The sequence below is a fragment of the Lathyrus oleraceus genome, chromosome 2 (assembly GCF_024323335.1).
Source record: "Lathyrus oleraceus cultivar Zhongwan6 chromosome 2, CAAS_Psat_ZW6_1.0, whole genome shotgun sequence".
Lineage (NCBI taxonomy): Eukaryota > Viridiplantae > Streptophyta > Magnoliopsida > Fabales > Fabaceae > Lathyrus > Lathyrus oleraceus.
In genome coordinates, this window is record NC_066580.1 from 57053788 (window position 1) to 57125876 (window position 72089).

The window sequence follows — 72089 nt, forward strand, 5'->3', positions numbered from 1 at the left end:
TCAGCTTCTAGGAAGGCAAAAGAGGAGGGGATGGTGGCCGAATTTACTGCTCAGATGGAGAAGTTGAAGATTATGCTGAAAGAGAAGAACAATGAGCTCCTGCGTGACCGTTCGACCAATGGCTACATCACAGATCAACTCAACAAAGCTCAAGGGCAGATTGAGGAACTCAAAGTGCTGACAGGTTTGAAGAAATCCAGACTTGAAGAGGTATTCGGAGAAGATGACGGGAATTACAACAGAGAGCACATCAACGAGTTGGATGGAGTTATTCACAAGAGGAATCTGCTTATCCGGCGTTTGACAGAATCTCTAGATCATCCTGACACAGTGGCACTACTGGCTGAAGTGAGGAGCAGTCCTTATGGGTTGTATACAGGAGGCTGATTCCTGATTTTTATTCCTCTCTTTACTTACTGTATTGTAGTGATGATCCACAGGCTTGTTGTGGAGATCCTTTTTGATGTACTGTTGGCTAAGGCCTTTCCCTTCTTGAACTCATTTATATGATGGTTTCCTTTTATTACATCTTGATCTCCGAAGTTTATTCCTGGCTCGATCTTCTTGTGAGACAGGAATCAAGGGGTAGAATACCCTTTGGAATTGATAAACATGTCATTGCATTTACATATTCATTTGCACATCTTGCATAACAGGTACCGTTGCGGTGTTCTCATATTATTTGGTGTTCCCCTAGCAGGATAGCTGACTCAGGCATTCACCGGTACGGTACCCGAAGGAATCAAAAGAGAGCAATGGAAAGCCTACAAGAAGAGCTCGCCGAGACGAGGATCCGCATGACCCAATTCATGGATGTGGTTCAAGGGGTGGCTCAAGGATAGAAAGAGCTCAGGTTGGGGACGTCTGTAGGAAGAGCTCAAGAACATAAAAATGGAAATTCAGATTTAAGCAAGATTCAAGCAGTTCCGAGCCTCAATTCACTCATCAATCTTCATAACAAGTGTTCTGAAGTAGATTTGAAGCTTGTCAAGCCTTGGATCGTGCATTTCCAGAAGTTGATCTTCAAGAGGTCACATTTTCGATCCTTTTAATTCTCTGTTTTATGTGTATGATCTTGTAGTGCCTCTCGTGCTGAGCAATCTGATATGAATTTTGTGTGATTTGGTGCATTATTGAGTGAGATATGTGAGATTGAAAGTTTGTGCATCAAAATGTTTTTGCTCGATTTGATTTATACATGATGAATTGATGTGAATTGTTGATGGATTCGTGTTCCTCTTTGTGTAACGATTCGAATAGTATGAATTTGGGCGAATTCTGGAAAAAAATTCGTGTGAGCTTGCTGTTGCTCCGCCGTCTCCACGAAGGAGACGGTTATTTCAGCCCTAGCGCCATCGTCTGGTTCGTGACGAGTTGGCCTAGGGTTTTGTCCTGTTCATTGCTTATGTGTGCGTACTGTTGGCAACTTCATTCGCCAGCATTCGTTTGACTGATTCCATTTGGCATTTGACCATGACGTGGAGGCCACGTCCTTTAATGAAGCTGTGCATTTCATCCATACGCATACACACTTCGATTCTGGCCTAAAACATATTTTCAAATTTCGCTTCCATTTATTCATTTCCCTCCAAATTTCATATGCTATGATCATTTTAATTCAATTTTTTTTTGCCAACTTCAAAAATTCATATCAATTTGAAAAGTGATCCAAATAATTCCTGGTTTTTTGCTACTTGATCCTTGACATGTCTTCTATTTTATGATGTAAATTTCTGAAATTGTGCATGACTGGATTTTGAATTGTGTTAGGATGATTGAACATGTGTACATTTGTGACATTTCCTTGTTCTTTCCATTGTGAAATGCTTGATATTTATCCAATTGCCCTGAAATTTTGCATGATTGTTCCCAATATGTTGATGGATGTTTGAGGCTTGATTGTGCATTTTTATCATTTGCCATTTCTGTTTTATACACATGATTGCATGGTGTGACAATGTGTGTCACACAATTGGATGATCAACTTGTGCATTTTCATTTCCATATTAAATGAGCTCCTCTGTTTATGATTTTTGGCATGATGATTATGTTGGACATGTTGATTGCTCATGAATTTTTCCATGATTGTTTGAGTCATTTCTGTTTTGATATGGAACTTTCTTTCATGATGATCATTTGTGAGCTTTGAATTTGCCCTTGCCTTCTCTTGCACATGAAATGGATTTTCCTTATGCATTTGACTTTGTCCTTTTTAGAACATGTTCTTGATTGAATAAACATGCTGTGTGTTGAGTTTTAGTTTTAGTTTTGAATTTTTTCCCCACTTTTGACCCTAGGCTTTGACCTAGGGGTTTGAACTCACATTTGAGTTGTGCATTTCAGGTTCAAGCTTCTAGTCTTGATGGATGATTTTGATCTCATAAATTGAGATGCAAAATGATGTGTTCCACTAACATTTGTTGTGTTGTAGGTTCCTTGGAGAGGAATTCACTTGATTGTTTGCCACTTGTTGGCTTGACTTGTTGTGTATATTAGTTGTCTGTTTGTTTGTCTGTGAATAGTTTGTCTGAATATTATACTGATTGATTGGTTGTTTACACAGGTACTTTAGCCACTTTAACTCATTATTTGAGTTGCTTTGCTTTGCTTGTGGTTGGCATACCACTTAGGTAAATCCCTACTCTTCATGTAGTCTGGAAGACCTGTCATGTTACTTTGGCAGGCACCTGTCTGAAGCCCTCCTTAAGAGGCAATGTTTGTGCTTGTTTATCTTTGTGCCTTGTACATATAAAGACCTCCTAAGTGAAGAGGCATTGGCAGATAAAAGGGATGTGCAATCCATCCCCTGCTATTCAGTTGTGTCCTTCATCTTGCTCACACCATGTGTTGATGCACTTTGGATAAAAACCCAAAATCTTGTTGTGTCAGTCATTATGGAGTAGAGTTCCTGATTCTGGACTCCCACACTTTCATTAATTGAAGCTCTCCCAGGCTAGGGATAAGAGCTATGAGGTTTTACCCTCATTTCTCATTTCATCTGCTTCACCCTAACTCCCAATGTTAGGGTTAAGAGCTCAAAACACCCCTTTCTAGTTGGCTTGTATGTCGAGGTTGATTTGACCCCTTCACTAAAGCCTAGCCTTGTATGAGCCACTTGTTTGCATATAGTGTGTGTGCTTGCTCTCTTGTGCTTATGTTTGCTTATTTGCTGTTTAGGCTAGCTTACTTCCTGTGCGAGTTAGGATTAGAGACCTCAACATAGGGATCGTATGCATGACAACTTCTAGGCTCGAGTCGTAGCCTCCCTAGTAGCTTGTTATCTCCCTAGTCTCTGGTTAGGATAGAAGTTCTTTCCCTGTTAAGGGGAACTACGTCGCCCTGATCCTCATACCAGATGAGGTACGTAGGCAGGAGATTGAGCTGATCTCTCCAGGCAACCTTTTGCTTTTTCAACCTTTTTATTTGTGTTGTTTGTCTGGAGTCTGACATAAGTCCAGCGATTGGCAGTCGGTTTCCTGTGTGTGTTTGTTTGTCTGGAGTCTGACATAAGTCCAGCTATTGGTGTCGCAACCTGAAAAATACAGTGCGCGAAAAAAACAACCGGCGAAAGAAAATGACAGAAGAGTCGCCACCGTGCGTTATTCATCCCAAAGGAGGGAAAGGAAACGTTCGAAGTAAACCTGAAAAAGGAAAGGACAAGACGGGGTCTCGCAACCAAATCTTGGGTTCGGGAGTCGGTTATGCGAAGGGAAGGTATTAGCACCCCTACGCATCCGTAGTACTCTACGGGATCCACTTTTGTGGTTTTTTGTCTAAAGGGGGTGGGTTTACCTAATGTGTGTATTTACTAAAAAGGCTAAGAGAAATGACTCGCGCGGTTGTCGCATCCACTGCATACGTATCTCATCTGAATATGAGAATCAGAGTCTTCGTAGCTCGGCTGACCTATGGGTTAAGGGTTAGTGTGCTCGCTCAGACATCGCGTCTTAGGCCTACGTATCTCATCTGGAATGAGAATCAGAGCAAGCCGTAGTTCGGCTAACTACGGGGTTATGGATTGGGTTTTGGACGAACGACGTTACTACGCAATCTACCGGATGCTCGACCTTTGGAGACTTACTCGCCTGTAGTAGAAGGAGTAAACGTGTGTTATGGGTTTTAGGGTTTGGGATGCTCGAGGGCAAACAGGCAGTCCTTGACGAAGGAACCGCGCTACCTGTGGGGATACGAATACAAAACACAAAACATGTATCTCAAAGTAAAATGCCACCAAGGGGCTCAAACATTGCCTCCTATCGAGGTCTCCCAGCTAAGAAAGCGATAAAGTACGAGAAAGGGAAAAAATTACCACACGGATAAAGATCCGAAGTTTCAGCAACTAAAAGATTAGCAACCCTGAGATCTCTCCAGCTAGACCATCAAAGAAAATCAGTCAATACGAGTAATCAGAATAAACCTCCGAATGGTTTCCCTGCAAGAGTGTATGAGTCCTCACAAAAACTCGACAAAAAGGTTAGACAAACAAGATGAGATCCCGGGAAAACAATGGCATGGCAACATCAAAAACAGGTTAGAACAAAACAGAACAAAAAGCAGATACTGTCACGTTCGCGACTGCTTCGCCTAGCGAAGCTTCGCTACAGGCTCGCCTAGCGAAGCGGCTAACGAAGGCCTGCGGGTTTTGGATTCCTCCTTGATAACAGTTCGATCTCTATGATCCGAAACCCTGTGGTATCCAACTCATAAACGAAAATGATTAAAACATTCAAGGTATTGTTATACATATTCATACACAAATATAAACCCGTGGGCAAAACCAGATGTTACCTCATATATTCACAATATTCAAATTCGAGGCGTAAAGTAGTAGGAACAAAGGCATACCTGATGAGAGAGACTGATTAGGATTGAATGGTGCGGCCGGATCTGCAAAGTAGCACTAGGGTTCGTGTGAGGCGGAGTGAACTTCTCAGAGCTGCCTGAAGGTTGCTGCAGAGTAGTTCCTAGGTCTCTTTCTCCAGTCTCTGGTCTTTTCTGTTCAGCCAGTGTTCAGCCACTCTGGTATTTATAGACCAAATTTCGCAGCTTGTGGGCTTTGAATGAGGACAGCTCAGGCCCAAAACTTTCTGATATTTCTGAAATACGCGCCCTTCGCCTAGCGAGCATGACAGCTCAGCGGCAGATTCTTGCTTCTTCAGACTGACGATTTGTACGGTGAATATGTCCCATTCGGTCCTGTTGGTAGTACCTCAAGTCTTTTCCTTGTGTTGATCGATCATTTGAATAAATCCCATAAAGTGTCCTGGATGACGTCCGAGCTTCTTGGAGCTAATCCCGATTGACATGATGCAATGTGGTATGAAATGCTAAATGACCTAAAAAGTGAATGCATGAATGAGGAGGGCAAATTTTGGGGTGTTACAGTTGCCCCTATTCAATCAACTGGAGACCCGGAAAGAAGATGGCAGTGGCCTTCGTACTTTCGAGGTATCAAGGGATTGAATACAATAAAAGCCCAAAAATTTGCACTGAAGTGAAGTAGCAATTCCTTGAAAGAAGAATCCGTCTGGTACGGCGAGAGTCAGTCCGAATACCGAAAAAGAATGCTAACCTGGATACCAAAATAAATGGTAACACAGAACTAAACATGGCCTGAATGCCGCTCATCAGTCTGAATACTGGAGATGACTTCGATCTGAACATCGGGAAAACTGGCCTGAATGCCACTTCGGTCTGAATACCTGAATGCCACTTCGGTCTGGATACCGGGAAAACTGGCCTGAATGCCACTTCGGTCTGAATACCTGAACATTGGCCTGAATGCCACTTTGGTCTGGATACCGGGAAAACTGGCCTGAATGCCACAAGTTGCGTCGACCTGATCGTCGGAAACTTCTTCGATCTAAACATCGGGAAAACTGGCCTGAATGCCACTTCGGTCTGGATATCGGAAAACTGGCCTGAATGCCACTTCGATCTGAATATCGGAACACTGGCCTGAATGCCACTTCGATCTGAATATCGGAAAACTGGCCTGAATGCCACTTCGATCTGAATATCGGAAAACTGGCCTGAATACCACTTTGATCTGAATATCAGAACACTGGCCTGAATGCCACTTCGATCTGAATATCGGAAAACTGGCCTGAATGCCACTTCGATCTGAATATCGGAAAACTGGCTTGAATGCCACTTCGATCTGAATATCGGAACACTTCATGCCTGTCAGTATCGGCAGAGATAGAGAATGATGATAGAGGCGGCGCATGGGCCAATGACACTTGCTGGGGATAACAAAGGTAAGTCATGAACAATCTTCAGTTTGAGTACTAGAAACAACTTCTGGCTAATCACTTGGGATACCGAGAATGTTTTATGCTTACATGCGTATGTTTGAATTTTTCAATGGCGTAATGCTCCATGAAAATGGAAATGCTACGCGATTTGGAGGATGCAATGCAATATGATTCTACATGCAGGGATGCGAAATGCTGGGTAGAATGCCAAGCCGAGGCAAGGGGATCTGCTGGGGAAATGATTACCATCCTCTAGACCCTGGCAAGGCTGCTGGAGATACACACCACAATGAACTCTGTGGGGAGATGACTAGCCATACCGAGACTCTGATCGGGGAAAGAATGGCATTGGAAGCCTGCTGCTGAGGAAAGCTACAATGATTCTGGCAACCACGATTTGCGAGAGATGACTCAGCAGGGGGAGCAAACACTGATACGGTACCGAGGTTCTACTTCAAGGAAAGAAACCATGGATCTGGCATTGGGATTATCGATCTGGCATCGAACTCTAAGGAGCAGCCACTTCTGCTGGGAAGATACGGTCTGGCACTGTCAACTCTACTGGGGAGTGTATGTCCTGAAACAAACGCTTGGGGAAGTACAGTGGTGAGAACCTGCTGGGGATTGAAGAATCCAACGCTCTGATCAGCTCTGCAGGGATAAGACACCGAATTTGTCTGTTGGTGACTTCACTGGGGAAGATATTCACGATCATCTGCAGGGATTTTTAAGGAAATGCCCCGAGGGTATCTGTCCTGAATAGACGATCCAAAGCACTTAAAATTTACAGCAATTTTAAATGTTTATTAAGCATGTACCTGTAAAGCCCTTATGTGTCATGATGCAATGTTTATCAAAAATTCGGACGTCATTTTTGCAAACAAAACAGTAAAATGAAGATGAAAACAGAGATATACTGAATAACATGATTTTATTGATTGAATGGCCTCTGAATAGGCATTTACATTAAGAAGCAATCCCTGGAAAGAGGTAATCGCACAATAGATAAAAACAAAAATAAATCTAATGGCAATGTGAAATGGATTTCTATTGGGTTCCAATTCTGCTATGACTTGCCCGTCTTCAAGATCCTCCAGATGATCAGCTTTCTGAAAGGGTGATTGGACTGTTTCCTATCCTTCAAAAATTTCCAGTCATTGGCACGAGATGAGATTCAGCACTACTCAGAACGCAGTCATTCGCTTAATCCCTAACTTTTGCCTGGATCGCCCTTTTCGGGTTTTCAATCCATCGGGATACCCATTTTTGCCTAAGTTGCCTTTTCAGGTTTTCAACTTACCGGGTGTACGCTCTTTTCATTTTTAATCCCTAATTTTTGCCCGAACCTTTTCATTTTCTTGGTTCGTCGGGATGCCCATTTTTGCCTGGACTATTCTTTTTACTATCCAGCGGGTCTATTTTATGCGAAGTATTTTTTAACTGCGTCTGAGTTCACAAGGGAAGTGAAGTTTTCACCATCCATAGTTGCAAGCATTAAGGCCCCACCATCAAAAACCTTGGTGACAATATACGGTCCATCATAGTTAGGAGTCCACTTGCCCCTGTGATCTGTCTGAGGAGGAAGGATCCTTTTCAACACTAAATCTCCGACTTGGAAACAATGAGGACGCACCTTCTGATCAAAAGCTCTCTTCATCCGACTCTGATACAACTGCCCATGACAAATGGCTGCCATTCGCTTCTCCTCGATAAGACTCAACTCATTGAACCTTGTCCGAATCCATTCAGCTTCGTCTAGCTTGACATCCAACAAGACTCTTAGAGAAGGAATCTCCACTTCAACAGGTAGGACTGCTTCCATACCATACACAAGGGAGTAAGGGGTTGCCCCGGTCGATGTACGTACTGAAGTGCGGTACCCATGCAAGGCGAAAGGTAGCATCTCATGCCAATCTCTGTACGTGATGACCATCTTCTGCACAATCTTCTTTATGTTCTTATTTGCCGCCTCAACAACGCCGTTCATCTTAGGGCGGTAAGGGGAAGAATTGTGATGCTGAATGTTGAAGTTCTGACACAACTCCTTCATCATTTTGTTGTTGAGATTAGAACCATTATCAGTAATGATTCTTTCGGGAATCCCATTGCGATAAATGATTTCTTTCTTGATGAAACGGGCAACCACATGTCTGGTGACATTCGCGAACGACGCTGCCTCGACCCACTTGGTGAAATAGTCGATGGCAACAAGGATGAAGCGATGCCCATTGGAAGCAGTCGGCTCAATCTTTCCAATCATGTCAATGCCCCACATGGCAAACGGCCACGGCGAAGACATCACATTCAGAGGATGCGGCGGTACATGCACCTTATCAGCATAAATCTGGCATTTATGACACTTCCGAGCATACTTGAAGTAATCTGATTCCATGGTCATCCAATAATAACCCGCTCTCAACAATTTCTTAGCCATTGCATGTCCGCCGACATGAGTACCGAAGGAACCTTCATGAACTTCCTGCATTAACATGTCCACCTCGTGTCTGTCCACGCATCTGAGCAAAACCATGTCGAAGTTCCTCTTATACAGCACGTTGTCTTTGTTCAAGAAGAAACTGCCTGCCAATCTTCTCAAAGTCTTTCTGTCATTGTTGGATGCCCCTGCAGGGTACTCTTGATTCTTCAGAAAGCACTTGATATCGTGATACCAGGGCTTGTCATCGACTACCAGTTCAGGAGCAAACACATACGCGGCCCTGTCAAGGCGCATCACATCGATCCTGGGAGCATGGTTCCAACGAATTACCTTGATCATGGAGGATAGAGTAGCAAGTGCGTCTGCCATCTGGTTCTCATCACGAGGTATATGATACAATTTTACTGTTGTGCAGAAAGTCAACAGTCTTCTCGTGTAATCTCTGTAGGGGACCAGAGTGGGCTGGAGAGTATTCCAATCACCATTCACTTGATTAATCACCAGAGCTGAATCTCCGAAGATGTCCAGAGTCCTGATTCTCAGATCAATGGCTTGCTCAATGCCCAAGATACAGGCCTCGTACTCAGCTTCATTATTTGTGCACTCAAAAGTCAAACGAGCGGTGAAAGGTATGTGGGCACCTTTCGGAGTTGTGATGACAGCGCCAATTCCACTACCTCTAGCATTGACAGCCCCATCAAACAACAAAGTCCACTTTTCGTTTGGATCAGGTCCCTCCTCAACAACTGGCTCTTCACAGTCTTTCATCTTGAGGAACATGATGTCTTCATCAGGGAATTCAAACATCATTGGCTCATAATCATCAATCGGTTGCTCGGCAAGGTAGTCTGACAGAATACTCCCTTTGAGGGCCTTCTGTGACGTGTACTGAATATCATACTCTGTTAACATCATCTGCCAACGGGCAACACGTCCGGTGAGAGCCGGCTTCTCGAATATGTATTTCACTGGATCCATCTTAGAAATCAACAAGGTAGTATGGTTCAACATATACTGCCTCAGTCGGCGAGCAGCCCAGGCCAAAGCACAGCAAGTTTTCTCAAGCTGCGAATATTTGATTTCACAGTCGGTAAACTTTTTGCTAAGGTAGTATATGGCATGCTCTTTTCGACCAGACTCGTCATGCTGTCCCAATACACACCCCATCGAGTTCTCGGTCACTGACAGGTACATTATCAGAGGTCTCCCAGGAACTGGAGGTATAAGGATTGGAGGTTTCTGCAAATACTCTTTTATCTTCTCGAAAGCTCTTTGACAATCTTCATTCCACCTGATAGCCTGATCTTTCCTCAGCAATTTGAAAATTGGCTCACACGTGGTTGTTAGGTGAGAGATGAACCTTGCAATGTAGTTCAACCTCCCTAAGAAACTACGGACTTGCTTCTCCGTTCTTGGCTCAGGCATTTCTTGTATTGCTTTCACTTTGTCAGGATCCACCTCAATCCCTTTTCCGCTAACAATAAAACCTAGCAACTTTCCCGATCTCACCCCGAAAGTGCACTTATTCGGATTAAGTCTTAGTTTGAATTTCCTCAAACGCTCAAACAGTTTCTGCAAATTCACCAGATGTTCTTCTTCTGTCTGAGATTTGGCAATCATATCATCCACATAAACCTCGATTTCATGATGAATCATATCATGGAACAAAGTCACCATCGCTCGCTGATATGTTGCTCCGGCATTTTTCAGACCAAACGGCATCACCTTGTAGCAGAAGGTGCCCCATGGGGTTATGAAAGTTGTCTTTTCCATGTCTTCTGGTGCCATCTTGATTTGGTTATAGCCAGAAAAGCCATCCATGAAGGAGAATACCGAGAACTGAGCTGTATTATCTACCAAAACGTCGATGTGAGGTAATGGGAAATCATCTTTAGGGCTAGCTCTGTTCAGATCCCGGTAGTCAACACACATCCGCACCTTTCCATCCTTCTTCGGTACTGGGACGATGTTTGCAACCCATGGCGGATAATTGGTGACTGCTAGAAACCCTGCATCCAACTGCTTTTGCACTTCTTCCTTTATCTTGACAGCCATCTCTGGTCTTGTTCTTCTGAGCTTCTGCTTGACCGGAGGACAACCTTCTTTGAGAGGCAAGCGGTGTACCACGATGTCTGTGTCCAGCCCAGGCATGTCCTGATAAGACCAGGCGAAGATGTCAACGTATTCTTGCAGCAATTCAATCAGCCCTTTCTTCACATTATCTTCCAAAGCATCCCCTATTTTGATTTCTCTCTTGGCGTCTTCGGTGCCGAGATTAATCACTTCAACAGACTCTTGATGCGGTTGAATAACCCTTTCCTCTTGTTTTAATAACCTGGTAAGTTCTTTAATGAGTTCACAATCTTGATCATCCTCTTCTTCAGCTTGAAAGATTGGATTTTCAAAGTCGAAGCGAGCCATAGCAGGACCGTTATCAATAGGATCCAGTGACGTGCATTTGCATGAGTGATGGTATGTGCTTATGAGTGTGAACAAGAAGTGAAAACTAAACAAAACATTGCCATTTTTTTTTATTTTGAAAAGCTGCAAAAATAGAAAGACAGTGAACGAAATATTTGAATGCAAAAAGACGTTCTTTATTTATGATAAAAATGCAATTGTCACATAGATGAGCCCTACAATGAGTCATTACGCCCTGGGCGGAACGTAAGACTTGGATATGCATGAATAAACAAAGAAAATTACTCCTTCAGAAAAGTGACTTGGACAATCTCCTCAGAAGACCAATGGTTGATGACTTCACCCGGGATCTTCGGACGCACCCAGTTGTCGATGTCACAATCACTATCCCCATCTTCTTTGTTGACCGCAGAGACCTGACCATACTGAACGATGCCAGCACTGGAGAAAGTGATCGGCCCCTGAAGTGTTGTAGAAGTCAGAGATGGCTGATACCCAATACCGAACTTATCTTCTTTCACTGGTAATTCCAACAGACGCCCCCAACCGGGAGCAACACCTGAATCCACCACGGCCCGTGCCTGCTTAAAGGATGAGAAAGAGGCACCCGCCTTGACCTCTTCCACCGGAGCTGCATCCTTGACTTGAACTGACTCAAAAGCCTGACACAGAGTCTCATGAATTTCACCTTCTACCTCTACATACTTGAATGTAGACATGTTACTGACCAGGATGTCCTCCTCACCACAGACGGTGATAATTCGTCCGTTGACCGGAAACTTAATCTTCTGATGTAGAGTTGAAGAGACTGCCCCAGCATTATGGATCCAAGGACGACCCAGCAGGAAACTGTAGGAAGGACTGATATCCATCACGTAGAAGACAGTGTTGAAGGTTTGTGATCCAATCAGAATTGGCAATTCTACCTCTCCAAACACCGATCTCTTAGAACCATCGAAGGCTCTCACAATAAGATCTGAAGGTTTCAAGGCCAAACCCTCTACTTCTAACTTTGACAGGGCTCTCTTGGGTAGCACATTGAGAGAGGAGCCTGTATCCACCAGAACATGCGATAGCACGGTGTCTCTGCATTCCATCGAGATGTGCAGAGCCTTGTTATGATTGCGTCCGGCTGGTGTCAAGTCAGAATCGGTAAAACCCAACCCGTTGCCTACATGAACATTTGCAACGATCCCTTCTAGTTGGTTTACTGAGATCTCTTGAGGCACATATGCAGCATTAAGAACCTTCAGAAGTGCCTCCCTGTGTGCCTCCGAACACAACAGGAGTGAGAGAATGGTTATCTTGGACGGAGTCTGAATCAACTGATCGACTACCTTGTAGTCGCTTTTCTTTATGATTCTCAGAAGCTCGTCCACATCCTTTGCAAAAGTGGGCTCAGCACCAGCCTGGGGTGCAGAGGTACCCTCATTCACGACTTGCTTGCCTTTGGTTTTCGCCACAATAAAATTCTAGTTATCAGACTTTGGATGTCACACTGGTTGTTATGACATCCAATTCTGCACAGACAGGGATTATGCAGAACTTAACAGTAAGTGCAGTAAATAACACAAGTAATTGTTCACCCAGTTCAGTCCAACATGACCTACATCTGGGGGCTACCAAGCCAGGGAGGAAATCCACTATTAGTAGTATCAATTCAAAGCTAAACTCACCCGTTTACAACTTATCACTTAATCCCTACCCAATGCAATTTCAATCTTAACCTAAGATCAGAGTTCCTACTCACTCCCCCTCAATCACCTCAGTGATATTAAAGACACTTTGAAGTCACACTTCAAAAACAACTCTTGATTATGCTTCACAGCTTAAATCAAGATACACAGCACTCACGCTTAAAAGCTTTGAGTGACACAACACTTACAACTCAATGAACACCCTATGCCAAAGCAATCATCTACTTGATAATGGCTTGGCTTACAAGATACGTCTAATACTAGACTCACAAAAATATAGCAGTGAAGTATGATGGACACACAAAATCTTCACGCCTCAAAATCCCTGAAACTGAATGAAGGAACGCCTTCCTTTTTATATTGCAGCACCTGGGCTTTTGCACCTGTATTCTCCTGAATTTAAGGTCACTCAAGTTCCCATAAATTCAACATTTAGGTTACTAACAGATAGGCTATTTGTTAGGTTCATTGAATGTAGCTTGGTTGTTGATTTCCTGGATTTTCTCTCAGCTGTTGAATTCCTGAAGAATAGCCTGAGAAAAAGCTGAAACAGAAAACTGAACAACCTACAATTTAGCATATGCTGTCAGGCATGAATGTCACGACATTCAGCTTGACATCAAGGTCCATATGCTGAGTCTGTTTTTCCAGAAACCAGACTGTACAATTTTTCTGATCTGTACATGATCAAAATGACCATACTACAGTAACAGCTTACATTAATAAATGTCAAAGTGTCCAACTTAACATTTACACATTTGGCCTTAAGTTAGTTCTGTTATTCTCTTGAAGAACAAACTAAGTTCCATGCTGAAGTATAACAGAACACCACTCTGTCTAATCTTCAGCAGCTGCTTTCAATGATGAATGTCATAACATCCAGTTTGACATTCAGTCAGTAGGCCTTATGCCAGGTCTGGTTCTTCCTTGATAACCAGACTGCAAATGAGTACTAAGTTCTAACAGAACTCCTGCTGTTCTATTCCTTAGTATCTGTTGACAGGTATGAATGTCATAGCATCCAGTTTGACATTCAATAAATCCTGTGTTAGCTAGTCCTGCAGTAACTACAATGTAGTCACACATACATGTCATGACATCAGTCAAGACATTAGTGTTTTACCATATAATGCAGCCAATTAAACACCTACAAACTCCCCCTTTGGCAAATTTTTGGCTAAAACACTTTGATCCCCATAACAGAGTTCATAGCAGCGGAATCACTCACCTAGCAGGAAATAATACTAGCTAATACACTTAGAGTGGCAGCACACTCACACACATGGAAGTTAAATAAAAACTTCACAAAGCAGCACAATAACAGAAGTTAAATATAACTTCAACTCACAGCTGCTACAGGGGAGGGAATCTTCAGATCTGTCATGAGAGTCTGTTGTAGAGACCCACTCTGTTTGTCAGGGGTAGTGGTGGTTATTACTCCCCCTTTTTGTCAAAAATGTTGCCAAAGCCAACAACATAGCCAGAGCACAATGACAGAGTTCCAGACTTGGTTTTACTTCATAGTTTCAACCAAGTTAACATCCACTTGATCTTGCTTCATAGCTTCGATCAAGTGATCACCCACTTTTGCTTTACAGTAGGTACCACCATATCAGATGCCATGATTTTGTTTCTGACATCAAAAACCACTCCTGCATGAACAACATCCTTGAACTCCTGCAGGTACATTGGCCTTCTCACAGTAGGGTGACTCCTTACCCTCTTGTATCCACCCTTGTTACAAGTAGCATAACTATGATCTGGTGACCAATCATAGCCTAGTACAAATTGTTTAATAGGCAGAGATATTAAACAATTTATCCCAAACATCAGTGGTTGCTATAAGGTCTCAGAGAGACATATTCCCAGTTTGCTCCTTAAATTTTCAAACTGAGTAGCATCCAGCGCCTTTGTAAATATGTCAGCCAGTTGAAGCTCCGTGGCTACATGTTCCAAAGTGATCACCTTGTCTTCCACCAGATCTCTGATGAAGTGGTGCCTACTGTCAATATGTTTGGTCCTGCTGTGTTGGATGGGATTCTTGGAGATATTGATGGCACTGAGATTATCACAGAACAATGTCATGAAATTTTGAGAGACATTGTACTCAGTAAGCATCTGTTTCATCCAAACCAGTTGGGAGCAACTGCTTCCAGCAGCTATGTATTCAGCCTCTGCAGTGGACAGAGAGACACAATTCTGCTTCTTGCTGAACCACGATATGAGGTTTTCTCCTAAGAAGAAACATCCACCTGATGTGCTTTTTCTGTCATCAGCACTTCCAGCCCAATCAGCATCACAGTACCCAGATAGGACAGGTTCAGACCCATGTGAATACAGCATTCCATAGTCACACGTCCCATTGATGTACTTGAGAATCCTTTTGACTTGATTCAAGTGGCTCACCTTGGGCTCTGCTTGGTATCTGGCACACACTCCAACTGCATAAGAAATGTCAGGTCTACTTGCAGTTAGGTACAGCAGACTACCTATCAGGCTTCTATACAGGCATTGATCAACACTAGGCCCTCCATCATCTTTGGTCAACTTCAGATGAGTGGGAGCAGGAGTCCTCTTGTGCCTAGCATTATCCATACCAAACTTCTTAACTATGTTCTTGGAATACTTGCTTTGGGAGAGAAACATAGAATCCTCCATTTGGTTTACTTGCATTCCAAGGAAATAGGTCAGTTCTCCCACTAGACTCATTTCAAACTCAGACTGCATCTGGTGAACAAATTTTTTAACCATTTGTTCTGACATTCCACCAAAGACTATATCATCAACATAGATTTGAGCTATCATGATTTTGCCTTCTTCATCCTTCACAAACAAGGTTTTATCTATGCCACCTTTTCTGTATCCATTTGAGGTCAGAAATTCGGTTAACCTTTCATACCAAGCTCTGGGTGCTTGCTTCAACCCATACAAGGCTTTCTTCAACTTGTATACATGCTCAGGTTGGTTAGGGTCACAGAACCCTTTAGGTTGTTCCACATAGACCTCTTCATTCAGGTAGCCATTCAAGAATGCACTCTTCACATCCATTTGGAATAGCTTAAACTTCAGGATGCATGCTACCCCAACAGCAATCTGATGGACTCAAGTCTAGCCACAGGAGCAAATGTCTCATCAAAGTCTACCCCTTCAACTTGAGTGTATCCTTGAGCTACTAGTCTTGCTTTATTTCTAGTAATCACTCCTTTCTCATCAGATTTGTTTTTGTAGATCCACTTCGTACCAATGATGTTGGACCCTTCAGGTCTTGGAACTAGCTCCCATACTTCATGCCTTGTGAACTGCTCGAGTTCCTCTTGCATGGCAATGATCCAGTATTCATCAGTCAGGGCTTCTTTCACATTCTTTGGTTCAACCTTGGAAACAAAGCAGGAATTTGAGCTTATTCCTCTTGACCTGGTAGTTACACCACTGGTGGGATCCCCTATGATAAGATCCTTAGGGTGGTCTTTCTGAATTCTGATAGATGGCACTTTGGTGGTTGCCTCTACTTCACATTCAGGAGGAGGTTCCTGTACTTCTTCAGACTTGACTGGACTGTCAGTTGGGCTGTCAAGGAATGTTTCAACATCCTCCATGACATCGGTTCCTTCCTCTTTATCATCCACAATAACATTTATGGATTCCATCAGGACATTGGTCCTGTAGTTGAACACTCTGTAGGCTCTGCTGTTAGTGGAGTATCCCAGGAATACACCTTCATCACTTTTGGGATCTAGCTTCCTTCTCTGTTCACGATCTGTGAGAATGTAGCATTTACTTCAAAATATATGAAAGTACTTCACAGTGGGTTTTCTGCCCTTCCATATTTCATACAGAGTGGAGGAGGTTCCTTTTCTCAAGGTGACTCGGTTGTGAATATAGCACGCGGTATTCATTGCTTCAGCCCAAAAGTGCATGGGGAGCTTCTTTGCATGAATCATTGCTCTGGCAGATTCTTGAATAGTTCTATTTTTTCTTTCAACTATTCCATTCTGCTGAGGAGTTATAGGAGAGGAGAACTCATGGCTTATTCCTTCAGACGAGCAAAATTCATCAAACTTGGAACTCTTGAACTCCGTACCATGATCACTTCTAATCCGGACCACACAACTGTCCTTTTCCCTTTGAAGTCTTATGCACAGATCTTTGAAGACATCAAATGTATCTGACTTCTCTCTGATGAAGCTTATCCACGTGTATCTGGAATGGTCATCAACCACCACGTAAGCATACTTCTTCCCACCAAGACTTTCAACCTGCATAGGTCCCATTAGGTCCATGTGCAACAGTTCCAGAACTCTCGAGGTTGTGGAATGTCCCAGCTTCGGGTGTGACATCTTGGTTTGCTTGCCCACCTGGCATTCTCCACAGACTCTTCCTTCATCAATCAGAAGCTTTGGAATTCCTCTGACTGCTTCCTTGGATATGATCTTCTTCATTCCTCGTAAGTGGAGATGTCCAAGTCTTCTATGCCACAGCTTCACCTCCTGTTCTTCCTTGGCTGAGGAGCATGTTGTGGAAAAGTTAGAGAGTTCAGGTTCCCACAGGTAGCAGTTGTCTTTGGACCTGGTTCCTCTCATAACTTCCTGATTGTCACCATTTGTCACAATGCACAGCTCCTTAGTAAACTGAACATGAAAACCTTCATCACACAGCTGACTTATGCTGATGAGGTTTGCAGTTAGTCCTCTTACTAACAGCACATTGTTCAGTTTTGGCACTCCAGAACAATCCAGTTTGCCCACACCTCTTATTTTTCCTTTGGCACCATCACCAAAGGTCACAAAGCTGGTAGTGTGAGGTTGAAGATCTACCAGTAGATTTTCCATACCAGTCATATGTCTTGAGCATCCACTGTCAAAGTACCAGTCTTCTCTGGAAGAAGCCCTTAGAGCAGTGTGTGCTATCCTAGCATACCATTGTTGCTTCTTAATGGGAACACATCGCTTATGTGTTTTGTGCTTAGGTCTGACATGCGAGGCTTGGTTAGGAAAACCATGAATCCAGTAGCAGAGGGCTTTTATATGACCAAGCCTGCCACAGTGGTGACACCTCCAAACCTGGTATTTCCTCTTCTGATGATCATTCATCCTAGTTCCTCGATGTTGTGACATTGGAGTTGACTTCCACTAGTACTTCTGAACTTTAGCCTTTGGGCGTTTGTGTTCAGTTGAGGATCTTTTCCCAAATCCTAGGCCAGATGTGGTTCCAGACTGCTGTCCCACCTTTAGGATCTCTTCCAAGGTGTCAGTTCCCTTATTCATCATTCTGATGGATTTTGTCATCTGGTTCAGCATGGAGGTCAGCAGGACTATTTCACTATTTAGTCCCTCTATGACAGACAATTGCTTTTGTCTCTCATCTTCCAGTTCCTTGATGAGTTTCTTCTGCTTTTCTCCTTGTGCACGCACTTTTGCACTGGTGGAACACAGCTTCTTATAGGCTGCAGCAAGTTCATCAAAGGACAGTTCATCTGCACTTGAGTCATCATCAGAGGCACAAACACTGGTTAGTGCAGTGACATGTTTGGCAGATTCTCCTTCAGATTCACTTTCAGAATCTCCTTCAGACCATGTGATAGCTAGCCCCTTATTTTGCACTTTGAGGTAAGTAGGGCATTCAGCTCTGACGTGTCCATACCCTTCACAACCATGACACTGGATTCCCTTGCCGTGGTTGAACTTCTCATCAGAAGTTGATCTGTTCTTAATGTCAGACGGGATGTTCTTGACATTAGGTCTACCTCTTTGATCAATCTTCTTCACGAACTTGTTGAACTGCCTTCCAAGCATGGCTAAGGCTTCTGATATACTTTCATCACCTCCAGTATATCCTGCTTCTGACTCCTCTTCAGTGTTGGATACAAAAGCTATGCTTTTGTTCTTCTTCTCAGCATACTCACCTAAGCCCATTTCAAAGGTTTGGAGAGAACCAATGAGCTCATCCACCTTCATGCTGCAGATGTCCTGCGCCTCCTCTATGGCTGTGACCTTCATAGCAAACCTCTTAGGTAAGGACCTGAGAATCTTTCTCACAAGTTTCTCTTCAGCCATTTTCTCACCTAGTCCACCAGAGGTGTTTGCAATTTCAAGAATATTCATGTGAAAGTCATGAATAGTCTCATCCTCTTTCATCCTCAGATTTTCAAATTTGGTTGTCAACATCTGAAGTTTGGACATCTTCACCTTGGAAGTACCTTCATGAGTTACCTTGAGGGTATCCCAAACTTCCTTAGCTAGTTCACAGTGGTGTACCAGCCTGAAGATGTTCTTGCTGATTCCATTGAAGAATGCATTCAAGGCCTTGGAATTTCCAAGAGCTAATGCCTCTTGCTCCTTGTCCCACTCTTCTTCAGGAATCTGCACACTGACTCCATCTTCACCTGTCCTCATTGGATGTTCCCATCCTCTGTTGACAGCTCTCCAGACTTTGCTGTCTAGAGACCTTAAGAAGGCTATCATACGAGGCTTCCAGTCATCATAATTAGAGCCATCCAACATGGGTGGTCTGTTTGAGTGTCCTAAGTCCTTGTCCATGGTACTAGAAAGTAACTTTCCTAGATCTCACCCAGAAATTCACAGGCAGGGTGCCTGCTCTGATACCAATTGAAATTCTAGTTATCAGACTTTGGATGTCACACTGGTTGTTATGACATCCAATTCTGCACAGACAGGGATTATGCATAACTTAACAGTAAGTGCAGTAAATAACACAAGTAATTGTTCACCCAGTTCAGTCCAACATGACCTACATCTGGGGGCTACCAAGCCAGGGAGGAAATCCACTATTAGTAGTATCAATTCAAAGCTAAACTCACCCGTTTACAACTTATCACTTAATCCCTACCCAATGCAATTTCAATCTTAACCTAAGATCAGAGTTCCTACTCACTCCCCCTCAATCACCTCAGTGATATTAAAGACACTTTGAAGTCACACTTCAAAAACAACTCTTGATTATGCTTCACAGCTTAAATCAAGATACACAGCACTCACGCTTAAAAGCTTTGAGTGACACAACACTTACAACTCAATGAACACCCTATGCCAAAGCAATCATCTACTTGATAATGGCTTGGCTTACAAGATACATCTAATACTAGACTCACAAAAATACAACAGTGAAGTATGATGGACACACAAAATCTTCACGCCTCAAAATCCCTGAAACTGAATGAAGGAACGCCTTCCTTTTTATATTGCAGCACCTGGGCTTTTGCACCTGTATTCTCCTGAATTTAAGGTCACTCAAGTTCCCATAAATTCAACATTTAGGTTACTAACAAATAGGCTATTTGTTAGGTTCATTGAATGTAGCTTGGTTGTTGATTTCCTGGATTTTCTCTCAGCTGTTGAATTCCTGAAGAATAGCCTGAGAAAAAGCTGAAACAGAAAACTGAACAACCTACAATTTAGCATATGCTGTCAGGCATGAATGTCACGACATTCAGCTTGACATCAAGGTCCATATGCTGAGTCTGTTTTTCCAGAAACCAGACTGTACAATTTTGCTGATCTGTACATGATCAAAATGACCATACTACAGTAACAGCTTACATTAATAAATGTCAAAGTGTCCAACTTAACATTTACACATTTGGCCTTAAGTTAGTTCTGTTATTCTCTTGAAGAACAAACTAAGTTCCATGCTGAAGTATAACAGAACACCACTCTGTCTAATCTTCAGCAGCTGCTTTCAATGATGAATGTCATAACATCCAGTTTGACATTCAGTCAGTAGGCCTTATGCCAGGTCTGGTTCTTCCTTGATAACCAGACTGCAAATGAGTACTAAGTTCTAACAGAACTCCTGCTGTTCTATTCCTTAGTATCTGTTGACAGGTATGAATGTCATAGCATCCAGTTTGACATTCAATAAATCCTGTGTTAGCTAGTCCTGCAGTAACTACAATGTAGTCACACATACATGTCATGACATCAGTCAAGACATTAGTGTTTTACCATATAATGCAGCCAATTAAACACCTACACACAGCATCAGCATTATCAGCTTGGGTAACCGGTGGTGAGAACAATCTACCACTCCTGGCGAATCGGCCGATTCCACCGACATTATCCACTACGGGACCGTCAAGTTCAGGCTTCTGACCCTCTTCTACTCTCAGTGGCTGTTCCCCTCTATGATCGTGCGTATACACGCTCCCCCCATAATGCCACGGAATGGCCCTTTCAATGGTGAAAGGTAAAGGACCAGGGGTTGTGATGGTCATAGTAGATCGTCGCACTGGTGGCCCGAGTTGTGCTTCTGGCACACAGATCTGATTAGTTGGGTAGAAAATAGTGATAGTAGCAATATCACAGTCGTACTCAGAAATCTCATTCATTGAAATGCAAGCATCCGAAACATCGGGATCAAGTTCAATTACATCAGGATCATCCACATTGGAAAAAATAAATACATCATCACGGGTTACAGAATCAGTAGGAACAACATCTGCGAGTTCATCAGTAGCATCTTCAAACTCTTCTTCCTCAACCCCTTCCACAAACTCTTGGACAGACAAATCTTCAACCTGGAGGATACCTTTGTCGAGCAAGGCCTGGATACCCTGCTGTAGCTTCAAACAACCTCTACTCTGAGTGGCACAATTCAAACAACCCTTCCCACAACCGGGGAAAACATCGGCCTTTAGCAAGCATCCTTTGATATCCAACAATGGAGTCTTCAACTTCAACACGTCCTTAATGGACTTGGCTTCTCCCTCTACCAAATTAACGTTCGCACCACCATGCTGGGGCATGGGATTGTTAACGACATTCGGAGCCGGTGCAAGGTCGATGGCCTTTGAATCTATGAGGTCCTGAACTACGTGCTTAAAAGCTTTGTAGTTCTCAATATTGTGGCCAGGTGCCCCAGAGTGGAAGCTACACCTAGCGTTGGCGTCGTAACCCACCGGAAGTCTACCAACAGGAGGAGCCAGAGTGCGCAATTGCACAAGTTGTAGTTGTTGAAGACTAGAAAGCATCTGAGCGTACGACATTGGAAGGGTGTCGAAACGCCGGTCCATCATCCTTTGCCTCTGTTGATAAGCGGGTCTGTTACCCGGTTGTTGCTGCTGTTGATACTGAGTTGGTTGACGTTGTGATTGTTGTTGTTGTAGTGGTGCTGCAGCTGGAATGGTCACAGCCGCAACATACGGTTGCTGATGATAATTCTGAAAGTTATTCCTCCGGTTATCCCTGTTTTGATAAGAAGATATGGCATTTGCATCCCCCTCTCTCCTCTTCTGTCCCTGAATGAACGGCTTCTTCACCCCTGATGAGGATCCACCTCCACTCTGGCTCTTATAGGTCTTTAGGTAATTCTCCACCCTTTCTCCAGTAGAGACCACATCAGCAAAGTTGGAAGCATTGCAACCTACCAGACGCTCCAAGTAAGGTCCAGGCTGAGTGTTCATGAACATGTTGGCCATTTCCTTTTCCAACATAGGAGGCTGAACACGGGAAGCTGTATCCCTCCAGCGTTGAGCGTATTCCCTGAAGCACTCATTGCTTTTAAGAGACAGATTCTGAAGTTGAGTTCTGTCCGGAGCCATGTCTGCATTATACTGATATTGCTTCACGAAAGCTTCTGCCAAATCCCTCCAGCAACGGATGTGGGCTCTGTCCAGCCTCATATACCATTCCAAGGATGCCCCAGCTAGGCTATCCTGGAAGAAGTACATAAGTAGCTTCTCGTCATCAGAGTATGCAACCATTTTACGGAAATAGGCTTGCACGTGAGTTTTGGGACAAGTGCTGCCATGGTATTTGTCAAATATCGGGACCTTGAATTTCCGTGGCACCCTCACACCTGGGACCAAGCCCAAGTCAGCAACATCTACTCCCAGAAGGTTCTGTCCTTCCACTGCCTTCAACCTCTCTTCCAATCTTTTAAACATGGGGTCCATGCCAAAGTCTTCCTGAAGCAAAGGGAACTGATCATCCTGACCATCCTGAATAGGTTGTTGATCTAGGTTGACATGCGGGATCGGGATAGGCCCCGGTCCATTGGGACCATTAGCCTCTCCAGCTGGAGGATCAGCCAACGTCTCCGGTTGAGTAATAGGGGGATCCCTCTGCACCCTTTGAACCAATCTAAGCTCCTGCTGTCCATGAGCCACCCCTTGAACCAAGTCCATGAACTGATTCATGCGAATCTTCATCTCGGCGAGCTCTGCTTGTAGGCTCTCCATCGCTCTCTGTTGATTCCTTCGGGTACCGTATCGGTGAATGCCTGAGTCAGCTATCCTGCTAGTGGGATACCAAACAAAATGAGAACACTGCAGCGGTACCTGTTATGCAAAATATGACAATGAATATGTAAATGCAATGACATGTTTATCAATTCCAAAAGGTATTCTACCGCCTTGATTCCAGTCTCACATCAGGTGAATAGTGCAAGAAGACTGAGTCATGGATAAACCTCTGAGATCAAGATGCAACAAAGGGAAACCAACATACAAATGAGTTCCAGGAAAAGGGCCTTAGCCAAAAGTACATCAAAAGAGGATCCCCACAACAAGCCTGTGGATTATCACTTCACGACAACAAAACAAAAGGTAAAGGGAGGAACATAAACCAAGGATCAGCCTCCTGTATACAACCCATAAGGACTGCTCCTCACTTCATCCAGTAATGCCACCGTGTCGGGATGACCTGGAGATTCTGTCAAATGCCGGATAAGCAGATTCCTCTTGTGAATGATCCCATCCAGTTCGTTGATGTGTTCTCTGTAGTAATTCCCATCATCTTCTCCGAATACCTCTTCAAGTCTGGATTTCTTCAAACCTGCCAACACCTTGAGTTCTTCAATCTGTCCTCGAGCCTCATTGAGTTGATCTGTGATGTAGCCATTAGTAGAACGGGCGCATATAAGCTCATTGTTCTTCCCCTTCAGCAAAGTCGTCAATTTCTCTATTTGACCAGTCAGTTCGGCTACTGTCTCCTCCTCCTTTGCCCTCCGAGAAGTTGAAAATGCATCCCATTGCTCCTGCCACCCAGCTAATTTACCATGAGCATCTACTAACTGCTGCTTGACTCGCCTTAACTCAGAACTGGATGAACTCAAGGCTTCGTCTGTCTTCCTGAAGAAGTCCACCTCCACAGCAAATTTCCTCTCTGCTTCCTTTTGCACTCTGACGGCTTCCCCTTTCTGATATTCTGCCTCCCGGAATTGATGCATACAGTCTTGCAACTTCTCACTTAACTCTGAGTTCTTGGTTTGAAGTCCCTCCATGGCACTCTTCAACTTGTCATACTCCTCTCGGCTCACCATTGTTGACTGCTCAGGAGTAGGTGGATACAAAGGTTCTTCAATAGGGAACGACAGACCAAACTCTTCGACTCTTCCTTGAAGCCACTCTTCATACCGAGGGTAAGTTCTACAATCTCCTTTTCCAAGCACAGTTCTTCCCTTCTTGATCACCTTGCGCCAGGCTTCAGCTGCCTTACGGGCTACCGTCAAATCAGGCGAAGAATGGAAAAACAGAGATTCTTCCACATCCTTTTCCAAAGGCGGAGTTCTTAAAGCATATCCAAACTGTCTAACTGCTAGAGAAGGATTATAGTTGATTCCTCCTCTTCTTCCTACCAACGGAACATTTGGGAAGTTCCCACAACTATGAATAATATCTGCCCGAAGCAAGCTCCGGTCGGACCACCAAGAAATATCTTCAGCTCTCAACCCCATCAATCTCTTCGACCAACTCAACGAGTCCTTGACATTAACGAACACTCCTGATTTGGGTAGGTGAGAACTGAACCACTTATAAAACAAAGGCACACAACAATTCAACAACCCTCCTTTTCTATTCTTATTTCTATGGTGCACTGAATGAAAGAAATCTCCTAGCAAGGTTGGTACTGGATTTCTCAACACGAAGAGGCGTATTGCGTCCATGTCCACAAATTTGGCAACATTAGGGAACAAGATAATCCCATACACACAAAGAGCCAACACAGCATTGAAACCCCTCTGGTTACCGTCTTCTAGTTTCTTCTTTGCTTCTCCCAATAAGAAACTCAGATGAAAACCACTAACTTCTCCCTTCTGACGCATATTAGCCTTCCAGACTGATTCCTCCAAATATGTGGCTGAAGCAACCATGCTGAGATCGGGCAGAAACTCAGAACTGTAGAACAATAACTGTGACCTGATAGGAACTCTGAGAAAACTGGCAATCTCCTCCAAAGTAGGGACCAAAATATAATCCGGGAAAGTGAAACCTCTCAGTGGAGGGTCATAGAACTGTAGCAGTGTGAATAGGGTGTCATGTTGATCTTTGGAAAGAACCGTGACGAAACTTAGAATCAAACCGTAATCCTTTTGGAATCCTTCTAAATAATCAGGATCCATTAACTGCATCAACTGTTGGATGGGCTCCAAACAGACCACCGGAAACTTGTAGGCGACCAGTCTCTTTCTGCCAATACCTATCTTCAGAAAAACCCCGACCGGAATCAAGAAGAAGATTTAAACCCCCTGGAAATGGATAAACATGTGTTAAATGATATGGATGCAAATGATGTGATGATGTGAATGCAATGCAGTGGCATGTCAATCAGGATTGCTGTATCTGCTCGAACATCTGTCGGGTTACACTGTCTGAAGAGAAAACCACTGAGGAATATAATACAAGATCAAAGCTCTGCTCCAGAAAACCGGGTTTGTTGGAGGTTAAGGTTTCCTGAATTTAGCCCGCCCCTCACTGGTAGGTTCTAAGAACAGAAGTTCGTCAACTTCAACCCTTCAGTCGCGAATAATACGTTTACCACTGAAGGTTTGGCATTATTACGGGATAAAAGACCTCCACTGACTCCCCTCAACAGGACATCCTAAGGCAAGTTCCCAGTCTCGGGGTCCTCGGATTGATCAGCGAGAATGCGCCCACCAGAGCTAACATAATCACGTCTCGGAGGAGAGGCCTCGACTGAGTTCTCGGGAAATGGTCACCAGAGTCGACAATTTCTAAAGGAACATCATGTCGTTACGGAACATCCGTAGGACATGATATATCCAAGAGAAACCTCGTCTGGGTGTGGTTCTTCACGAACGACTTAACGTAGCAACATGCCACGCAAGCCTCATGATCATCCACTCTAAAACCTGTGTGTACACTCAAGCCTGGGTAATGTGCTTATCTCTCGTAGAACATCCCATCCCATCAAACAAACAACAGCTCCAACAGATACAACAAATGAATGCAAGCAAATAAGTAAATAAATGTACAAAAGCATGAACACCCAATAAACAAACAAACTACAAAAGCTAGGAGGGACTCGCTTAGGGAAGATGGACCAGTAAGAGGTCAACTTCTTAAGTCCCCAGTGGAGTCGCCAGCTGTCGCAACCTGAAAAATACAGTGCGCAAAAAAAAACAATCGGCGAAAGAAAATGACAGAAGAGTCGCCACCGTGCGTTATTCATCCCAAAGGAGGGAAAGGAAACGCTCGAAGTAAACCTGAAAAAGGAAAGGACAAGACGGGGTCTCGCAACCAAATCTTGGGTTCGGGAGTCGGTTATGCGAAGGGAAGGTATTAGCACCCCTACGCATCCGTAGTACTCTATGGGATCCACTTTTGTGGTTTTTTGTCTAAAGGGGGTGGGTTTACCTAATGTGTGTATTTACTAAAAAGGCTAAGAGAAATGACTCGCGCGGATGTCGCATCCACTGCATACGTATCTCATCTGAATATGAGAATCAGAGTCTTCGTAGCTCGGCTGACCTATGGGTTAAGGGTTAGTGTGCTCGCTAAGACATCGCGTCTTATGCCTACGTATCTCATCTGGAATGAGAATCAGAGCAACCCGTAGTTCGGCTAACTACGGGGTTATGGATTGGGTTTTGGACAAACGACGTTACTACGCAATCTACCGGATGCTCGACCTTTGGAGACTTACTCGCCTGTAATAGAAGGAGTAAACGTGTGTTATGGGTTTTAGGGTTTGGGATGCTCGAGGGCAAACAGGCAGTCCTTGACGAAGGAACCGCGCTACCTGTGGGGATACGAATACAAAACACAAAACATGTATCTCAAAGTAAAATGCCACCAAGGGGCTCAAACATTGCCTCCTATCGAGGTCTCCCAGCTAAGAAAGCGATAAAGTACGAGAAAGGGAAAAAATTACCACACGGATAAAGATCCGAAGTTTTAGCAACTAAAAGATTAGCAACCCTGAGATCTCTCCAGCTAGACCATCAAAGAAAATCAGTCAATACGAGTAATCAGAATAAACCTCCGAATGGTATCCCTGCAAGAGTGTATGAGTCCTCACAAAAACTCGACAAAAAGGTTAGACAAACAAGATGAGATCCCGGGAAAACAATGGCATGGCAACATCAAAAACAGGTTAGAACAAAATAGAACAAAAAGCAGATACTGTCACGTTCGCGACTGCTTCGCCTAGCGAAGGCATAGCGAAGCTTCGCTACAGGCTCGCCTAGCGAAGCGGCTAGCGAAGGCCTGCGGGTTTTGGATTCCTCCTTGATAACAGTTCGATCTCTATGATCCGAAACCCTGTGGTATCCAACTCATAAACGAAAATGATTAAAACATTCAAGGTATTGTTATACATATTCATACACAAATATAAACCCGTGGGCAAAACCAGATGTTACCTCATATATTCACAATATTCAAATTCGAGGCGTAAAGTAGTAGGAACAAAGGCATACCTGATGAGAGAGACTGATTAGGATTGAATGGTGCGGCCGGATCTGCAAAGTAGCACTAGGGTTCGTGTGAGGCGGAGTGAACTTCTCAGAGCTGCCTGAAGGTTGCTGCAGAGTAGTTCCTAGGTCTCTTTCTCCAGTCTCTGGTCTTTTCTGTTCAGCCAGTGTTCAGCCACTCTGGTATTTATAGACCAAATTTCGCAGCTTGTTGGCTTTGAATGAGGACAGCTCAGGCCCAAAACTTTCTGATATTTCTGAAATACGCGCCCTTCGCCTAGCGAAGGATCTGCTCGCCTAGCGAGCATGACAGTGCTCTTCGCTAGGCGAAGCATCTGCTCGCCTAGCGAGCATGACAGCTCAGCGGCAGAGTCTTGCTTCTTCAGACTGACGATTTGTACGGTGAATATGTCCCATTCGGTCCTGTTGGTAGTACCTCAAGTCTTTTCCTTGTGTTGATCGATCATTTGAATAAATCCCATAAAGTGTCTTGGATGACGTCCGAGCTTCTTGGAGCTAATCCCGATTGACATGATGCAATGTGGTATGAAATGCTAAATGACCTAAAAAGTGAATGCATGAATGAGGAGGGCAAATTTTGGGGTGTTACAATTGGCAGTCGGTTTCCTGTGTGTGTTCGTTGGTTCCGAGTCTGATGTAAGTCCAGCGATTGGCATTCGGTTTCCATGTTTGCCTGTGTGTCTGGAGTTGGATGTAAGACCAGCGATTGGCATTCCGTTTCCAGTTGTGTGTTTTGTTTGGCGTGCGTTAGCCGAGCTACGAGTGCTCTGATTCTTTCTCTGGTTAGAGAAGATACGTATGTATAGGATGCTACATCCTAGCGAGCACGTTTCCCGTTTCCGCCGAACTACGTCGACTCTGATGTTTGTGTCTGACAGACTACGCAGGCCCAGGATGCGACATCCTGCCGAGTCCGCTTCTTCCGTCTTTCCTGTGTTCCATTCCAGTTTGTGCAGTTTTAAGCAGTGATTTAGCAACCTTTCTCCTATTCTTTATATGCGTGGATCCCGTCGAGTACGACGGATGCGTAGGGGTGCTAATACCTTCCCTTCGCATAACCGACTCCCGATCCTATCAATCTCTGGTCGTGAGACCATTTCCTTTCCAGGTTTACTTCGAGCGTTTCCTTTCCCTCCTTTGGGATAAATAACGCACAGTGGCGGCTCTATTTCTTTTTCCCGCCGGTTTTTCGCGTAATGCGACAGCTGGTGACTCTGCTGGGGATGATCCCAAGAAGTTGACCTATTGTTGGTCCATCTTCCCTAAGCGAGTCAATCCTAGCGCTCTTTAGGATAGGTTTTGGTTGCTTTTACTGTTTTATTTATTGCATTTATGATTATGTTGTGATTGTATATGTTTGCATTTATGTTTGCATCTATGTTTGCATGCATCATATTTTCATTGTGCTGGCTGTGTATCTGTCTCTCTGTGGGGTGGGAGTTACGAGAGGTAAAAGGCCCAATACCCAGGCTCTGAGTGAACTTTAGGACACCTAGGAATAGAGTGATTCATGGGAAGCGGGTGGTATGGCGCCACTTAGCGGAACATGATATCACGAGAAGTTCAGATTCTGATGGGGTATTATCGTTACATACATCTGGTGTGTATATGATGATATTCTTTGAAAGGATCGTTTATCCTGCGTTTCTCTTGACCTTACCCTGGCCTAGAGGACACCCGTGAGTGGGGAGGGATTGAATCATTACAGGTACCGTTGGTGACTTGATCTGTTGGTGACTGTATTCTGGTGGTGACTTCTGTTTGGTCCTGATGGTGACTTGGTTCTGAAGTAGGGGTTCCAGATGACTTTGGGTTCCAGATGACTTTGATTTGTGCTCTCCGGTTCCAAATTCATGCCGAAGCTTTGATCCTGTGCCCCGTAATACACATCCAACCAGTCATAATTGCATCATAGCAGGTTTATTTTCAAAAAATAGTGCAATAAAAAAAAAGAAGTGAAAAAAAGAGAAGAAGAAAAGAAAAAAGCTAATATCCTCATTGTCGCATTACGCGAAAAACCGGCGGGAAAACAAGAACAACAGAGCCGCCACCGTGCGTTATTTATCCCAAAAGAGGGAAAGGAAACGCTCAGAGTAAACCTGGAAAGAACATGGTCTCGCGACCAAAGAGAATGGGATCGGGAGTCGGTTATGCGAAGGGAAGGTATTTGCACCCCTACGCATCCGTCGTACTCGACGGGATCCACGCACAATATGAAGGAAAATGGTTGCTAAAACACTGCTCAAACACACACACACTGGCTAAAAGAGACGCAAGAAAACAAACAAGACTGACTCGGCAGGATATCGCATCCTGGGCCTACTTAGCCTATCAGGCATAGACATCAGAGTCAAAGTAGTTCGGACCGGGGAAACAACACATGCTCGCTAGGATGTCGCATCCTATGCATACGTATCTTCTTGGACGAAGAAGAATCAGAGCATTCGTAGCTCGGCTAACACGCACACAAAACCACACAAGCAAGGGCAAACCTGGAACCCGAATGCCAATCGCTGGACTTACATCAGCTTCCGAACCAAAACACACCCACACTGGAAACCAGATGCCACTTGATGGACTTATACCGGACTCCAAGCACACAACAAGAGGATACGGAATGCCAATCGTTGGTCTTACCTCCATCTCCTAACACACACAAAGACAAAACAAAAAGACAGGCGCCCGGAGAGATCAGCTCATCTCCTGCCTACGTACCTCATCTGGTATGAGGATCAGGGCGACGTAGTTCCCCTCCGAAGGGACACAGGACTAGCCTAACCAGATAACAGAGGGAGACACAACTAGGGAGACTAACTCGAGCCTAGATGTTATCATGCAAAATCATCCCTAAGTCAAGGTTTCTAGCTAACTTGCACAGGGAGCAAGCCTATCCTAATCAGCTCAAACAGTAAAGCAAACAATCACAAATAGCACACACTATATACACACTGGTGGGGCTCAATCAATGGGTTAGGCTGCAAGAGCAAGCTATCTGTATCTGGGTAATGGTGGCTCTTAACCTTGACATTGAGAGTCAAGGTGAAGCCAGATGAAAGGTGAGTGAAGATGAGACTTCACAGCTCTTATCCCTGGTCAGGGAGAGCTCCAGACAATGAAGTGTGGGTCCAGAAAGTGGGAACCCTTCTACACTTATGACACTGACTCAACTGATCTTGGGTTAATGTCCACAAGGCATCAACATGTGATGTGAGCCAAGGGACGACTCAACAGAATAGCAGGAGGTGGACTACACACCTCTTGTGTCTGCCAATTGCCTTAACAAAGGTCTTTTCCTGCTTGGGGACAAAAATAAACAAGCACAAGCATTGCCTCTTAAGGAGGACTTCAGACAGGTGTCGGGCTAGGTAACAAGCCAGGTCTTCCAGACTACATGAAGAAGAAGGTGCTATACCTCAATGCAAATGCTATCAAGCAAAGCAATGCAAGTTCTCAAAGAACTATTAGCAACTAATGTACCTGAAATCAATCAAATACAATCAGTATACCAATCACACAGTTAAAACAAACAGCATAAGAACCAACAGACAACACTATCAATCACATGTGCAAAGCACAAGCCCAAAGCAAGTGAGCTAAGCATCCTACAAGACAAACAAGTTAGTTCATAACAATCAACCAAATTTAATCAACTTGCATTAATCTCCTTAAAGCATTTGCTTCCTAACCTGAAAAGCAAACTCAAGCATGAGAAACAAGACCACTAGGACAAGCCTAGGGTCAAAAGGAGGTGAAAAATCCAAAACAGCAAGTGAAAATTATCCAAAATTAAGATCAAACAATTAAGAACCCAACCCAAGTGGTTCCACATTCATATCATTCATCATTATCATTTCATGAAAGAAAAAGCACAAAACATGCAATTTAGAACCTCAAAGGACCAAACAGAATGATCACAATCAAATCAATACCAAAACATTTCAATAAATCTTCAAAAAATTTATGATCAAACAGCATCCATAACATGTCAATCATACCGAATTTCAGCTCATTTGGATCAAGGGAAGTAGGTCAATGAAATTCAAAAAGTTCAAACAAGTTCAAGCAATCTCATACATGGCATCAAAACAAGCATCAACTTCCATCAATCATAAAACAGAGACAAAACATGATAAATAAATGGGACTAAAACCATGATGCACCTCGAAGTGTCTACCATACACATGTCAAATTTCAAATCCATCCAATTAATCACCAGAATTTCACAAATCAAATACAAACATGTCTCACAAATGGTCAACAATTGGTCAAGCAGCAAATAAAATCCCAATCAAATAGGAAATGCCTTCAAAAAATCCATAAAAATTCACATGTATTCTCAACATTCACAAGTATTCTCATGAAAAAATCCAGCTCAATTCAAGTTCAACAAGCATAGAAAGTAAAATCAAGAAGATGCACAAAGCATGGCATGACATAAAATGTAACACCTCCAAAGATTATGTCATAACTTTCAATCCAGGAATTCAAAAATTACAAACCACATATCAAAATGACCAGGAACATGTCTAGAATATGCACAAAAAATTTCAAGAATTTCTAATGAAGTATCATCATTTCATGAATGAAAGAGTGAGCATGGTGCACAAAAGGACACATTCAATCAAACCCTAGGCAAATATTTTTTTCACACGTGCACAACATGATTAAAAATAACCAAAAAATAGAGCACATCACAAGGAGAATGGCACAAAAAATTGCATCAAATTTGGATCAAAATTGAAGGAGTTATGATTTTTCTAAGATTGAAGATCAAAATGAAATAAAAATTTGAAAAGCAAATGAAATAAGTGAAATTAAATCTGATAATGGCAATTTCGTAAATATGCAGCAACAAGAGTGAAACGCTGCGTTTCATTTTATGCAGTGGCAGCACGTGATTGGTTGGAGACCGCGGTAAACACAAATTTGAAAATGAAAGCCAGGCAAACGTGTAGGTGCTTAATTGGCTGCATTATATGGTAAAACACTAGCTGGTTACTAATGTCTTGACTGATGTCATGACATGGTATGTACGTGTGACTACATTGTAGGTTAGAATATCTCACTGTACTCTGATGTCTTGACTGATGTCATGACACACTTGAGTAGTTACTGCAGGATTAGCTAACACAGGAATTATTGAATGTCAAACTGGATGCTGTGACATTCATACCTGTCAACAGATACTAAGGAATAGAACAGCTGGTGTTCTGTTAGAACTTAGTATTTATTTCCAGTTTGGTTATCAAGGAAAGACCAGACCTGGCATAAGGCCTACTGACTGAATGTCAAACTGGATGTTATGACATTCATCATTGACAGCAGCTAGTGAACATTAGACAGAGTGGTGTTCTGCTATACTTCAGCATGTAACTTAGTTTGTTCTTCAAGAGAATAACACAACTAACTTAAGGCCAAATGTGTAAATGTTAAGTTGGACACTTTAACATTTGTTAATGTAAGCTGTTACTGTAGTATGGTCATTTTGATCATGTACAGGTCATCAAAATTGTACAGTCTGTTTTCTGGAAAAACAGACTCAGCATATGGACCTTGATGTCAAGCTGAAGGTCGTGACATTCATTCCTGACAGCATATGCTATATTGTAGGTTGTTCAGTTTTCTATTTCAGCTTTTCTTGGGCTATTCTTCAGGAAGTCAACAGCTTAGAGAAAATCCAGGAAATCAACAACCAAGTTACATTTAATGAACCTAACAAATAGCCTATTTGTTAGTAACCTAAATGTTGAATTTATGGGAACTCGTGTGACCTTAACTTCAGGAGAATACAGGTGCAAAAGCCCAGGTACTGCAATACAAAAAGGAAGGCGTTCCTTCATTCAATTTCGGGGATTTTGAGGCGTGAAGATTTTGTGTGTCCATCATACTTCACTGCTGTATTTTTGTGAGTCTTGTATTAGACATATCTTGTAAGCCAAGCCATTATCACATTGATGATTGTTTTGGTATAGGGTGTTCATTGAGTTGTAAGTGTTGTGTCACTCAAAGCTTTTAAGCGTGAGTGTTGTGTATCTTGATTAAAGCTGTGAAGCACAATCAAGAGTTGTTTGAAGTGTGACTTCAAATTGTCTTTAATATTGATTAAAGATAGTAATCACTGAGGTGATTGAGGGGGAGTGAGTAGGAACTCTGATCTTAGTGTAAGATTGAAATTGCATTGGGTAGGGATTAAGTGATAAGTTGTAAACGGGTGAGTTTAGCTTTGAATTGATACTACTAATAGTGGATTTCCTCCCTGGCTTGGTAGCCCCCAGATGTAGGTCATGTTGGACTGAACTGGGTAAACAATTACTTGTGTTATTTACTGCACTTACGTTTAAGTTCTGCATAATTCCTGTCTGTGCAGAATTGGATGTCATAACAACCCGTGTGACATCCAAAGTCTGATAACTAGAATTTCAATTGGTATCAGAGCAGGCACCCTGCCTGTGAATTTCTGGGTGAGATCTAGGGAAGTTACTTTCTAGTACCATGGACAAGGATATAGGACACTCAAACAGACCACCCATGTTGGATGGCTCTAATTATGATGACTGGAAGCCTCGTATGATAGCCTTCTTAAGGTCTCTAGATAGCAAAGTCTGGAGAGCTGTCAACAAAGGATGGGAACATCCAACGAAGACAGGAGAGGATGGAGGCAGTGTGCAGATTCCTGAAGAAGAGTGGGACAAGGAGCAAGAGGCACTAGCCCTTGGAAATTCCAAGGCCTTGAATGCATTGTTCAATGGAATCAGTAAGAACATCTTCAGGCTGGTGCATCACTGTGAACTAGCTAAGGAAGTTTGGGATACCCTCAAGGTAACTCATGAAGGTACTTCCAAGGTGAAGATGTCCAAACTTCAGATGCTGACCACCAAGTTTGAAAACCTGAGGATGAAAGAGGATGAGACTATTCATGACTTTCACATGAATATTCTTGAAATTGCAAACACCTCAGGTGGACTAGGTGAGAAAATGGCTGAAGAGAAACTTGTAAGAAAGATTCTCAGGTCCTTGCCTAGAAGGTTTGCTATGAAGGTCACAGCCATAGAGGAGGCACAGGACATCTGCAATATGAAGGTAGATGAGCTCATTGGTTCTCTCCAAACCTTTGAAATGGGCTTGTGTGAGAATACTGAAAAGAAGAACAAAAGCGTAGCTTTTATATCTAATGCTGAAGAAGAGTCAGAAGCAGGATATACTGAAGGTGATGACAGTATATCAGAAGCCTTAGCCATGCTTGGGAGGCAGTTCAACAAGTTCGTGAAGAAGATTGATCAACGAGGGAGACCTAATGTCAAGAACATCCCGTCTGACATCAGGAAAAGATCAACTTCTGATGAAAAGTTCAACCAAGGCAAGGGAATCCAGTGTCATGGTTGTGAAGGGTATGGACACGTCAGAGCTGAATGTCCTACTTATCTCAAGATGCAAAAGAAGGGGCTAACTATCACATGGTCTGAAGGAGATTCTGAAAGTGAATCTGAAGGAGAATCTGCTAAACATGTCACTGCACTAACCAGTGTTTGTGCCTCTGATGATGACTCAAGTGCAGATGAACTGACCTTTGATGAACTTGCTGCAGCCTATAAGAAGCTGTGTACCACCAGTGCAGAAGTGCGTGCACAAGGAGAAAAGCAGAAGAAACTCATCAAGGAACTGGAAGATGAGAGACAGAAGCAACTGTCTGTCATAAAGGGTCTAAATGATGAGATAGCCCTGCTGACCTCCAAGCTGAATCAGATGACTAAATCCATCAGAATGATGAATAAGGGAACTGACACCTTGGAAGAGATTCTAAAGGCGGGGCAGCAGTCTGGAACCAAATCTGGCCTAGGATTTGGGAAAAGATCCTCAGCTGAACACAAACGCTCAAAGGCTAAAGTTCAGAAGGTCAAGCGGAAGTCAAAGCCAATGTCTCAACATCGAGCAACTAGGATGAATGATCATCAGAAGAGGAAATACCAGGCGTGGAGGTGTCACCACTGTGGTAGACTGGGTCATATAAAAGCCTTCTGCTACTGCATTCATGGTTTCCCTAACCAAACCTCGCATGTCAGGCCTAAGCATAAACCATATAAGCACTATGTTCCCAACAAGAAGCAACAATGGTATGCTAGGATAGCACACACTGCTCTAAGGGCTTCTACCAGAGAAGACTGGTACTTTGACAGTAGATGCTCAAGACATATGACTGGTATGGAAAATCTACTGGTAGATATTCAACCTCACACTACCAGCTATGTGACCTTTGGTGATGGTGCCAAAGGAAAAATAAAAGGTGTGGGTAAGCTGGACTGCTCTGGAGTTCCAAAACTGAATAATGTGTTGTTAGTAAGAGGACTAACTGCAAACCTCATCAGCATAAGCAAGCTGTGTGATCAAGGGTTCCATGTTCAGTTTACTAAGGAGCTATGCATTGTGACAAATGGTGACAATCAGGAAGTTATGAGAGGAACCAGGTCCAAAGATAACTGTTATCTGTGGGAACCTAAAGTCTCTAACTTTTCCACAATATGCTCCTCAGCCAAGGAAGAACATGAGGTGAAGTTGTGGCATAGACGACTTGGACATCTCCACTTACGGGGAATGAAGAAGATTATATCCAAGGAAGCAGTCAGAGGGATCCCAAAGCTGCTTATTGATGAAGGAAGAGTCTGTGGAGAATGCCAGGTGGGCAAGCAAACCAAGATGTCACATCCGAAGCTGGGACATCCCACAACTTCCAGAGTTCAGGAACTGTTGCATATGGACTTAATGGGACCTATGCAGGTTGAAAGTCTTGGTGGAAAGAGATATGCCTACGTGGTGGTTGATGACCATTCCAGATACACGTGGATAAGCTTCATCAGAGAGAAGTCAGATACATTTGATGTCTTCAAAGACCTGTGCATAAGACTTCAAAGGGAAAAAGCCAATTGTGTGGTCCGGATTAGAAGTGATCATGGTACGGAGTTCAAGAATTCCAAGTTTGATGAGTTTTGCTCATCTGAAGGAATAAGTCATGAGTTCTCCTCCCCTATAACTCCTCAGCAGAATGGAATAGTTGAAAGAAAAAATAGAACTATTCAAGAATCTGCCAGGGCAATGATTCATGCAAAGAAGCTCCCCATGCACTTTTGGGCTAAAGCAATGAATACCGCGTGCTATGTTTACAACAGAGTCACCTTGAGAAAAGGAACCTCCTCCACTCTGTATGAAATATGGAAAGGCAGAAAACCCACAGTGAAGTACTTTCATATCTTTGGAAATAAATGCTACATTCTCACAGATCGTGAACAGGGAAGGAAGCTGGATCCCAAAAGTGATGAGGGTATATTTCTAGGATACTCCACTAACAGCAGAGCCTACAGAGTGTTCAACTACAGGACCAATGTCCTGATGGAATCCATAAATGTTATTGTGGATGATAAAGAGGAAGGGATCGATGTCATAGAGGATGTTGAAACATTCCTTGACAGTTCAACTGACATTCCAGTCAAGTCAGAAGAAGTACAGGAACCTCCTCCTGAATGTGAAGTAGATGCAACCACCAAAATGCCATCTATCAGAATTCAGAAAGACCACCCTAAGGATCTTATCATAGGGGATCCTAATAGTGGTGGGACTACCAGGTCACGGGGAATAAGCTCAAATTCCTGCTTTGTATCCAAGGTTGAACCAAAGAATGTGAAAGAAGCCCTGACTGACAAGTACTGGATCAATGCCATGCAAGAGGAACTTGAGCAGTTCAAAAGGAATGAAGTATGGGAGCTAGTTCCAAGACCTGAAGGGACCAACATCATTGGTACCAAGTGGATCTACAAAAACAAATCTGATGAGAAAGGAGTAATTACTAGGAATAAAGCAAGACTAGTAGCTCAAGGATACACTCAAGTTGAAGGGGTAGATTTTGATGAAACATTTTCTCCTGTGGCTAGGCTTGAGTCCATCAGATTGCTGTTAGGGGTATCATGCATCCTGAAGTTTAAGCTATTCCAAATGGATGTGAAGAGTGCATTCTTGAATGGCTACTTGAATGAAGAAGTCTTTGTGGAACAACCTAAAGGGTTCTGTGATCCTAACCAACCTAAGCATGTATACAAGTTGAGGAAAGCCTTGTATGGGTTGAAACAAGCACCTAGAGCATGGTATGAAAGGTTGACCGAATTTCTGACCTCAAATGGATACAGAAAAGGTGGAATAGATAAAACCTTATTTGTGAAGGATGAAGACGGCAAAATCATGATAGCTCAAATCTATGTGGATGATATAGTCTTTGGTGGAATGTCAGAACAAATGGTTCAACAATTTGTTCACCAGATGCAATCCGAGTTTGAAATGAGTCTAGTTGGAGAACTGACCTATTTCCTTGGAATGCAAGTAAACCAAATGGAGGACTCTATGTTTCTCTCCCAAAGCAAGTATGCCAAGAACATAGTTAAGAAGTTTGGTATGGATAATGCTAGGCACAAGAGGACTCCTGCGCCTACTCATCTGAAGTTAACCAAAGACGAAGGAGGCCCTGGTGTTGATCAATGCTTGTATAGAAGCATGATAGGAAGCCTACTTTACCTAACTGCAAGTAGACCTGACATTTCTTATGCAGTTGGAGTATGTGCTAGATACCAAGCAGAGCCTAAGGTGAGCCACTTGAATCAAGTCAAAAGGATTCTCAAGTATATTAATGGGACTTGTGACTATGGGATGCTGTATTCACATGGTTCTGAGCCTGTCCTATCTGGGTACTGTGATGCTGACTGGGCTGGGAGTGCTGATGACAGAAAAAGCACATCAGGTGGATGTTTCTTCTTAGGAGACAACCTCATATCTTGGTTCAGCAAGAAGCAGAATTGTGTTTCTCTATCCACTGCAGAGACTGAATACATAGATGCTGGAAGCAGTTGTTCCCAACTGGTTTGGATGAAACAGATGCTCACTGAGTACAATGTCACTCAAAATGTCATGACATTGTTCTGTGATAATCTCAGTGCCATCAATATCTCCAAGAATCCCATCCAACACAGCAGGACCAAACATATTGACATTAGGCACCACTTCATCAGAGATCTGGTGGAAGACAAGGTGATCACTTTGGAACATGTAGCCACGGACCTTCAACTGGCTGACATATTTACAAAGGCTCTAGATGCTACTCAGTTTGAAAACTTAAGGACCAAACTGGGAATATGTCTCTCTGAGACGTTATAGAAACCACTGATGTTAGGGATGTATTGTTTAATATCTCTGCCTATTAAATAATTGGTACTATGCTTTGATTGGTCAACAGATCATAGCTATGCTACTTGCAACAAGTATGGCTACAAGAGGGTAAGGAGACACCCTACCGTGAGAAGGCCAATGTACCTGCAGGAGTTCAAGGATGCTGTTCATGCAGGAGTAGTTCTGGATGTCAGAAACAAAATCATGGCATCTGATATGGTGGTACCTACTGTGAAGCAAAAGTGGGTGATTACTTGATCAAAGCTGTGAAGCAAGATCAAGTGGATGCTAACTTGGTTGAAACTGTGAAGTAAAACCAAGTCTGTAACTCTGTCATTATTATCTGGTTATGTTGTTGGCTTTGGCAACATTTTTGACAAAAAGGGGGAGTAATAACCCCTGACAAACAGAGTGGGTCTCTACAACAGACTCTCATGACAGATTCCCTCCCCTGCAGCTGCTGTGTGTTGAAGCTTAGATTTTAGATTTAACTTCTGTATGTGTGCTGCTTTGTGAAGTTGTTATTTAACTTCCATGTGTGTGAGTGTGCTGCCACTCTGAGTGTATTAGCTAGGCTTAATTCCTGCTAGGTGTGTGATTCCGCTGCTATGAACTCTGTTATGGGGATCAAAGTGTTTTAGCCAAAAATTTGCCAAAGGGGGAGTTTGTAGGTGCTTAATTGGCTGCATTATATGGTAAAACACTAGCTGGTTACTAATGTCTTGACTGATGTCATGACATGGTATGTATGTGTGACTACATTGTAGGTTAGAATATCTAACTGTACTCTGATGTCTTGACTGATGTCATGACACACTTGAGTAGTTACTGCAGGATTAGCTAACACAGGAATTATTGAATGTCAAACTGGATGATGTGACATTCATACCTGTCAACAGATACTAAGGAATAGAACAGCTGGTGTTCTGTTAGAACTTAGTATTTATTTCCAGTCTGGTTATCAAGGAAAGACCAGACCTGGCATAAGGCCTACTGACTGAATGTCAAACTGGATGTTATGACATTCATCATTGACAGCAGCTACTGAACATTAGACAGAGTGGTGTTCTGCTATACTTCAGCATGTAACTTAGTTTGTTCTTCAAGAGAATAACAGAACTAACTTAAGGCCAAATGTGTAAATGTTAAGTTGGACACTTTAACATTTGTGAGTGTAAGCTGTTACTGTAGTATGGTCATTTTGATCATGTACAGGTCAGCAAAATTGTACAGTCTGTTTTCTGGAAAAACAGACTCAGCATATGGACCTTGATGTCAAGCTGAATGTCGTGACATTCATTCCTGACAGCATATGCTATATTGTAGGTTGTTCAGTTTTCTGTTTCAGCTTTTCTTGGGCTATTCTTCAGGAAGTCAACAGCTTAGAGAAAATCCAGGAAATCAACAACCAAGTTACATTTATTGAACCTAACAAATAGCCTATTTGTTAGTAACCTAAATGTTGAATTTATGGGAACTCGTGTGACCTTAAATTCAGGAGAATACAGGGACAAAAGCCCAGGTACTGCAATATAAAAAGGAAGGCGTTCCTTCATTCAGTTTCGGGGATTTTGAGGCGTGAAGATTTTGTGTGTCCATCATACTTCACTGCTGTATTTTTGTGAGTCTTGTATTAGACATATCTTGTAAGCCAAGCCATTATCACGTTGATGATTGTTTTGGTATAGGGTGTTCATTGAGTTGTAAGTGTTGTGTCACTCAAAGCTTTTAAGCGTGAGTGCTGTGTATCTTGATTAAAGCTGTGAAGCACAATCAAGAGTTGTTTGAAGTGTGACTTCAAATTGTCTTTAATATTGATTAAAGATAGTAATCACTGAGGTGATTGAGGGGGAGTGAGTAGGAACTCTGATCTTAGTGTAAGATTGAAATTGCATTGGATAGGGATTAAGTGATAAGTTGTAAACGGGTGAGTTTAGCTTTGAATTGATACTACTAATAGTGGATTTCCTCCCTGGCTTGGTAGCCCCCAGATGTAGGTCATGTTGGACTGAACTGGGTAAACAATTACTTGTGTTATTTACTGCACTTACGTTTAAGTTCTGCATAATTCTTGTCTGTGCAGAATTGGATGTCATAATAACCCGTGTGACATCCAAAGTCTGATAACTAGAATTTCAAAACGGATCAAAACACGTTCTGGACGTGTTCTTGAGACTGTTCATCACATTGTCATCATTCCAGAAATCATCAGGACCAAATCATCACGAAAATTGGCAAACTATATATCATTGAACGCGTCTAATCAAGCACATCAACAATATCCACATGATTCAACCTAATTCTAAGTATCCAGCACGAATCGATCAAAAGAAACTTTGACATCAAACCTTCAATTCCAGATTTCTCACTCAAAACCTAATGGAATTCAATTCTACAAGTTGCATGCTACTCTATGATCGAAGATCTGTTAGACGGTGTGGCTAGTGATCGAGAGGGGGGGTGAATAGATCACCTCTTTAAAAAGTTAACGGATTTAACGTTTTATCAGAGTTTTCAAAAATGGCGGAAAAATCGGTCCCGAATCGACTTCCGTCTATTCTGAACCGCTACTAGAAAGCTAGACACGCAAGTGCAGTTGCTGGATTTTAATGAGAATGACAGAAATAATTCAAACCAGAATTCTAACAAATTGAATGCGCTTATCCTTAAATTCTATTTCCAATGAACACAATCAAGTTAACCGTTTTGTCAAACAGTTGGTGTGTATGTGATTGATGATAAACAGCAATGGTGTATGACTAAAGGTTTTATTATCACTGCTGTCCAGAAAAATGATCAATCACCACACACTAACAGAAATTGCAAAACAGTTTTGAAACGTAAAGAAGATTAAGGTAAGAATACGATACGCAGAGATTTGGTAAGGAAGTTCCCCACGTCGTCCTCGCGTGTGGGTACGTCTCCCTCTCAATTTCAAATGAAATTGAGAACTTTGATTATCAATTATTGCCGAATCCGTTGATACAAGGTTTTGATACAAAGACAGAATTCTACAATCTAAGAACCTCTTCTTGTATAAACCTTCACTTGATCTGAGCTCGATCAAGATTTTCCTGCACAAAGTTGCAAACAATTCACCGGTTCCACGACCTGCTTGCGAAATCCCCCGATCTCCAAACGCAACGCTGCGGCTGAATATGTTCTGCAAATGTGACTCCCAAACCCTCAAGAACACACCAGTTCTTGAAGGACAAACCAGTAGGTTTTTCCTAGAAACCCCCTTCAATCTTCGACTCAGCTAGATCCTCGATCGTTCCACTGCAACCCACAGCTAGATCCTTGATCGTACCACTGAACGTTATCTCGGTGCTTCTTTAATCCAAAGAACAAGAATTGTTATGTGTAAATGTTCTTGAAGAAAAGTGATTGAGAAGATGAAGAAGATGAAGTCTCTTTCAGGTTTCTATGTGCTCACAAACAATTGCTCCAACACTGCTTTTGATCTGTGTTCAATTGTTTTCCCTCAATGAATTCGTTGCCTGCATCTGCTGTTGAAACCTGTTCTTATATTCTGCAAAAACAGTTGCTGTTATGACTTAAAACAACTTTGTGTATTGATGCATAGGAGTGTGTATCGATACATACTATAAGTTGTGTGAATATTTGGTGAAATCAATTACTCATGTATCGATGCATAAATCGTGTGTATCGATGCATGTGATTTTTACACTGATATGTATCGATGCTTAATGCTCATGTATTGATGCACAGGCAGTCTCAAGTAGTCCTGTATCGATGCAGGAATCGTGTGTATCGATACATAGAATTTTTGGCCTTCCATGTATTGATGCATGGCTCGTATGCATCGATGCATACTGAACAGAAATTGTTTTGTGATTAATCACAGGTTACATGTATCGATGCAAAGGCTCATGTATTGATACATACTGATATAAAATGCATTTTAATAGTTATTTTAAGGGAATTTTCAATGTAGATTTATATGTATGTTTATGTAACAATAAAGTGGGATAAAGGACAAAGTAAGAACACAAATATATCATGTAATGCAATGCACAACTAATTTGGATGATGATCACACAATTTGCTATCATTAAAAGTTAATTCAAGTTAAAGAATTCTTTCACAAACTCCCCCTTTTTGATGACGGCAAATTCTTGGCAAGATGTGTGATACTCCCCCTGAGTTTGTGGATATCTGCATTTTCTCCCCCTTTGTCAACATCAAAAAGAGGAAGAATCATAGTTATCAGGCAGAAAGTGTTGCAGGGCATGGCAAAAATGGATAATAGGCTATCAATCACAAAGAAAGAAGCTGGAAGTTAAAGAATCATTCACAAAGAATCATTCAAAAGGTAAGGGCAATAACAAATAGAGATAAACAGAAATTGAAAAGCATTTTAAAGGTACGGACGAGTTTAAGAGTTACATAAGCTAAACCGTATATTGTGCAACAAAATGAAACTTGAGCAATATGAAATGAAATGCAGTGAGATGCAAGGATGGTGGGTTAATTTGGATTGTTGCCACCACAGGACTCTTCATCATGTCTGTCGGGATCTCGGTAGCTTGGCGGAGGCGGAGGAGGAGGCATTGTGTCTGGATTTTGGCCCATGAAGGAGTATTGCCGAAATCGGTTCTGAACTTCAATGCTTCTAAAGCTGTCCATAATCCCAGGATTTTCACGGCAGTCATCCATAAAGCCGGACATTTCGTTGTAGAAAACCTGATGCCATTTAACCAAGTCTTGGTGCCAAGCGTGTTGATTGTGATACATCCGTGTATGCTCATCATGCCAGTCCCGATGCTCGTTGTGCCATTCAGTTTGTTGAACATGCCAGTACCGGGCTTCTTCATGGCGTTCTTTGTTGACAATTTCCATCTGTTGAAGCATATGAGTGATGTCCGCATTTAGTGTTGAGGCTGAAGTACCACCGGAGAATGGAGGGGCTGTAGGTTCAGGTACGTAGTTGGTGGGAGACCACCTTCGTGGCACCCACTCACCCCAACCAGTATTGGCCTCAGCTTGAGGCACATCTGTTTCAGACGCATCCTGCATTTCTTCATCAGGCTGTTCTTCAGCAACATGGATGCGTTCCGAAGGCACGTCAAAGTTGTAAATTCTGGTTTTGGATTTTCTTTCGAAGAAATAGAAGCATTTGCGGTCTTTGTCCCACCTATATCCCATATGCGATAGAGTGGCAGAATCAAACTCTTGAGCTGCCGACGGAGATAGGAGAGGCACAATAGGTATTGCAACTTTCCAAAACTTAAGAATTTTCATTATTTGAGAGGCATACCCTAGAGCCACAGTTTTGGAGCTGTCTCGCACATAAAATAGACGTTTTACAAAGTAGTTCGCCCAATTTAAGAGAATCTTATTTTGCAGAATGTAGAGAAGATGTATGCTAGGCCTATCCAACCGAGAGTGGCCACTGTTGGTTGGACGCAGAATGTGTGTAATGATCCAGTGAAGAATACGCGGAGTTTGTTTGATCATACCTGACGTGACGTGTTCGTCCTCACTCAACGGTCTGTCAATCTTTAGGATAGAAGTTGTAAAGTCCCTCAGGTCAAATTCAGGATCAAAATGCAGGTCATGCCAGGACTTGACAGCCATCGACGGAAGCGGCATTTGAAACACCGTTTCCCAATCAGAGGCTTCAAAGGTATATGTTCTGACTCCGATAGAACACCGGAACATATAGCCTCTACCAGTTTGTAAACCAGCATAAAAGGCCCGGATGAAATCCTCATGATACTCATCTTTTGTAGATAGAAAGGACCCAAGTCTTTGTGCATGTAACAGTTCAACTACTTCATTTAGGTGCAAATGAACAGCATCTGTTTTATCAAAGATATGAGGTTTCATTACCAACCTGGCCTTGAAGGATTCCTCAAATTCAGCAACAACGGCAGGATGAAGAATGTCTAAGGCATTTGAAGGAACATCTGGTGGTTGCTGAGAAGTACCGGCTGCTTCCTTTCCCTTTCCTTTTCCTTTGGCTCTGACTGGAATAGTGCGTGGAGGCATGGTGATTTGAGATTTAGGGTTTTACTACGTTTGTGAGAGAGAGTGAAGATGAGACGGATTAGGGTTAGCCACTGGTTTTGGGGTTTTGAGGGCAGATGAGATGAAGTAATGAGATAGGAAGTGATATGATTGGCTGATGTGTCGATGCATGAGAGAGAAAGAAATGCATTTAATGCAGATAGCATCAGTATGTATCGATGCAGATAGTCATGCGTCGAAGCCAAGTATTCAAAATTGTCCTGTGTATCGATACATGCGATGGATGCGTCGATGCCAAGTGTTTGCAATTGCCCTGTGTGTCGATACATGCGATGGATGCATCGATACATCCTGAAGCAGTTTTTAAAAAAATTGAATTTTTGAATATGTGGATCGATGCAGGCTTTGTTTGTGTCGATGCATACTGATGCTGAACCAGTTTTTAATGAATTTTTAATGCAGTATGAATATGCATTATGCACTGTCATGATGATTATGCTCAACAGAGATTCAGAAGTCAAATTTTAGTGTGCACACAATATGGACAGGAGTATAAGTGATCAAATTTTGTATCAACTAGAGTAAGAACATTTGATGTAACATACACAATCACTTAGCAATAAGAAGATTGTAGAAAGGATTGATATTACCTCTGGTGGAGAACTCGTGAGATGGATAATTGACATCTAAAACAACTCTTATTAACCATGGTGAGGCATAATATAATTAAGAGATAACATGCTTATGACATCAATTGAGAAAGATCTAAGATTCCCAATTCGCGACGAATGTTGAAGAACGGTTCCGTTGCCAATGGTTTAGTGAAAATATCAGCGAGCTGATTTTTGGAATCAACGTGCTCAAAGACAACGTCTTCTTTTTCAACATGATCACGAAGGAAATGATGTCTTATCTCTATGTGTTTAGTGTGTGAGTGTAAAACAGGGTTTTTTGTATGGTTTATGGCACTAGTGTTGTCACATTTGATAGGAATACGTTTGAGTTGAATGTTGAAGTCTTGTAGTTGCTGCTTCAGCCATAAAATCTGAGCGCAACAACTACCGGCTGCAACTTATTCTGCCTCAGCAGTTGACAAAGCCACAGAAACTTGCTTTTTGCTATGCCAACTGACCAAGGAGTTTGAAAACAGGTGAAATGTGCCACTGGTGCTTTTCCTATCTGATTTGCAGCCAGCAAAATCAGAATCGGAGTACCCTACTAAGCTACAATCACTTCCTTTGGAGTACCAAAGCCCATATTTAGGTGTTCCGTGAAGGTATCTAAATATGTGCTTTACCGCTTTAAGGTGCGATTCCTTAGGATTTGATTGATAGCGTGCACACATACAAACACTAAACATGATGTCAGGCCTAGAAGCAGAAAGATACAAGATGAAGGTGAGAAAAACAAGAAAGGGGGGGTTTGAATTGTTTGAAAAATAAGCGCTTTTCAAAAAAAAAAGAAAATCACACAATGATTTTATACTGGTTCGCTTATAACACAAAGCTACTCCAGTCCACCCGGCCAAGGTGATTTCGCCTTCAACAAGGACTTAATCCACTATTCTTGAAAGATTACAAACAACACCTAAGAGAGAAGAAAATCTCATAGTCTTCTCAAGTCTACTGACTACAAAGAGTCACTTGAGGAAATCAAATAAAAATTAGATACAAGATATGTAATCTAGAGTGCTTCTAAGAAAGCAAGTATTACAAACTTAAGAACAGATTTTTCACTTAAAAAGCAAAAGCTTAGTGAAATTCTTTGAGAGCAAAGATGATTTTCTTGAGCGTGAAATAATTCAGTATAGTTTTGGCTAGTTGATTTCTTGTTACTGAATGTTGATTGCATCTCTATTTATATATGAGTTGGAGTAGAGTTGAATCTGGTGGATATTAAACTGAGTTTACTCCATCACTTTAAATAGCTTCTGCAGTTTAACTTTTCATCTTTGAAGTGACTACTTACCACAAGTAGTATCTTTTCTCTTGGAAGCGGAGATTAACGTCTCTTTCTTAATCAGGAAATCCAATTGAAAATCTTTACTTGTCTTCAACGTTACTCTTTCATGATTAGCAAATCCATAATCAGAGTATTTGTGTTTCTGGAGAAACTAGGAATCTTGCTTCTGATGTTGATCTAAATAGATTCTTCAGAGGGCGTTGTTCAGAGTCAGAGCTTCTAGACTTTACTTCATGTTCAGATGCTTCTGAAACTTTGTAGTTTTGTCCAGAGTCAGACTTTCTTGAATGAGATTCCACTTCAGATGCTTCTGATACTTGAAAATTTGTATTTGATCTTGTTGTGCATCTGATGACATCATCAGATTTATTTCTTCTTTCTTTAGAACCCTGCACACTTAGAAACTTTTCGTTAGGGTGCCATTTTTGGTTTCATCCTTTGTTATCATCAAAATCAAGGAATCTGTTGTAGAACAATTTTTGTTCTTACAATCTCCCCCTTTTTGATGATGACAAAACAACTTAAAATAGCAGATGAAACATGAATGAAATAAGATCAGATAGACAGAAGCTCCCCCTGAGTTAGTGCTAGGGAGTTCAGAAGTTCTTACCAGAGCTTTCCAAGTAATGAGATTTCTGAAAACTTTCTGCAATTTCTTAAATTTGATGTTAGAGCTATTTAATCAGAGCTATTTAATCAGAGCTATTTAATCAGAGCTGTTTTTATCAGAGCTATTTCTACAATTGTTGCAGAGTGCTTAAGGTTTTTAGACAATTTTCATCAGAGCTATTTAATGATTTCTCCCCCTTTTTGTCAGAATCAAAAAGACATAGTAATAAAAATTGAATTAAAGAGAAAAACACTTCATTAAAAGAGAAACATCAGATTCATTAAGATCAAGAGCAAAACATTAGATCCAAAAAGAGGACAGAAGCAAAAAGAAAACAAAAAAGCAAGCAAAACATAAAATCCTAAGTGCCTAAGGGTTCTGAGGCAATTTCTGCAAGATCATGGCAAGCATCTTCTGGATATTCTCATTGACCGTATCTTGCTTGTCCATTCTGTCTCGGAGGATGTTCTGATCTTCCTTAAGGTCCTTCAGAGTCTGAAGAATCATGGGAACAGCAGTTGAAGACTCCCCCTGAGTTAGAGCCTGCTGGGCTTCAGCTTCTGCAGCAGCTTGAGCTTCTGCATCTGCCAGAGCCTTAGCTTCAGCTTCTTGTTGTCTTAGGATTTCTGCTTCTTTTGCCAGTCTTTCTTCCTCTAGTCTTTTTGCTTCGTCTTCAGCTTCCTTAGCCAACCTCTCTTCCTCAAGCCTTCTGGCTTCAGCTTCTCTGGCTAATCTCTCCTGGAGTCTTTCCTCAGCATCTCTGATGTAGCCATTTCTGACTTGTTCAGAGACACTCTTCAGCCTATAAGACTCAGAGGTCATCCAACTAATGACTCTGTTCCAGTGTGTCCTAACAGATTTAGGATCATCACTGACTTCAGAGTTGTTAGCCAGAGACTTGACCTTCTGGATTGAAGCTTCTGCTACCTGCCTGATGGCTTCCTCAAGGGTAGGTATGCTAAGTTCAGGTTCAGGTTCAGGTGAATGAGGTGGAGAGTTTGGAGGGCTAAGATTTAGAGTTTGAGGTTCAGATTCTGCTTCTGGTTGAAGACTAGGAGATGAAGCATAAAGAGGATTTAGGTCTAAAGGGTTAGAGTCTACTTCAGGTACAGCGGGAATTTTTGGTGGGGTGATATCAGAGGTGAAGGGATCAGATGGTTGAGTTTCAGAGGGGAGAGTTGTTGTTTGTTGTGGTGAAAGTGAAGTTTGGAGTGGTGAGGTTACTTCAGATTGTGTTAGAGTTTGTTGTTGAGAGGCAAGTCTATGAGCATATAGAGTGGCTATTGTTGGGGAGTCAGGATCAGAAGGTTCAGGGTCAGAGGAAACAGTAACATAAGGTGGTGATTCTGGTATAGAGGATGATGAAGAAGAAGAAGTGCTTTGGTGAGTTTGTGCAGGTATAGAGGGAGGAATGAAAGTTCTAGCTATGTTTAGAACTTGTGTAGGTTGGGAGGTTCTGGTGATTGAGGGTGGGATTTCAGAGGTAGTATATAAGGGAGTTGTTGTGAGAGGATGAGAAGAAGCCATCATAGGTACAGAAGTAACAGGAGGAACAGACATACCAGAAGAAGAAGTTTGCAAAGGAGCAGGAGATTTGATTCCAGAAGATTCTCCAAGTCTGGCTTTCTTTGCTTTCCTTGCCTCAGCAGCTATCAGTTTCTCAGAGACACCTCTCTTGTATCTGACCAGATCTTCTACTGAATCCAGACAGTCGTCGAGACTGAAATCAGAAATATCAACGCCTTCATCCAGACGATCCTGAAGGTAGATATCAATGGCACTCTTGGGTTCATTCTTGAAGAACCTGGCAAGGCCATGAGGCATCTTCCTCTGATCTTTTAGAGACTCCCAGGATGTATCCAGAGTTGGCTTGACTCTGATCTCTTTGATGATTCCCATGCTCTTGAGGTTTTTGGCATTTAAAGCTCTCCCTACATCAATTGCCAGATCATCCATACATCTGGTCTTTTCCAGATCATCTACCAATCCATGCTCAATGAAGATGTCAGAGAGCAATCTCCCTAGAGGGATGTAAGACCTTGGCTTCATGTTGTTTCTGGTTTCTCTGACAGAATCCCTCAGATATCTGAAGAGAAGAACAGGGAGGTTGATCTGGATACCCTTCTGAATACAATATAAAATGCATTTCTGGTCTGCATTTATGTAATCTGAAGAATTTGAAGCTGGACGGTGGTGGATTGTTCCCAGGATGATTTTCAGCCACACTCGGAGGTTCTGGTGTAGCTCTTTGTTCTTAGAGGGGTTACCTTCAACATTTGGTTTGAAAATCGTTGGGTTGATAACTTCAGTGATGCGTTTAGACCTAGGAGGAATGTTGTAAATCCTTTTACCTCCAGTTTTCTCCATGTTTAGCAAGGAAGCAATTGATGCTTCAGTGATAACGATTTTTACCCCTAGAACAAACGAGACAATGAATTGGTCATCTGCATCAGCATGTCTCCAGAACTCCTTGACCAGAAGAGGGTAGATTGGACCATAAAGCCTGTTGAAGTAGGTTTCCCATCCTTGTTGACGAAGTTCCCTAGTAAGATCAACGCCATTTCTTCTAAGGTTGTCAAAATCAACCAAGGATTCACACAAAACATCCAAACCTTCAAAGGGAGTTGAAAGGTTTATGTGGCTTTCTCGTTCAAGAATGTGGGGTTCTTGATAAACAGGGGTTATGGTGACGCCTGTAACAGTTGGTGTTTGAGTGTTTGAGGTTTGGGGATTAGAACTGAATTCCATCTGTTGGGAGAAGTTAAAAACTTCTTGCTGTTGAGCATCCATGAAGAAGATTGATGAAGAAGGAAAAGAACTTGCAGAGAACTTGCAGAGAAGGGTTTAGGGTTTTAGAGTGAGTGAGAGTGATAAGTGTGTGAAATGTGAGAAAAGTGTTTATATACTCTAAGTAAAACACATGCAAAACGACACTTCAGAATGCGTTAAACACAATACTCAAAAAGGCACGCTTGGGGGAAAAATGATTACAGCTAATAAATGAATGTCTAATCCCAACAGTACGCACACTGCTCTAGGAGATTTCAAACGTTCTGACCTTTGATTTCTATTGACAGCTGTCTAGAAGTTCTAGGGTTAGACATTTAATGCTCCACGTGTTGATGTATCTGATCTTCAGGAATACCAAAGGATTGGTTTCTGAAGATTTCTAACTCAGATATCTTCTTAACTTGTAGAAGTATCAGAGTCAGAGGCAGAAGTGTATTTGTTTTTATCAGAGTCTCATTTTACATGTTCAGAGCCAAATTTTACTCAGGGCAATTTTTAATGTTCAGATTTTCTAAGATAAAAAGAAATCTATCTTCAGCTAGAGGCTTAGTAAAGATATCTGCCCATTGATGTTCTGTATCAATGAACTTCAAAGTTACTATCCCTTTCTGAACATAGTCTCTGATAAAATGATGTTTTATTTCTATGTGTTTGGCTCTGGAATGTAGAATGGGATTCTTACTTAAACAAATAGCAGCAGTATTATCACAAAAGATAGGAATGTTACTCTCAAATATCTGAAGATCTTCCAGCTGATGCTTCATCCAGAGCATCTGAGTTGTGCACAGTGATGCTGAGATATATTCTGCTTCTGCAGTTGATAGAGCGATAGTTGACTGTCTTTTGCTAGCCCAGGAGATTAGATTGTTTCCCAGAAGCTGGCAATTTCCAGAAGTACTTTTTCGTTCTATTCTATCTCCTGCATAATCTGCATCACAATAACCAGAAAGCCTATACTCTGATGTTTTCTCATACATCAGGCCCAGGTTAGGAGTTCCTTTCAGATACTTAAGAATTCTCTTAACAGCTGTTAAATGAGATTCTCTAGGATCTGATTGGAATCTGGCACAAAGACAGACACTAAAGAGAATATCAGGACGAGTAGCAGTCAGATAGAGAAGAGAGCCTATCATACCTCGATAGAGCTTCTGACAAACCTTGTTGCTTACCTCTTCCTTTTCCAGAATGCAAGTTGGATGCATGGGAGTCTTTGCAGAGTTGCATTCAGTCATGTCAAACTTCTTCAGAACGTCTTTAATGTACTTGCTTTGATGAATGTACGTGACTTCTGGAGTTTGATTGATTTGAATTCCCAGAAAGAACTTTAGTTCTTGCATCAAACTCATTTCAAACTCAGCCTGCATCAACTTAGAAAATTCTTTGCAAACAGAGATATTAGCAGAACCAAAAATAATATCATCAACATAAATCTGGCATATCATGAGATCATTATTAAGGTTTTTACAGAAGAGTGTAGAGTCAACTTTCCCTCTGATAAAATTTTGTTCCAGAAGAAAATTGCTTAAGCGTTCATACCAAGCTCTGGGAGCTTGTTTAAGTCCATATAAGGATTTCTTAAGTTTAAAAACATGTTCTGGAAAGTTTGAATTTTCAAAACCTGGAGGTTGATTGACATACACTTCTTCTGAAATATACCCATTAAGAAATGCACTCTTGACATCCATTTGGTATAATTTGATAGAATGATTAATAGCAAAAGATACAAGAAGACGAATAGATTCTAACCTCGCGACTGGAGCAAAAGTTTCATTATAATCAATACCTTCTTGTTGACTATAACCTTGAGCTACCAGTCGAGCCTTGTTTCTGACAACTTCTCCTTTCTCGTTCAGTTTGTTTCTGAAAACCCATCTGGTTCCAATGACATGAGTGCCTCTAGGTTTAGGAACGAGATCCCAGACATCATTCTTGGAGAATTGATCTAACTCTTCTTGCATAGCTGCCACCCAATCGTTATCTTGAAGAGCTTCATCACAGGACGTAGGCTCAATCAGAGACACTAGTCCCAGAGGAATATCTTCAGAAGTTCTGAAGGTAGATCTGGTTCTAACAGGTTCATCTTTGTTTCCCAAAATCAAATCTTCAGATACGTTAATACGACTTTTAACTTTCCTTGGAATTTCTGGAGATTTAATTTCTTCAGAGTCTGGAGTGACAGTTGCTTCTGGAGTTTTCTCAGATTCTACGAGAGTGATTTCCAAATCTGCAAACTTTTCAACTAGCTTTGACTTTTCAGGGTCAAGCTTATCATCAAATCTGACATGAATTGATTCCTCCACAATTTTGGTTTCTGTGTTGTATACTCTATAGCCTTTAGAGCGTTCTGAGTATCCTAACATAATACCTTTCTGTGCTTTGGAATCAAACTTGTTCAGATGTTCTTTAGTATTTAATATAAAACAAATGCATCCAAAAGGATGAAAATATGAGATGTTGGGTTTTCTTCCCTTACACAGTTCATAGGGAGTCTTTTCCATAATAGGTCTGATAGAGATTCTATTCTGAATATAACACGCTGTATTTACAGCTTCTGCCCAAAAGTGCTTTGCTACATTTGTTTCATTGATCATGGTTCTGGCCATTTCTTGGAGTGTCCTATTCTTCCTCTCTACAACTCCATTTTGTTGTGGAGTTCTAGGGCAGGAGAAATCATGGGATATTCCATTAGAATCAAATAATTCTTCAAAATCTTTATTTTCAAATTCTCCACCATGATCACTTCTGACTCTAACAATTTTAGAGTCAAATTCTTTTTGCACTTTAGAACAGAAACTGGTGAATACAGAGTGAGACTCACTCTTGTGCTTAAGGAATTTTACCCATGTCCAGCGGCTGTAATCATCAACGATTACTAGTCCATACTTCTTTCCATTGACTGATGCTGTTTTCACAGGACCAAATAAGTCAATGTGAAGAAGCTCCAGAGGCTTAGAGGTAGAAACAACATTTTTCCTTTTAAAAGATGTTTTTGAAAACTTTCCTTTCTGGCAAGCTTCACACAGAGCATCTGAAGAAAACTTCAGTTTAGGCAGGCCTCTGACTAACTCAAGTTTAGTTAGCTGAGAAAGTTTTCTCATGCTAATGTGGCCTAAGCGTCTATGCCATACCCATTGCTCTTCGTGAACTGACATTAAACATTTAACATTTTGATCTTTTAAATCAGAAAGATTTATTTTATAAATGTTGTTTTTCCTCTTGCCTGTGAAAAGGACAGAGCCATCGTTCTGACTAATGGCTTTACACGTTTTTTGATTAAAGATTACATCATAACCGTTATCACTTAATTGACTTATGGATAACAAGTTATGCATTAATCCTTCTACATAAAGAACATCAGATATAGAGGGAAGAGTACCATTACCAATAGTTCCGGAGCCTCTGATCCTTCCTTTCTGATCTCCTCCGAAGCCTACAAATCCAGCGTCTTTAAGTTCCAGGCTTTGGAACATAGACTTTCTTCCCGTCATATGTCGCGAGCATCCAGAGTCCAGGTACCATGATTGGTGTCTGAACTTTGCTGCATAGGATATCTGCAACATAGATGATCTTATCTTTCGGTACCCAGAATCTCTTGGGTCCTTTCAGATTAGTTTTCCCAGAGTTTCTTACAACTTTGGGTCTTCTAGCATTTTTAAATTTGTGTTCTTGTGTGTGTGTGTAATGATATGAAAAAGGCGATTTAATTTGGTTACTGGTAGAGGTTTTATGTTCCTCAGAATCATACCCAATTCCCCTTTTATTATTCTGACTTACTCCATAAATCATGGATGCCATAATACTCCTATCTATTCCATTCTTCAGAAATTTTTGAAAGGCTTCTTCATATTTATAAATAATTTCATTTGAAGTTTGTGGTGCTTGAGACAACGCTTCTTCTAATTCTAAGCTTTTTGTTTTAGCTCCATCTCTTTCTAACGTTAAAGATCTGATAGTATCTTCTTGTGCTAGAATTGTTGTCTCAAGTTTACTACATTCTTCAGATTTTGCTTTAAGAAGGCCTTTAATGCTTTTAACTTTTTGTTTTAATTTCTGAAGAGAGGTAAGAGTTTCTGATAAACATGATTCTAAGTCAGATCTAGAAAGTTCAGAAAATACCTCTTCAGATTCTTCATCTGAGCTGCTGGATGTGGTAGCCATAAGTGCTACGTTGGCTTGTTCATCAGAGTCAGATTCTGATGATCCTGATTCACTATCGTCCCAGGTGGCCATTAATCCTTTCTTTGTTCTGAAGGTATTCTTCTTGAAGCTTTCTTTTCTAGGGTTGTCTTTCTTCAGCTTGGGGCATTCATTTCTGTAATGACCTGTTTCTTTACATTCAAAACAGGTAATATCTTTATTAGGTTTACCTTTTGAAGTTGACTCTGATCGATCCCCTCTGGGTCTTGATCTTCTGAAGTTGTTGTTGTTCCTTCTTTTCCAGAGTTGCTTAACTCTTCTGGTTAGTAAGGACAGTTCTTCTTCATCATCAGAGTCTTCAGGTTCAGAGTCGTCAGTATCTGCAGTTTCTGCCTGGAGAGCTTTGGTTCTGTCTGACTTCCGTCTTTCAGGTCTGGACTTCAGCGCCACTGACTTGTTCCTTTTCTGAGGCTCATCCTCCTCTAGTTCTATCTCATGACTTCTGAGAGAACTAACAAGTTCTTCAAGGCTGATATTGTTCAGATCCTTTGATAACTTCAGAGCAGTAACCATTGGTCTCCATTTCTTTGGCAGACTTCTGACTATCTTCTTAACATGATCTGCAGTCGTGTATCCTTTGTCTAGCACTTTAAGACCTGCAATAAGAGTTTGAAATCTGGAAAACATAGCTTCTATAGCTTCATCATCTTCCATCTTGAAGGCTTCATACTTCTGGATAAGCGCCAGAGCCTTCGTCTCCTTGACATGGGAGTTTCCTTCATGGGTCATCTTCAGAGAGTCAAGAATATCTTTGGCAGTCTCTCTGTTGGTGATCTTTTCATATTCATTGTATGATATAGCATTTAGAAGTATTGTTCTGGCCTTGTGGTGATTTTTGAAAACACGTTTCTGATCTTCTGACATTTTGCTTCTGGGAACTTCAGCTCCATTTAAGATTGGAGGTTTGTATCCATCTGTGACAATGTCCCAGAGGTCAGCATCATAACCCAGAAAGAAACTTTCGATTCTATCTTTCCAGTAATCAAACTTTTCTCCATCAAAAACAGGAGGCTTGGCATTGTAAGAATCTTTCTCATTTGAGTGGGCCATTGTTTTTCTCGTACTGGATCTCTCTACACGGTTAAGTGTTTGATTAGAAAATCAATAACAGAGCCGGAGCTCTGATACCAATTGAAGGTGAGAAAAACAAGAAAGGGGGGGTTTGAATTGTTTGAAAAATAAGCGCTTTTCAAAAAAAAGAAAATCACACAATGATTTTATACTGGTTCGCTTATAACACAAAGCTACTCCAGTCCACCCGGCCAAGGTGATTTCGCCTTCAACAAGGACTTAATCCACTAATCTTGAAAGATTACAAACAACACCTAAGAGAGAAGAAAATCTCTTAGTCTTCTCAAGTCTACTGACTACAAAGAGTCACTTGAGGAAATCAAATAAAAATTAGATACAAGATATGTAATCTAGAGTGCTTCTAAGAAAGCAAGTATTACAAACTTAAGAACAGATTTTTCACTTAAAAAGCAAAAGCTTAGTGAAATTCTTTGAGAGCAAAGATGATTTTCTTGAGCGTGAAATAATTCAGTATAGTTTTGGCTAGTTGATTTCTTGTTACTGAATGTTGATTGCATCTCTATTTATATATGAGTTGGAGTAGAGTTGAATCTGGTGGATATTAAACTGAGTTTACTCCATCACTTTAAATAGCTTCTGCAGTTTAACTTTTCATCTTTGAAGTGACTACTTACCACAAGTAGTATCTTTTCTCTTGGAAGCGGAGATTAACGTCTCTTTCTTAATCAGGAAATCCAATTGAAAATCTTTACTTGTCTTCAACGTTACTCTTTCATGATTAGCAAATCCATAATCAGAGTATTTGTGTTTCTGGAGAAACTAGGAATCTTGCTTCTGATGTTGATCTAAATAGATTCTTCAGAGGGCGTTGTTCAGAGTCAGAGCTTCTAGACTTTACTTCATGTTCAGATGCTTCTGAAACTTTGTAGTTTTGTCCAGAGTCAGACTTTCTTGAATGAGATTCCACTTCAGATGCTTCTGATACTTGAAAATTTGTATCTGATCTTGTTGTGCATCTGATGACATCATCAGATTTATTTCTTCTTTCTTTAGAACCCTGCACACTTAGAAACTTTTCGTTAGGGTGCCATTTTTGGTTTCATCGTTTGTTATCATCAAAATCAAGGAATCTGTTGTAGAACAATTTTTGTTCTTACACAAGAGAAATCCGATCATACCTCTGAACCTTTTGACATCTACACACTTACCATGCTCATCCTTGTCTAGATTTCCGTTGGTAGGCATTGGGGTGTCAATAGATTTTGAGTCATTCATTCCAAAGCGCTTGAGTAGTTCTCTGCAGTATTTTGTTTGACATACTGCTGTACCCTCATCAAGTTGCTTTATTTGCAGTCCTAGGAAGTAGTTCAGCTCCCCCATTAGACTCATCTCAAATTCACCCTGCATAACCTTAGAAAATTCTTCGACCAAGTGTATGTTAGTTGAACCAAATATGATATCGTCGACATAAACTTGAACTAAAAGAATGTGCTTCCCTTTGTGTTTAATAAAGAGAGTATTGTCCACTTTACCTCTTGAATATCCATGATCAATTAGAAATTTGCTAAGCCTTTCATACCAAACCCGAGGGGCTTGTTTAAGACCATACAAAGCTCTTTTTAATTTGTAAACATGATCTGGATTTTCAGCATTTTCAAAACCGGGAGGTTGTGAAACATATACTTCTTCATTTATGACACCATTAAGAAAGGCACTCTTTACGTCCATTTGGTAAAGCTTAAAATCCTTAAAACACGCATAGGCAAGCAAAAGACGTATAGCTTCGAGGCGAGCAACTAGAGCATAAGTTTCCTCATAGTCTATGCCCTCCTCTTGGTTATATCCTTGTGCTACTAAGCGTGCCTTGTTCCTAGTAATCACTCCGTTTTCATCAAGTTTGTTTCTAAAAACCCACTTAGTGCCTATGATATGATAATCTCGCGGACGAGGGACAAGTTCCCAAACGTCATTTCTTTTAAATTGATTAAGCTCTTCTTGCATGGCCATTAGCCAAAATTCATCAATCAAGGCCTCTTTGGCATTTTTAGGTTCTACTTGTGAAACAAACGCGAAGTGAGAACAAAAATTACTTATCTTAGACCGGGTCATTACTCCCTTTGAAATGTCTCCCAAAATGTTGTCGATGGGATGGTCTTTTGAGGATCTCCAAGCTGTTGGAAGATCATTCACTTCAGCTGTCTTTTCTTCCTCAATTTCTTCATGACTAGTATCTTCCTCCTTCTCATGGGCAGCTGTTTTGGACTGATCAGTTTCCTCAACAGCTTCCTTGAGTATGTCTTCTGTAGATATACCTGCGTCATCGAAAGAAATACCTTTTCCGACATTTTTCGGATAAGACTCATCAAACGAAACATGAACCGACTCTTCAACAATAAGTAAACGCTTATTATACACTCTATATGCTTTACTTGACATTGAGTAACCAAGAAAAATACCTTCATCCGCTTTTGCATCAAACTTCCCAATGTTTTCCTTACCGTTATTCAGAACAAAACATTTACAACCGAATACGTGAAGATGTGACAAGTTTGGTTTTCTTCCTTTCAAAAGTTCATAAGGGGTTTTGTTTAAAATAGGGCGAATTGAGATTTTGTTTAGAACATAACAGGCTGTGCTAACAGCATGGGCCCAAAAGTATTTTGGTAATCCACCCTCATTAAGCATTGTTCTTGCCAACTCCTCTAAAACACGATTTTTACGCTCCACAACACCATTTTGTTGTGGAGTGCGAGGAGCTGAAAAGTTATGCTCAATGCCATACTTGTCACAAAACTTCTCAAAGTGGTAATTTTGAAACTCACCACCATGATCACTACGAATTGTAACTATTTTGGAATTCATTTTGTTTTGGGACAGATTTGCAAAATTTTTAAAAGCAGGAAAGGTTTCATCTTTGCTATGAAGGAATATAGTCCAAGTGAATCTAGAGTAGTCATCAACTATTACAAAGCCATAGTAATTTCCACCTAGGCTCTTTGTCCTAGAAGGTCCAAAGAGGTCCATATGGAGAAGCTCAAGGGGTCGTGAAGTTGAAATTACATTTTTAGATTTAAAAGACACCCTTGTTTGCTTTCCCATTTGGCACGCGTCACATAGGTGGTCTTTTGAAAATTTTATTTTTGGTAGACCGACTACTAGATCCTTAGATACAACCTTGTTTAGCAAATCGAAGTTAACATGAGCTAAACGTCTATGCCAAAGCCAAGAATCATCATTCAAGGTGACTAGACATTTAGCATTTGTTAACGGTACATCAAACAAGTCAAGCATATAGATGTTGTTTACTCTTACACCCTTAAACACAATGTTTTGTTCAACATGTTCAATTATGCAGCAAGTTTTTGTAAACGACACTTTATAGCCCATGTCGCATAGTTGACTTATGCTTAACAAATTGTGTTTAAGTCCCTCAACTAAATGGACATTTGAAATAGTAGTGGTGGAGGGATTACCTACACTACCTTTGCCGAGTATAGCTCCTTTGTTGTTGTCTCCATAAGTAACATATCCCTTTTTCTTCGCCTTGAAGTCTATAAAAAGCGATATGTCACCGGTCATGTGCCTTGAGCAGCCGCTGTCAAGAAACCATCTTCTATCTACGAAGGCAAGGCACTCATCCTACAACATCAAAAGAGAGAAGTTGGTCCCCAATTTTCATTGGGTCCAAGAGGGTAAGTGTTAACATGGTTGCCTTTTGGCTTCCATTGATAAATACCTTTAGGGACTAGAAATCTCCTAAATTTGCATTTCTCAATGGTATGGCCAGCATGACAACAATAATGACATAAACCATGATGATGTGTTTGTTGTTTCTTGTTCATTGAATCCTTTAGAATAAAAGAGTATTTTGCATATGGAGGATTCAATGACTTCTTAAACAACTTGGGGTCAACGGCATAAGTAATTTTAGGTTGTAGCGCTTTCTCTAATTTGACCTTAAGAGTGTTTACCTCTTTTTGCCAAACATAACAAGCGTCACAATACCTAACTCTACTACATCCGTCAATGTCAATAGTTTTTGAATTTTCTGCAATACTAGTTTTCAATGCTTCTAAATCAATTTCAGCTTTGTTTACTTTTCCTTCCAAAAAGGAGAAGATATGTTTGTCGGAAGCTAGTCGTTTAAAAGCATCTACAGCTTCGTTATGCAGTTTTTCAAAAGCTATTTTTAATTCCGAAAAAGACATAGAGGAGAAACTATTGTAGTAGACTTGTTTTACCTTTTTGTCATTGTTTTTCTTCTTGTGGTAGGACAGATTTTTAGTGTGAGCCATAAGGCACATATTTGCAGCTTCATCACCATCACTTGAGCTTTGTGTGCTTGATGAATCACTATCACTTTCCCATGCAATATACGCTCTTCTTTGTTTGCTGTACCCTTTTGGTGAATCTTTTCTTTGGTCCTTATACTTCATAGGGCAGTCCGTTTTAAAGTGTCCAGATTTACCACAATTAAAGCATGATCCTCTTCCTCTACTCTTCTTGTTTTCTTCTTGTTTCGAATTTGTAGATTGTTTTCGAAACCTCATGAGATTTTTGTCGGAATGCTTGACTCCATTCTTTCGAATGAATCTATTGTATCTCCTTACAAACAGTCCCATTTCTTCATCATCCGAGTCTTTGTCACTACTTGAATCATTGTCGCTTTGCTCTTTTCGTGAGGACTTAGAGCTAGAGGCCACAAGAGCTATTGGCTTCTTCTCTCCCTCTTTGTCTCTTTTCTTCTCCTTTTCCTTCTTACTTTTATTCTCATATTTTTCAAGACTTTCCAAAGCTTGCTGATGTTCTTCCAGCTTTCCAAACAGTGTTGTAATCGTAAGTCTTGTAAGATCGTTGGCTTCCTTGATTGCTGTAACTTTAGGTTGCCACTCCCTCCTAAGACACCTGAGAATTCTATTAGTAGCAATTTCATTGGAAATAGGTTTTCCAAGAGCATTCAATCGGTTAGTTAGATGGGTGAATCTCTTTTGCATGTCGGAGATGGATTCTCCTTGTTTCATGCGAAAGAGCTCAAACTCTTGATTGAGTGTGTTAATGCGGGACTGTTTTACTTCAGTAGTACCCTCATGGGCAACTTCTAAAGCGTCCCACATTTCTTTAGCTGTCGTGCAATGGGATACTCGATAATACTCATCAACACCAAGTGCTGAAATTAACATGTTTCGAGCTCTCCAATCACACGACCACTTTTTCTCATCTTTCTCATTCCAATCATCTTCTGGTTTAGGTACTATGGCGCCAGCCGCATTAGTCATTGTAATTTGAAACGGACCGTTTTCAATGGCAGCCCATACTAACCTATCCACAGAATTTATATGAACTCGCATGCAGTCTTTCTAGTAGCCATAATTTTCACCGTTGAAAATAGGCGCTCTATTATACGCCCCCTTTGGTTCAGAATCCATACTGTTACAGGCAGCCACAGAGCACCAGCGAACCGGCGCTCTGATACCACTTGTTAGACGGTGTGGCTAGTGATCGAGAGGGGGGGTGAATAGATCACCTCTTTAACAAGTTAACGGATTTAACGTTTTATCAGAGTTTTCAAAAATGGCGGAAAAATCGGTCCCGAATCGACTTCCGTCTATTCTGAACCGCTACTAGAAAGCTAGACACGCAAGTGCAGTTGCTGGATTTTAATGAGAATGACAGAAATAATTCACACCAGAATTCTAACAAATTGAATGCGCTTATCCTTAAATTCTATTTCCAATGAACACAATCAAGTTAACCGTTTTGTCAAACAGTTGGTGTGTATGTGATTGATGATAAACAGCAATGGTGTATGACTAAAGGTTTTATTATCACTGCTGTCCAGAAAAATGATCAATCACCACACACTAACAGAAATTGCAAAACAGTTTTGAAACGTAAAGAAGATTAAGGTAAGAATACGATACGCAGAGATTTGGTAAGGAAGTTCCCCACGTCGTCCTCGCGTGTGGGTACGTCTCCCTCTCAATTTCAAATGAAATTGAGAACTTTGATTATCAATTATTGCCGAATCCGTTGATACAAGGTTTTGATACAAAGACAGAATTCTACAATCTAAGAACCTCTTCTTGTATAAACCTTCACTTGATCTGAGCTCGATCAAGATTTTCCTGCACAAAGTTGCAAACAATTCACCGGTTCCACGACCTGCTTGCGAAATCCCCCGATCTCCAAACGCAACACTGCGGCTGAATATGTTCTGCAAATGTGACTCCCAAACCCTCAAGAACACACCAGTTCTTGAAGGACAAACCAGTAGGTTTTTTCTAGAAACCCCCTTCAATCTTCGACTCAGCTAGATCCTCGATCGTTCCACTGCAACCCACAGCTAGATCCTTGATCGTACCACTGAACGTTATCTCGATGCTTCTTTAATCCAAAGAACAAGAATTGTTATGTGTAAATGTTCTTGAAGAAAAGTGATTGAGAAGATGAAGAAGATGAAGTCTCTTTCAGGTTTCTATGTGCTCACAAACAATTGCTCCAACACTGCTTTTGATCTGTGTTCAATTGTTTTCCCTCAATGAATTCGTTGCCTGCATCTGCTGTTGAAACCTGTTCTTATATTCTGCAAAAACAGTTGCTGTTATGACTTAAAACAACTATGTGTATTGATGCATAGGAGTGTGTATCGATACATACTGTAAGTTGTGTGAATATTTGGTGAAATCAATTACTCATGTATCGATGCATAAATCGTGTGTATCGATGCATGTGATTTTTACACTGATATGTATCGATGCTTAATGCTCATGTATTGATGCACAGGCAGTCTCAAGTAGTCCTGTATCGATGCAGGAATCGTGTGTATCGATACATAGAGTTTTTGGCCTTCCATGTATTGATGCATGGCTCGTATGCATCGATGCATACTGAACAGAAATTGTTTTGTGATTAATCACAGGTTACATGTATCGATGCAAAGGCTCATGTATTGATACATACTGATATAAAATGCATTTTAATAGTTATTTTAAGGGAATTTTCAATGTAGATTTATATGTATGTTTATGTAACAATAAAGTGGGATAAAGGACAAAGTAAGAACACAAATATATCATGTAATGCAATGCACAACTAATTTGGATGATGATCACACAATTTGCTATCATTAAAAGTTAATTCAAGTTAAAGAATTCTTTCACAAGATCTACACAAGCCATATCATAATTTCATCAATGAAAGAATTCGAGATCTCACCTCTTGGAATGGCAGCTGTTTGATTTGATGATTTCCGAGCTTGAATTGATGAAACAGATGTGAATTAGTGTCCTAGGAAGTGAATGGAGCAATTACTTCAGCTCAATTATGCACCAGATCCAAGAATGCTCAAAATGCCATGGATGAACTTGATGATGACAGTTACGATTCTTCAATGTTCTTGCCACAATTTTGCGCAACAGATGTTCAATGTACCTGCCGATGATGAATGGAGCAAAGAGGAAGTAACAAGAATCAAAGAATTTGATGAAAAAAGTGAAAAAAATTGAGAGAGTTTTGAGAGAATTTGATGAATTTTCTGTTTTGGATCTGAATGAATGAATGTGATTAGGAGTTTCTGTTATGATTAGAGACTTTATATGGTGTGCTAATCCAAATGCTAATCAAGATTAAGCAAATATGATGTGAATTAGCAAAATGAGGTTTTATGCACAATTGTCCAAAATGGCCTTTTCACAATGCAGTCAATGTAACAGTAAAAGTGCAATTTGAGCAAGTCATATTTGTCATTTAGAATGTGTTGGAATTGGTTTGGAGTGCAAATGCCATGTATTTCTCAAAAACACATTTTTTCCCACCAAAATACAAATTAGTCCACTTGAAAAATGCCATTTTGATGTGTTGATTTTTAATGAAATGTAATGATGCATCATGAAAGTTCATGTCAAATGTGGTTTTCTCAAAAAAGAATCACCCAATTTGGCCTTTCCATTCAAAAGTTATGGCATTTTGAATTTCAACTTTTTCTGAAAATGATTTGATCATAACTTGCCAACCACACATGAGAAGTGGGTGTTCTGGGACTTTTTGGAAAGGTGAGAACAAGATCTTCAACTTTCATGTTGGACAAAATTCCATTTGAAGCTTGCATGATGAAGTAAATTTGAGGAGAAGAACTTTCCATTTTTGGCAGTTTTCAATTACAGGTCACCTGCCATTTTAGGAAACTTTTGATCTGACCTTATTTTCTTCAACCTTGATCTTTGATATGTCAAATGAGACTTGTATGGACATGAATGAAGCCTTTCAAACCATCTCCCACTCTCAAATCCATAAAATCAGGCACAGTTGACCACAGTTGACCATAGTTGACTTTCTAGGGTTTCAGCTGAAATTCAGCTTGACTGATGACTTCTGAGCATCCAATCTTTGGCCAAACCACTTCACAATGATCACATAATCATATCAACTTGATAAACCAACCCTAGGGCTTTGTCTCAATGGAAATTGCACATGCTTGCTTGATTGACTGATTTTCCTGACCAGTTGACCTAATTCTGTCTGAGGACTTGCACTTGGGCAAAAGGCAATGCAATGTTATGCAGTGGACTATGTTATGTTAATAACCTAATATGAAAATGTATGTATACAAGGTAGGGTGCAAATTTGAGGTGCTACAGCTGCCCCTATTCAATCAACTGGGAACCCGGACGGATGAGAGCAACGGCTGTCAGACTTTCAGGGTAAACAGGGATTGAATACCAAGAACCGTAGAATTTGCGCACTGCTGGGAATTTTTTTGTTTTCTTTCTTTTCAGAGGTACAACCACATCCAGACATCGAACGACGATGAATGAGAACAGAACTCACAACTAGATGCCAACGGACAACTAGGAAACACTCAACGCTTACCAAGACCAACGGAGAGGTAGATCCAACTGGGGACGACCAGGAAAAACTCGACGTTTACCGAAACCAACGGAGAGGTAGCCAGACATCAACGGACGACGGATGAACTGGGAAGACTCGACCAGACGTCAACGGACGAAAGGGAGAAGCTCGACGTTTATCGACACCAACGGAGAGGGAGACCAGACATCAACGGACGACGGATGAACTGGGAAGACTCGACCAGACGTCAACGGACGAAAGGGAGAAGTCACTTCACTGAGGAAGGGTACAACAACCTGAAACCAAATAGGACGTCACGGACGACTCTACTGGGGATTCTGGCAGGGGATCAACCAGACACTACGAATGACTGGGAATAGGGTATACAATCAAACATCAATGGACGAATGAGAAAAACTCAACGTTTATCGAAACCAACGGAGAGGTAAATCCACATGGGGAAGGGTACAACTAGACGTCATCGGACGAATAGGAAAAACTCAACGTTTATCGACACCAACAGAGAGGAGAACTCTGAGGGGAATCATCAGGTATTACCAAATGATCTGTGGGGAATAAGCAACTATACGTCAACGGACGCATAGGAAAAACTCGACGTTTATCGACACCAACGGAGAGGAGGATTCTTCTGGGGACGACCCTGTGGGGAAAGATATCAACTATACGTCAACGGACGCATAGGAAAAACTCGACGTTTATCGACACCAACGGAGAGGAGGATTCTTCTGGGGACGACCCTGTGGGGAAAGATATCAACTATACGTCAACGGACGCATAGGAAAAACTCGACGTTTATCGACACCAACGGAGAGGAGGATTCTTCTAGGGACGAAGGACGACGTTAAGAACATCGAAAGATGATGTTTACCGACACCAAAGAAGACCAGACACTACGCATGACTGGGAAATCACCGAAAGATGGTGTTTACCGACACCAAAGAAACAACACACGCGGGTGCTGACAGGATACTGACATCTACATGTCCGGGCAAGGCTAAACACTTGCAAGAGTCTCACTGGGAAGAAACAGGCTTTCCTTTTAGCATCGGATGAGGAAATAAACCTCTGCGGGGATTGTCAACACCAAATGTTGACCGAAGCATTTGTAGCAACCGTGCCGTACATATGAATAAAAATCCTCTTATGCCAGGGATTCGGTCTGATGGGTTTCGAACACATGAATGCATATGTTTGAATTTTTCTATGGCGTAATGCTCCACATTGAATGGAAATGCTACGCGATTTTGAGGATGTAATGATCACTATATGCAAGGTGCAAAATGAACTCCGGCTGGGGAGCCAAACTGATCAGATACTCCGACTCTGTGGGGAGACTCTGCTTGAAGAATACTCTACGAAGAGACTCTTATTGGGGAATGTCTTGCGGAGAAAGCACAGACTTCTCACTCATGCTGGAGAAACAACCATTGCAGGGGAAAGAATAGACTCCGCTGGGGAACATCCTTCTCAGGAACCAATCCACTTGGGGACTCCGCTCGGGGAAAGCAACCCTGCTGAGGAACACCAGGCGACTACACTGGTGAAGATAAACCAAAGCGATTGCAAATACAACTTCGTTGGGGACATCAAACAAAGTAATTTGCTGGGGAGACTACTCGCTGGGGAGTAATAGAGCTTTGCCAGGGATAACCAGTCGACTTCACTAGTGAAACCGCCCAATCCACAGGTAAGATACTCTGCTTTGGGGAATAACTGCTACTCCACTGGGGACGACCCATCTAAATCCACATGTAGGATAGACTCAGCTGGGGATATATAATTCATTGAAACTCGCTCCACTCGGGGACTTGCTGAGGAACATCATCAACACAAAATCTCTGCTCGGGAGATCTGCTAGGAAAACAACCCTGTTGGGGAATGCCACACCTCTCTACTGAGAAAGAGCACAACTTTGATGGGTAAAAACACACATCAGACCCTGTGTTGGGAAGAAACATTCACAACCCTGCCGGGAAACAAGCGCTCAAGACCATGCTGGGGAACACAGTTCTGATAGCCCTCAAACTTGCTTGGAGAGAAAATATCTGCTGAGGAAACGTCCTCACAGATAACAACCTGCAAAACAGCATAACAACATGCCCCAGGGATACACGAACAAGATACGCTCAAGTGTCCTCAACATTCAAAATGATTTTCAAATGTTTTATCTTTCTGCAATTTATTGTTAAGCCTTCATGTTTTTATATGCAATGTTTATCAAAAATTCGGACGTCTTTGCAAACAAAACAGTAAAATAAAAACAAGAGAGCTATTTATCTGAATAACGACTTTTATTGATTGAAAATGCGCCTGAAAAGGCGAATACAATGGGAAGCAATTCCTAGAAAGAGGCAATTGCGCATAAAAGGAAAAATCTATCCTAATGGCAATGTGAACACGGCATCCACTATTTCCCAATCCTGTTATAACTCACAGATCATCAGTTTTCCTCCCAACTTCCTTGCTTTCTGAGAAGAATGACTGGACCGATCACATCTTTCGAGATGGCCGACGACGAAGCGCGATGAAGTACAAATAACTCAGACTGTAGTCTTCGCTTTAATCCCTCTTTTGGCTGGATCGCCCTTTCGGGTTTTCAATCCACCGGGATACCCATTTTTGCCTAAGCTGCCCTGGCGGGTTTTCGACTCACCGGGTGTACAAATTCTTTTCATTTTTATCCCTAATTTTTGCCCGAATCTTTTCTTTCTGTTTTTCGGTTCGCCGGGATGCCCTTTTTTTGCCTGGCCTCTTTTATTCTTTTTGTCCAGCGGGTCAATTCATGCGAAGTGTTTTTTTACTAAATCTGAGTTAACAGGGGACGGGAAATCTTCACCATCCATAGTTGTAAGCATCAAGGCTCCACCGGAGAAAACCTTCTTGACAACATCTGGACCTTCGTAATTAGGAGTCCACTTGCCCCTGTTATCTGTACCGGGAGGAAGGATCCTCTTCAGAACTAAATCACCGATCTGATAGCTCCGAGGACGCACTTTCTGATCAAAGGCTCGCTTCATCCTTCTCTGATATAACTGCCCATGGCACACAGCTGCTAGCCGTCTCTCTTCGATAAGGCTCAACTCGTTAAACCTTATCCGAATCCACTCGGCCTCGTCCAGCTTGACATCCAATAATACTCTCAGAGAAGGGATCTCCACTTCAACTGGTAGGACAGCTTCCATACCATACACAAGGGAATACGGGGTTGCCCCGGTCGAAGTACGTACAGAGGTACGATACCCATGCAAGGCGAAAGGTAGCATCTCATGCCAATCCTTGTACGTAACGACCATCTTCTGCACAATCTTCTTGATATTCTAGTTTGCCGCCTCTACCGCACCATTCATCTTCGGTCTGTAAGGAGAAGAATTATGATGTTCAATCTTGAAATCTTTGCAAAGCTCCTTCATCATCTTGTTATTGAGATTCGAACCATTGTCAATGATGATTCTCTCAGGAACTCCATATCGACAAATGATTTCTTTCTTGATGAACCGGGCAACCACTTGTTTGGTAACATTAGCATAGGAAGCTGCTTCCACCCATTTGGTGAAGTAATCAATCACAACCAAGATGAATCGATGTCCATTCGAAGCAGTAGGCTCAATCTTCCCAATCATGTCAATGCCCCACATGGCAAACGGCCAAGGCGAGTTCATGACATTCAACGGGCTTGGTGGTACATGCACCTTATCAGCATAGATTTGACACTTATGGCACTTCCGAGCGTACTTGAAACAATCGGATTCCATAGTCATCCAGTAATAACCGGCTCTCAACAGTTTCTTAGACATTGCATGACCACCAGCATGGGTACCAAACGAACCCTCATGCACTTTTTGCATCAACATGTCTGCTTCGTGTCTATCCACGCATCTGAGCAGGACCCTGTCGAAATTCCTCTTATACAGCACATCATCCTGATTCAAGTAAAAGCTTCCAGCTAGCCTTCTCAGGGTTTTCTTGTCATTCTTTGACGCACCTTCAGGATACTTTTGAGTCTTGAGGAAGTTCTTGATGTCATAATACCACGGTTTCTCATCAATCATAACAGACTCGGCTGCAAACACATACGCAGGCCTCTCGAGTCGATTCACCGCAACATGTGGCACATGATTCCACCAATGAACTTTTATCATAGAAGATAAAGTAGCCAAAGCATCAGCCATTTGATTCTCATCCCGCGGGACATGATACAACTTCACCTTCTTGAAGAACGTCAGTATTCTTCTGGTGTAATCTCTGTACGTGATCAAATGAGGCTGGTTAGTATTCCAATCTCCATTGACCTGATTGATCACTAGAGCGGAATCTCCATAAATGTCAAGCGTCTTGATTCTCAAATCAATGGCTTCTTCTATCCCCATGATACAAGCCTCATACTCAGCTTCATTGTTGGTGACATCAAAAGTCAATCTGGCAGAGAAAGGTATATGAGCACCTTTGGGATTAATCAATACTGCCCCAACATCGTTGCCATTCACATTTACAGCCCCATCAACATCAATGTCCACTTGTCATCAGGATCCGGTCCTTCATCGACACGAGGCTCTTCACAGTCTTTCATCTTCAGATACATGATGTCTTCATCAGGGAATTCTAACATCATAGACTGATAGTCGTCTATCGGTTGCTTGGCGAGATAGTCTGACAAAACACTACCCTTGATAGCCTTCTGCGACGTGTACTGGATATCATATTCTGTTAAAATCATCTGCCAACGGGCAACACGTCCGGTGAGAGCCGGCTTCTCAAAGATGTATTTTACTGGATCCATCTTAGAAATCAACAAGGTAGTATGGTTCAACATATACTGCCTTAGTCGGCGAGCAGCCCAGGCCAAAGCACAGCAAGTTTTCTCAAGCTGTGAATATTTGATTTCACAGTCGATAAACTTTTTGCTAAGGTAGTATATGGCATGCTCTTTTCGACCAGACTCGTCATGCTGTCCCAATACACACCCCATCGAGTTCTCGGTTACTGACAAGTACATTATCAGTGGTCTCCCAGGAACTGGAGGGATCAGGATTGGAGGTTTCTGTAAATATTCTTTTATCTTGTCAAAAGCTTTCTAACAGTCATCATTCCACCTGATTGCTTGATTCTTTCTGAGCAATTTGAATATTGGTTCACACGTGGCAGTTAGGTGAGATACAAACCTTGCAATGTAGTTCAATCTCCCTAAAAACCCACGAACCTGCTTTTCTGTTTTCGGTTCAGGCATATCTTGAATAGCTTTGACTTTTGCTGGATCAACCTCAATCCCTTTCTCACTGACAATGAAGCCCAATAGCTTCCCTGATCTCACGCCAAACATACACTTGTTTGGATTCAGCCTCAGCTTGAACTTGACCAATCTGTCAAACAACTTCTGCAAATTAACCAGGTGCTCCTCTTCTGTCTGCGACTTCGCAATCATGTCATCTACATACACTTCAATCTCTTTGTGCATCATGTCATGAAAGAGAGTCGTCATTGCCCTCTGATAGGTAGCACCGGCATTCTTCAGTCCAAATGGCATCACCTTATAGCAGAACGTGCCCCAAGGTGTAATGAATGTCGTCTTTTCCATGTCCTCTGGCGCCATCTTAATCTGATTATAGCCCGAGAAACCATCCATGAAAGAGAATACCGAGGACTGAGCCGTATTATCCACCAATACATCGATGTGAGGTAATGGGAAATCATCTTTCGGACTCGCCCTATTCAAATCCCGGTAATCGACACACATTCTGACTTTTCCATCCTTCTTCGACACGGGAACGATGTTGGCTACCCACGGTGGGTACGTTGTCACTGACAAGAAACCCGCATCGAACTGCTTCTGAACCTCTTCCTTGATTTTCACTGTCATATCAGGACTCGTTCTACGAAGCTTCTGCTTGACCGAAGGACAATCGTCTCTGAGAGGTAGTCTATGAACCGCAATATCAGTATTCAGCCCAGGCATATCTTGATAAGACCAGGCGAATATCTCAACATACTCTCTCAGCATTTCAATCAATCTGCTCTTGACCTCTGGCTTCAAAGCAGCCCCGATCTTGATATCCCTTATGGCGTCCTCAGTACCAAGATTAACAATCTCCAACTCCTCCTGATGAGATTGGATGACCCTTTCCTCTTGCTTCAACAATCTAGCCAATTCTTTCGGGAGTTCACTGTCTTCATCACTCTCCTCTTCAGCTTGGTAAATGGGATTGTCGAAATCATACTGAGCCATAACAGGTTTGTTCATAGTGGATGCCATAAGGTCATTTCTGCATGTTTTAATGCTTTGTTTTAGAAAAAGATTTCAATAAAGTCACAAAAAACAAAAACATTGCCATTTTTATTTTTGAAAAGTGAAAACAAAAATAGAAAGACAGGGATCACAAAATTTTCTTGCAAAACGTCCTTTATTAATGATAAAGATTGAAAACATGAGGCCCTACAATGAACCACTACGCCTTGGGCAGAACGTAGGGTTTTGTGCAGAATGAAAAAACAAAAGAAAATTACTCTGTTTGAAGAGTAACTTGGACTATATCTTCTGCAGTCCAATTGTTGATCTGCTCCCCTAGTGCACTCGCACGAACCCAGCAGTCGAGATCAATATCACTGTCACTGTCTTCAACTTCAGCTGCGAAGACATTACCGTGATTCATCAGCCCAGCGCTGGTGAAGGTACTAGGACTTGCCTGAACAACCTGCTCTGCCTGCAACGGTTGATAGCCAATACCAAATTTATCTTCTTTGACAGGCAAGTCTACCATCTTTCCCCAGCCTTCAGCTCTACCGGAGTCAACAACCGCTTTCGCCTGCTTGTACGAAGCAATCGAAGCACCCGACTTCCTCTGTTCTGCACACGCCACCCCTTCAAGAGCAACCGTCTCAAATGCCTGGCACAAAGTTTCGTGGATCTCGCCATCCACCTCGACATATTTGAACGAGGATAAATGACTCACCAGGATATCCTCTTCACCGCACACGGTCACAATCTGACCGTTCCAGACGTATTTGAGCATCTGGTGGAGAGTCGACGAGACTGCCCCTGCTGCATGAATCCATGGACGCCCCAACAGACAACTGTAGGCAGGTTGGATGTCCATGACGTAGAAGATGATGTCGAAAGTCTCAGGACCTATCTTCACAGGCAATGTGACTTCACCAAAGACAGAACGTTTGGATCCATCAAATGCCCTCACGATCAAGTCACTAGGAGTGAGCACAACCCCTTCAACGAATATCTTCTTCAAAATTTGCTTCGGCAGCACGTTCAGAGAAGAACCGGTGTCGACCAGCACATGCGACAAAACAGCCCCCTTGCACTCCATAGTGATGTGCAAGGCCTTGTTATGGTTACGCCCCTCCGGTGTCAGATCAAGATCAGTGAACCCCAAGCTATGTCTGGTGCGCACATTGGCGATCACGCCCTCCAGCTGGTTGACGGAAATCTCTTGAGGTACATACGCCATATTCAACATTTTCAGCAAGGCGTTGCGATGTGCCTCAGAGCACAGCAGCAGCGAAAGAATAGAGATTTTGGAGGGAGTCTAGTTGAGTTGATCCACAATCTTGTAATCACTCTTCTTTATTATCCGCATAAACTCCTCCACGTCCTTTTCAAACGAGCCACCAGGCACATTCGTTTGAGCAGGCTCCTCGTCCACCACGACCTGTTTGCCCTTAGCTCTAGCGGATGCCTCAGCATTAGCATCCCTTAACGGTTGAGGCGCAAACAGCCGACCACTCCTAGTAAAACCTCCCGGTCCACCGACATTGTCCACAACGGGACTCACAACGGCCGAAGTTCTACTGACTGGTGCATTGATTGTTACAGGCGCTTGATTTGATGGCCTGACCCGATTCTCAGCCCTTCTATTGCTGCGGTAGGCGTTGTCATACTTCCAGGGCACATCATTACTGTTCTCAACCCTTCTGACCAGAGCACC